The sequence below is a fragment of the Mya arenaria genome, chromosome 9, assembly GCF_026914265.1.
Source record: "Mya arenaria isolate MELC-2E11 chromosome 9, ASM2691426v1".
In the NCBI taxonomy this organism is placed as follows: domain Eukaryota; kingdom Metazoa; phylum Mollusca; class Bivalvia; order Myida; family Myidae; genus Mya; species Mya arenaria.
In genome coordinates, this window is record NC_069130.1 from 25,548,138 (window position 1) to 25,620,226 (window position 72,089).

Below are 72,089 nucleotides of genomic sequence, written 5' to 3' on the forward strand. Positions count from 1 at the left end.
GTTTAAGAGTTTCAAACAAAAACTAGGATATCTGAATTTTGAAAAATCGTTTGTGTAAAATGTATAGACAATTTGCATATAGATAGTTTTTAACATCAAGGAAAGATATGACAATTGTTATCCCTTGAAGCTTGGTTTGCAAACGACGTTTGTTCTCAACTGCAACATACGTCAAGTGCATGTTCACACAATGTTTCACAACCTCTGAGTGTTTTTTCACAATTAAACGAATGCGATGTAGCACGTACATATGTTTTTGTTGACATACTAACATTTAAACTACTATCTGGTGGTGAGTTGTTTGCTTCCGATTCACAAGTTCGATAAGCACATCTGTATGAACTGACTTCGATAATGAAACCAATTCTATCCATTTGCAGCCAGCTTTTCTTTATTTGTAACAAAAGTCTCTTAAAGGTCATGCTATTTAAAAAACAAAGGGTGTCATTTGCCATTGTAATGATTATAATATTCTCTGTTAACGTGCAATAGTTAAGGTTTTCAGTAGTTTATTCTTGATCTGATTTCATACAATTAGAAAAGAAAATTTCAAGACAGGTTTTCTGGAAGTTAATTGAGCATTTTTAAAGATAATTGTTTAAAACTTTCTGAGTTACATCAAGCATTTCTAAATTATTGACCATTGCAGTACAATACAAGTCTGGTAGTTTCACCCGATTGGCAATTTCCTAATGACCATGCAATAAAGGCAAACAAATATTGATAACTTCCAATTCAGTCTTTACCCAACACAAATACAACATGGGTTAAAATGTTGGCATTTTATTCATCAGCATTCGTAAATGTTTTATGAATTGCTTTCTCCTCAAAAACACTAACTCCGTATGTTATTGCTATATACCAAAAGCAAAATGTCATGTTTTGTCTGATATTGAGACATATACTAGCCATAACAGATTGTCTAGCATGCAATATGGAACTCATTTATCCTATAATAACATAAGTTCCAGACTTTTGGGAATATCAAAACTAATATTAGGGGACATCATTTGGAGTTGTATCCTATCGTTAATGCTATCCATTACGACTAGTTGAATCTTTTTCTTGAGACTATTATTCGAACAGAAATAATTTTTTTGTTTTTGCAAGCAAATTATCAAATATTGGTTCAATTACGAAATTTAAAACAATTATGATAGAAAACTGTTTGTAATACACACAAAATATATATGTGGAAATGAACTTCAGGCGAAAGTTGTGAAACTAAGTGAAAACTTTGTTCTTTACTGGGAAAGGCTAATACTACAACTTTGTTCAGGAGTTAACATAGTTCTATGGATTTGATATTGCTATCATCAGGTGAAATCGGAAATATTTTTTTTATTATTTGGTGACCAGTATGTTCTATATTTTTCTATATTCACCAAAATAGCTTGATTGAAATATATAATGTTTTGCAACACCGATAGCTTTCTGATCACATAGTTCACATTATTTATATTTTAAGTTCTATATCATACGAGCGACCAACAACAATTTAGTTTTAAACTTCATTAAATATATTCGAAACCAAGTAGGATAATTTACTTTATAATTTCTAGATAGTATTCGAAGACAAACGTTGTTGACGCAATATACGCAATACAACTTTAACATTTTCTCGACATTCCAACATTGTCTTGGATAACTCGTCTTCACCCAGGAAGATATAACTTACAAGGTATGTATTCTACTCGAAATTTATACCATTAGGCTAATAAGATTAAACGGAGTTAGGGCTATCCCATCAGTGTTGATGATTAATTTTCATAATGTTTTTTGGAGCTTACATCAATTAGACATTAATACAACAACATAGACAGGTCTCAGAAGCAGAACATTAAAAGGAATATCCTGTTATGAGGCTTAAGGCAAGGGGTCAAATAGGACAATATACTAGAGACACAAACTTATGAACACCGCATAAAGAAAAACAAACACAACAGACAGACCACTCAAACATTAACATCCCTTACCGATAAATGATAGAATTACCGCATGAGAACAGTCAGTGAAACACGAGTTCACTGTAAGACAAGTCTACTTGCGGCTTAACTTTATATAGCTGGACCCCAGTTGTCGCCAAAATTTCATTATCTGTACACATAATGAGATGAACATAACAATGCATTAAAATCAAAATATATTAAGCCCTTTTAAAGAGAAAAGATATCGTTGAAATTATATCGTTGAATGCAAAATGCATCTTAGTCACTTTTGTACTTTCGGTCTACCTGAAAACACTTTATGTTCCAGAAACTGTCAGCTTGTCGATATACGGAACTGTGGTATCGTTGGTGACATGATGCTTAATACTTATGTGAAAAACTACAGAAACAAGCTCAGTAGCAAAAAGTTTAAACATAAACCCGGTTTAATAGTAAACGCCAAAGACATAGAAAAAAAATCACAAACAAGAAACATGAAAGAACAGCCTAGTACTTAAACAGCTTCGGAAAAACAAGCATAACATTTTACAATTTACTATTCTAGAAAATGGACGGGACGAGTAACAAGAGTATTTTACGGTAAAGTGTATAATTTTGTTAGATGATATTTTTTCTTGAAGGCAAATTCGTATAATTATGTCAAACAAACTCAGATAGTAATAAACATGATATGAAATCATGTTTCGCCAAATTAATTATGTTAGTATATTACTACACATGGAGAATAACAGTAAAACGATGCAAAACGCACGTGCATGAAATAAATGTCTTTATATTAATTATTATAATGTACTTTTTATTTTGAGAAGCAATGGCAACACGGAAAACTTGTAATAAATAATACCATTTTCGGTTAAACTACTTCTTTGATATTGGTTTTTATTACTCCTAAACAAAAATATAGCTTAATAATGAGTTCGTGGTCTTAAATGAGATACTCGTAATGTCTTTGAAATCTAAATATTATTCATTTCTCAACAATTGATTTATATGTATTGTTTATTAATATCATGACGTTGGTTAGCGTCACATTATTATATAGGCTCGTTCGCCGTGAATAACAAATTTTATTCATTTGTGAGCGAAATACTTTGCAATGGTAAAAGTAAGAGCACTATTGAGTGAAATGGAAAGGTTAAAATTACAAACGAAAATGGCGCGTGACATAGATTGGTGTTACAAATGTACCCAAACCCTCTCGTAGCATCGTGCTAATAATATTGATTACTATAATATTGTTTTAAATGAGTTGAATTTCAAAAAATACAAGAAAAACTGTACCAACAATGGAACTTAACTAAAATAGTCAAACAGTAATGTGAACTTTATTATGATGTTGTTCTACATGACCGTTGGCTGAGAAAATAAGCGGATAGGAGGATATAAAAACAACATTACAATAGAATGCCTCACGGTAATTGATTCATCATCTAAATGTATAAACAGGAAATATTTGGACTATTGTATGAGCAAACGTGCTATGTTCATTCAATGTGCTATGTTCATTGTTTTAATCACCACGTTCAGAACATTGTCAAAGTTAACAGAGTTATTTACGACATCATTGCATCATTGTTAACTTGATAGGTATTGTTTTATCATGTGCTTATATATATATATATATATATTTAAAATAATAGTTTCTTAGGCACCGCCGCGTTCGGTTTTTTCAGCCGCTCCAGTTTTGCAGATTACATTTTTTTTTCACTTAATATCAACCGATATTTAGTGTAGAGTCACAACAAAGTCCGGATCTTTAAAGCGCATTATTCAAATGTTTTCATAAGCGTCGCCTTTGTATAGATCAAAGAGAAAACAACCTTATGTTGAACAACAGAAGAAAATGTATTTTTTAAACATCCAAATACAGTGTTGGAGCAAAGTGATAATGGCATGGACAATTTCGAGTAATTATTCGACAGATTGTTATTTCATTGCGTAGATTTAATAACTGTGTTACTGATGATGCAAGTTTAACAGAGGCAAAAATAGGGGTGTCTAAAACAGCAGCCTTTGATAATGTTGAATTTGATGTTAAAGGTAGTCTTTTTCTCATGTTTTTACATAACTCAGGACAGATAGAGAAATATGAATTAATACTTTCTTACTCATTTTTTGATTGTACACATGTACAGAACAGAATTTTTCGAATTCCGACTACTATATTAAGTCTTATTCCAGATATTTTGCGTACTTGCTAATCTATAAATACGTACCGTGCTACGAGGGTACCCGTGCTTTAAAAAAGAGAGAGAGAGAGGGTACCTGTGCTATAAAAAATCAATAGCAAAGAGGTATCCCGTGCCGCTGCAAAACCGAAAGTAGGGTGTTTTTATGAATTTACCACATATTTTAGATTATTAATTGCCATTTGTATGATTATGATATATAAATGAATACATGTCATATGTATGGGGTGTACATAATCAAACCCGTGGTTCATTTAAGCCCGCAGAACATGCAGAGGCGGTGGGCGAGGCAAGACATATCGATATTGTTTAGCTTATTGTGGAGTTGCAGTAACTGATAAATGGGCACATTACTAAAAAGGACATAGCTATAACATTCTAGTGTTCCGTGGTATACTTATTTAGCACATTACATACCTCCTTTCATCAGTTGCAGGAACATTTGATGGCTTCTTATCCATCGCCGATTTGTTTTCAGCAGAAAATGACCGGTGCTTGTGCAAAAAGGGTACCGTTTCAGTAGATTTCACAAAGAGGGTACCGATATGGATATGCACCGTGATACTGGCTTCATTGCTGAAAAGGTCTCGCAGCAATAATAATAATAATAATGATAATTATAAAAAAATAATATTAATAATAATACACACAGAAAATGACTGAATATATGTGTGCTGGATATTCGCAATAAACTGTTTAACATCACGATTAAAAGTAGTTTGATAAACAGCATTGGTCAAAATATAGTCACAAACACAATAATGGTATATTTAAAAAATGATAGTAGTTTTAGGTAAGGATAATCTCAATGTGAATAGTAAATGCATCAACAGATAAACCCTGGTAATATTGAAATGCGACTCCAGTACCAGCTTAACCTAATGTCATCTCAATGGAAATGAGAATTGCAGTCAATTATATTATCTAACTCGAAAAAGAAATTTGATTTTGTTTTTGCGTATTGATCATTGGCACCGACGGTACACAGCTCGTTAAGTTACTCCCTTATTTTAAAAATGATGTACAGAACGAGTATCAGGGGTAATTGACGCTGAAGGATAATACTTAGTTTGGTGATGTTTTCCTTGAAGGTCAATACGTATAAATATGTCAATCAATTATCCATTCGGAAAGTAATAAAGCTGACAAGAACAATATTTTCGCCAATCTAATTATGCTAGTTTACTTCTGCGGATGAAAGAGAACATCATAATGTTGGTTAAATACACGCACGACATAATTGTCTTTTCATTATTAATGGATTATTTATTTTAAGAAGCAATGAAAACCTACTATGATTCATATCATAAATGTTATAAAACTCCTTTGATATTTGTTGATGAATAATAATTTTATCTTCTGAAATTAGATTGTAGCAATGTATGTGATCATTTTATATTATTTATTGTAAAATAATTAAAAAAATATATATTCCACGTTGATATAATGAACATGGTTTATTCCACAGTTTATGTCTTTATTAAGACTAAGTGCTCTTTTATCGGAATTGACAAAGTTATTTGAATTTCAATTCATATTAAAAAAAAAACATGATATATCAAAGAGTCTTTTATCAGGGATAAAACTTTGCATCTGAAGCACAGTTGTTAGGATATCTTTATGGCAAACTCATCAATACATAATTTGAGGAAAAAGATCATTACACCGAAATTCGCTTGGTGAAAACAGTTTCGCGTTGAAGATAAGATTAATTCCATTAGGTTATTCCCTTTTCACCGCCATGCACACACTGAGCGCGTATGGTATGCCTTAAGTGCACATAATTGCGCTACGAGGACAGGGTACCCATATTGTCCAATGATGTTGAAATTCTCAAACGTGAAATAACCCGTACATTATGCACAATTCGACAATTAATTTCTGCATATGTTCCAATGCAGTTATTTACATCAAGCAAGGTCGGAATCATTTTTAAACTTACATTAAAATGTAATTTTGTACAACTGTTCTACCTTAGACGTAAAATACCACACGTAGCACTCTAGGTAAGCTAAGTAAACATTACATGTGATTAAAACGTCATGCGTGGCCACAATCATGTTTAAACTGACACATCATTGGTTTGTCCAATTTTCTCGTTTTGATGGTACAAAACCTTATTTATATAGGTATATATAGGTATTCATTCGGTGCTTGCATACATTTCTTATTGATATCGTAGTTGAAGACCTCAGCGCAATACCCACATATATATGGTAAATGATTACACTAACATCTTACTTTTAACTTTTTCATTCAATTACACTTTTTTGTATAGCTCAAACAGAATAGATGGCCATGAAAATGTTTCTTAACTCTCTTCATAATTACAGTTCTTTTAATAAATGCGTTTTCTTTTCTTTATTAACTTTTGATTTGTTTTCTCTCTGGCCCAGATGCATGTTATCGATTTCACATGGACTAACCTTTATGAGATGTGATTGTACCAAATAGTTAAGTAATTACGTATTGGCTGTATTCGTGTTTTACCGGCAAAAACTATTGAACACACAAGGTCAGCGAGCATGTTATAATGAGAATGTATTTTAGGAATTCACGAAAACAAATATTAATTACCGCTGAGTTAATTATATTTCATTCCCTTATTTTAGCGCCATTTCAGACCGCCATCTGGCCACGATTTCCAGATGCATGGCTTTGATTTTTAGACCAGAAATGTGCAGTGTTTCGTGACAGGAAACATCCAATTGTCGCTGCCAGGCTTGCGCAAGACCACACTAGTTCGAGATGCGTGTCCGTTTTTACGCGTAGAAATGAGACCGGAAGGTTTGATATACAGGACACGACACAATTTCATATTATTTACCGTCTAATTAAGGGCACCATATATGATCATTAAGGCAAAATTAATTGGACTTACAAACAAACCTTTGCACTATCTTATACGTCCAATTTATATGATTAAAGGACGGTTGTTAATTAAATTTCGTAAGTCATATTTTGCTATTGACATCAACAATTATTTTGTTTCCGTTTTGTAAAAAAAATGGTGCGGTCGGTTAAAAGGGGCCGTTTATGATTTAAAGGGACATACATAAAATATAGATGATTGTACGTGACATGTGAAGACATTTCTTGTTTAAAATCTGATGAAAAACATCGTTTTAAAGTCAAATTAGCTCCGTTGTTAATTGATATTTCATAATTTGACCGAAAATGATGTATTTTGACGAAAAACATTAGTAACTCGTTTTACAACTATATTACTTTAAGACAGGATGTATACAACGTTTTATTCATTGAGTATCTTACAGGTGCACTGTGGTAATTGTATAAAAAAGTAAGAATTATAACGAAATATCTCCACAGCTAAGTTAGAAAAAAATCGTTGTCCACATAACAACTGTGAGTGAGTCATTTTTAAAGCAATATTATCTCTGTTTTGTCCTTTACGAAATACGTCCTGTAAAAATTATCTTCTACGTGCCAATATGAACAAGCTCCAGTGCAAAGAGCGCAGTTTCAATGAAACAGACACTCCAGTTTTATCATTTCCGATAATGCCTGTGATTGAGACGGTTTTCCGTCCAGATACCAAAGTTTGTTCTTTCATCAACTCAAATGCCATCTGATTTAAACTTGTGATTAGAATAGGACCTAGAAATTATAAATGTAATCGACATGTTGTTTTATTTACATAGTTAATTAAATAGTTTTTTGTCGCACTTTTCCGAGTCATCATCCTTCAGTTATAAATTAGATTTGTTTTGTCATGACTTCCATTCGTTTGCAGTTCAGGGTTTTATTAAGTAGTTGAGTACTTGAAGTTACTCATAGCTGATATAATTTGTTTTGTTTTATGATTTATTGAATTTAGATTGTGCCAGTTCTGATTAAGATTATTATGTTGAGTTTGCACGTCACGATAAATGCTTGGGTAAGTGGCAGGTTGAGTACTAATCAACTAGTTTGAACTCCAAGTGATCACCGGTTTAATTGGCCATTCCAAGGCGGACGCCCAAACATTTGCTAATACATATGTTTCAATTAATTTCTGATATGTATCTAATGATTTGTTTATGATAATATGTCTTTATTGTTTTATTCGTAATATGCCTGTGGTGTCTTTTAGGTTTAGTACATCTAGTTCATATTCTGTTTGGTTTTGCTCTTGTGCTGTAAACTGATTAATTGTATTATTAAATGATTTGGCTACCAGGCTTGTCAACGTTTTTTGTTTGTCTTATTATACAATGGAGATTGCTTTTGCTTTTTAACTTTCTCTTTTTGTCACGCTTTAAAAAAGGGCGTGCGAATCATATTCTGCTTTATATTACATTTGGCTACAGTGACCTGAGCTAATGACATATTGATTTCATGTTTCTTGGATTGCAAATGCACTTTATTTGTTAGCATTTAACATTTTCGTTGGAGGAACATGCCAATAGATATTTAAATACTAATATATTTTATTTAAAGAAAGACATGTGCCCACATGCTTACTTGTTTATGTGTTTAAGTGTTGCTTAGAAACGATATGATAATATTTTCGAGTTTGCAAGACGAGAAAATACTTTCACGTTTTAATATGTAAAATCCCATTAAACTTGATGATGAAGATGATGATTATGATGATGCTGATGATGGTGATGATGATGATTATGATGATGCTGATGTTGTTGTTGCTGCTGCTGCTGCTGATGATGATGCTGTTGCTGCTGCTTCTGCTGCTGCTGCTGCTGCTGCTGCTGCTGATGATGATGATGATTATGATGAAAATGATGATGATGATGATGATGATGATGATGATGATGATGATGATGATGATGATGATGATGATGACGACGACGACGACGACGATGACGATGACGATGACGATGATGATGATAATGATGACGATGTGTTCTATTTGGAACAGGGTAGCCTCCTTAGCTCCACCTTCGAGGTTGCAGGTTGTTCTTGCCCGGATTTGTATATTGTGGTGTTACTAAGGATTATACCGAACACTTATTCCGTGATTGTTGCATTAATCTTGTTGCTGTTGTTACAACGGAGTCTTCGCGAATGAAATTCTTTGTGACTGCAGTTTATTCCTGCCCTGCATTTTAAAATGTTTTGCTATAACTGAGTCTGCGGGGCACTCATACCTTTCGAGGAAATTTGCGATTGTTGCATTGACCTTCTTGTTTCTGTTACTTATGCAAGAATAGTATCAACAGTTTTGAAGTTTCTCATTCCAAATCTTGATTGTGCCGACAAATTTTAAATTTAAAACTACCTTTTTGGAAAATGTTTAATCGGGCATAACAATTATAGAGCACATTAAGCGCGGGGAAAATATGCTGAAAGCAATGACAAAGCCAACATATTCCCATAGAGAATGTCATCGAATCATGAAATGTATAACCTTTTTAGTATTTGTTTGCATGGTATGCCTCACACATAATGAATATGTCAGTAGCAATGCAATTTAAATTTTATAAATGACAACATTGGAAAACTCACAAAACACATCAAAGTATCACGATGTGTTAAATAACCTATAGGGATTGAGTCAGGCAAACACGCGTCCTTTGATACATATGATAATGTAATGAGTTATCAACGCAGCTGTCACGTGGCCGCGGGGAGTGCCAACAAATATACAAGTTTTATTACAACATAAAATGCAAAGCTGCGCTTATGGTGCTACCTCCGGTGTTTTTTTTGAAGTCACAAACTACAAGGATTAGCATTCAGTATTACGTATCAGAACGGACGTGGGTGTGTGAAAATCATGTATCGAATTTGTTAATACCCTTTTTCGGAAAATTGTTATGCAGAATTTTGTTGCATCTTATCTGACTGATACTTAAACAATAATTGGACGTTTTTTAAGGCGATGTATATGCTTTTTTGAAACTTCAAATGATCTTAATAGTTTTAGACAAGACAACTGACCGTACCACTATGAAAGCCCAGGGGAAAAAATCTGGCTTTCGGATGCGGAATATCGCGGTTTCATACAGCAGCTGCATAATACCAAAAGGTTTTAAACTGTGGTACCAGTAGCTCCCTTGCATGGTTTTCGGAATAAAAAGAGCTGTTGTCGAAAAATGTTGTAGTTAGTACTGCTTAAATGCATATCGACATTGTGTATACGTGTCGTACACCGAGAGGTCCGTTCGCAAAGAGATAGGGTATTGCACCCGGACACCATTGTATATCACTCTGTTCCTCTAATATTTGTATTTGAACAACCTTTAAGTTGTGATAGTGTCACAGTCGATGGTAAACTTTCATATACTTTTAGACATAAATATTATTTGTAATCATAGTTAAACATTTTATATATGGTATTTAAACAAACTTTAAGATGTGATAGTGTCACAGTGGGGTCAAGCCATAATGTAGTCAATGTGCGATGGTAAACTTTCATATACCCTTAGGAACAAATATTGGAAACTGATCATGAATTTTATTTCTTATGGTAAAAATAAATACATTTCATTTAAAACAGCTCCACTTTTACAAGCACAGTTTCGCACAATGCAATCTTGAATCAAATCTGTTCGCGTTTCCAACACAACCTCGCCAAACAAATTGTTTGCACGTGCCATCTTCGTGGTACCAACTTGGTGAGGAGTCAAAACAGGGTCCGCCATCTTTAGGCAAGCCGCATGCGCAATTCCGGAGGCAGCTGTCATAGGATTCGAAATATTCTGACCTCCAAAATACCCTACCCATGCAAACACCTCACATTGTAGAGTTGACGTGTTAAAAAAGAATCTTTGGATTTTTTCGAGACAAGGCCCGATCTTCAATGGTTGTAAGCAATGAAACGAAATGCCTGGTGATACGAAAAGGCAAACGTTTACAAGGGCTACGCTACATTTTAAGTATCAAAATATAATAGTTATTTAGAGACACCAATATGTACGTTCATTGTTTGGCTTGTGCATGAGTACATGACATCTTTGTGGGTAAGTATGTCTGTTTTTATTAAAAGCATATTGTTAGTGCATTAAAAACTATAACTACGCATTGAATTTTCCGAATAAATATTGAGAAAACGACGTGAAACCAATGGATTTGTTAAACGTGCTTTAGTACATTTGGTCACTTTAAGCCTTTTTTCAATACTTTGTTTACCTATATTGACGTAGGAAGTAAACTTGGAAGATTCAAGCCCCCCCCCCCCCTCCCAAATATCCGCTAGTGATTGTTGAGTCATTACTCTAAAGGTCCAGCGTCGCAGTTATAACAAACAATTTTCCGGTTGTTCGTAAATTAGCAACCAGACGTTTCTCTGATATTATTAAAAGGAAACCGGTAACACAATGTTACTTAATGTTCTTTTCCATCTGACTTACTCTTAAAATGAATATTTTACTAAATCGTATTTTCTTTTCGTTGATGACTATAAATTGGGTAGGCCACATACAATTAAAATAAACTTGCAAGTAAGTAAGCAAATATGCATATAAGTGTATGCAAAAATATTCGGACCTATGCAAAGTGTGTGTTTTGTCAAACGTTTTCCTTTTTATGATGTTTTAAATAAATGTTCTTGGTATGAATATGATGAAATCGACGATAAAAAAAAATATAATGGTATTGATTATGATGTGACAAACATATACTTTTTTAAAATTTCTTTATTATCCAATTATAATGATGAAATCCCCGTCAATTTTACAGAGAATGGTGTTCGTTTTTATTGTCGTTCTGGTGATTGTGATTACGACTATTAGAACAATGCTGGTGATGATGATTATAAATAAATTGTTTACCTTGCATAGATACATAGATACTGTATCACCTTTATCTTTATAGAGTTATCTTTACATTGCCCATCAATCAAAAATAACGCGTATTATTATACCTCACTTCTATAGAACATATAGTAAAAACGCCAGGGCAATATTTTCGACTATCACCCCGCACTATCACCCTCTGCCGCACTGTCACCTTCTGACGTCATGAAATTGAAAATACGCTACAAATACGCCGCCATGTTGGATTTGTATGTGAAAAATTATGATTAATATAAAACTGGCATTGCAACCTTAAAATGCACTAATTATAAAACCTCACTTCTATAGAACATATGAAATTGGCAATACGGTACGAATACGGGATTTACTGATAGTATTTTACTTAAAGTCTGTATTACCTGAGCGCTTTGTTTACCAGCCGACAATTCTTGCTAAAATGGCAGCAAGATTCGCAACTGTCAGTGAAAATGGTATTTTTAGTCTTTAAATACTACAGTTTTTGTTCGGTATAATAAAATAGATATTGACTGCCTTGAGGGTGACAGTGCATATTGACAACCTTTGGAAAACACTGTCAACCTCGGCTTCGCCTCGGTCGACAATATTTACCTCAGGTTGACAATATGCACTGTCACCCTCAAGGCAGTCAATATTTATATAATATGCAGTCATTGCATGTGTCTTTGATTGGCAATCAGCAGTAGACTATGTCATAAGATTAATAGAAAATTCGCGAATGTATCTAGCATTATTTAATTAATGGTTATTGACTCCGATACCCGTAAATACCGGTTTTACGCAAACACCATTTGAATCATTATCCCGTTGTGCCCGCTCAATGCCGATTTTAAAATCAGTCGATAAGAGACCATGCCTATATTGCATATTCAGAACAATTATCAATAAGTTTTTTAATGACCATTCCAACGCGATTGCAACACCATTTAATAGAAGCGATATTTCCATATGCACAATTCCAGTCATTAGGTTTTTTGGCTCAGTGGATGCGTGAGCTCTTGATGAGTTTCACTGACCAAGGTTTATGGTTAACCGAACATTTTCTATAATGATTGTTTCATTATTATTATTGTGCAATGTGCTTGTTGTCTTGTGACTCTGTTTGTCCAAATGTTTAATGGTTGTTTTGGCCTTGAGCGATCAGACCTTTTACAGTATCTTGGATGAACGATAGGCGCCAGGGTTTGTCCCTGTAGTTTCAATGTTTTATTTTGGAGGAGGTTACATGCCTCGAGTTGAGTTTTCAGGTAGTTATATTTAATTTAGAATACATATATTGAAATCGTATTAAACGCCATTTGGTAAAACAAAGACCAAGTTCCAAATTGAACATACTTATTATCTTTATCCTTATACAGGCCTAAGGGATTCAATTTAGTCTGTTCGTCGATTGATGATACACTCTAATCAAAGTACTTATAGTTTTCTCCTCACTTTAAGACTTTTGAATACGATTCTAGGAACAGATAACACAAAACGTAACAGGGTAAAAGATGAGTGTTAACTTAATATTCAAACCTATTTCGTTAAATGACTGTCTTCCTCAACACTTCCTTAAATCACATATTCACTTTTAACGAATTCGCTCATGTTTTGGCACACACCTTTTTCCTGTTAATTAATCTATAAACACTTAAAATATTACTATTATTCTCTTTGATATGGAAATTGCTGAAAAACAGACTTAATGCATAACCCATGTCAATGGAAAATTAGAAAACTGACAACAAAGGGACATACATATAAGGACTACTTAGCCTTTTGTTGAAACGCTTACTTACACTATTCAAAATCCTGGATTTCAAAAATAATATTTGAGCCGTCAGTATCTTAGTTTTGACACTCCTAATGATTTGCAACACTTTATATCTTTATACAAAAAATGTAATTTAAAAAAACATCCCTTTAATTACAGAGCCATTTGTTTGTAAACAAATATTCGTTTGGAATATTTATATTTTAAAGAGACTGTCTCACTTTGCTTATTGAAGTACTACATAGTTTACAATTCATTTAAGTTTAGCAGTTATTTGGTATTTTTCCATTATTTTTTATTGGGTATGTCTACCGGGTAAGAAGTCATTTCTTATGCGTGATTGGCTAGTCGGTGTTATCACGTGATATTACCGAGGTAGGTTTATACCTTAATTATGTCACCTGTTTTGTGTAACCCTTGATAGCGCAGTAAGAAAGACATTGGACTTCAATATTGGCGACGCGGGTTCGAAGCCGGTCTCCGACATATTTTTTTTTAAATATTTTGGTACTTTTTTGGCAATTTTGATGTCAAAGCATAACACATTCTATCTGATAATTGTCCTGAGATGTATTACAGAAAAAAACAACTTTTTTTGGTGCAAATCTGTGAGACAGTCCCTTTAAGTATAAAAATACAGTAACATATGAACAAGTGTTATTTTCAATATCATGAATAGTGTGCAAGACTGACACAAAATGTCTTCTACAATAAACATTTCTCCGATATTGGCTTCTTCGGAATGCCAGCTGTACAGTGGCTTTGTTAAAACGTATCGAAACTGAAGCAGCTTACAGCGTTCCTTGTAGAGTTTCGATGGTTCTGCCCGATAATAAATAACTGATATAACGAACTTCTTACTCAATATTTGTCTCGAATTTGTTGGTCATTGGATGTGCCAGTGGAAGTTGAAAGTTATTAATAAGATGACATGGTTAGATCAGAGATTATCCAAGGATTTATGGTAATTCTTTGACAGGTATTATTTAGATAAATTAGACTTTTGAACTATAAGTAATAAGTATTGATGATAAAATGTTATTATATAATGTTATACATTGTGTTACAGAATAACATACATATTTTTTTTAATTTTCTTACTTTTAAGGCTACCTATTTTTGTAATGCCTCTATCCGACGAAAACATATATAATATGCAAATATTACAAGGTTGATATGTTTCATAACACGGCTTTAACAAATATGTGTTTATTACAAATGTTTATAAAAACATATTTTATATAATTATCCGTGCAAAATGTTACAAACGGTAAGAAAATGTTTGTATTACACGGCTGCCATTACAAATGGCCGTGATATGATGACATATATTTGAGAAAAAAAACACATCTTTAATAACACACCTATTGCAAAAAGTGACACAGGTTTATGGAAACAAATTCTAACACGATTATTTCTAATATGCAAATATGACACAAGTTAATTGAAAACATCTGAAATACAATAACAATGACATACGTATTTGTCACTCTGCATAAGTAGCAGGAACGGTACAATTAAACATTATTTTGTTGCAAAACATTTATACAAACATATGAAATGAAATAGTTTTTGAATATAAGTACTATATATTTTACAACGATTGTGAACAAAGTTATGATAACTAAGTCACTCTCGTTTCTCGTTGGCACGATGTTGTGCGAGAGTGTGGTCTTGTGCTGTGGGGGAAACCGGCGTGCCCGCAGAAAACCCACTTGTCTGGATTAATGCCAATTAACCAAACTCACATACGCCCAGACTGGGAATCGAACCCTGGTCGCCTTATCAAGAAGAATATTACAGAAGTTGACTGATTTTGTTTGAAATACATATATATGTATGGATATAACTTTCTGATATTCATTTACATTCCTTATAAAATGTAGAGATATATTAAAAAGGCAACAGTGTATAATTCAATTACGAAAAGGCAACCAATACATTTTGGAAATTTTGCATAATATATTTGTGTATGCATTTGCCAACCGTTCGGCTTTAAATGCGTTAGCAACATTTGGGTAAATATATCTTTTTCGGTGAATTTCGAACCTTTTGAACAAAAGATGCCTTTTTATAAAGTATTTTAGAACATTGATTAAGAGGGATATACTTACCGAATATCAAAGCATGCTACTAATTATTATAATAAAAACCATGTGGTCATTATTGCCATTTCGGCGGAGTTGTTGATGCTTCAATTCAATACCGGATATTTGAATGTATATAACAGTCATTCGGTATTTTCGTTTTTCATTGTTTTGCCTATTTCTATTAATGTATAATAATATTGATAAAACCTCATTCAAATCTGGTTGAAAGATATAACACTCAAAAAGGTGGACGGTTTATTGATGCATTCAATTAGAAACAAGTAAACGTTGACGAAGAACTAAAAAGTATCGCCTAATTTGTTACATTCTATAAACCGTAGGAACATGATAAAAAAACACACGTATTTCCCAGTCATCAGTAAACTATCGAAAGTATTCATTTAAAAAATTTGATTGGTGTTTAAAACACTACTATCAATCATTCAAATTTATTATTGAAGCGTTATTTTGTACCTTATGCTTTAAACGACATGCACAAACTTTTAAATATATAGCATATGGTACTTAAAGCGAACACGCACTTTATATTTCCTTGAAGTTTAAGATCTGTGTTTTTTAAAACTTATTTTTTAAAGCTGTATAACAAGATGTATGATATCTTTTTTAAGATAGAAAACTTTCGATTTGGTCAGCATATTTGAGCATAGTTCATGCTTTTTCTCCTTTTAAAGTAATTGACAACAAGAGTTTGGCTTAATAATATTAACGAATATTTTAAAATAACTGCTCACACATAAATATACATACTTAGGTGGTTTCGCTTACGGATACAAGTTGAGTAACCCAACCTTTGTTGATAAACATTCATTGCAGAATATTATGCGACTATATCCATCCACCTCTAATAATATGAAAACTTATCTGATATAAAGGAGTATTAGCTATTGAAGTTTTCATTATAGGACAGTTTGTATTTTGTATGTTTGAACCCGTTACCCAAAGCAAAAACGAATTACTTGTTCTCCTTCAACCTTTCTCGCTTGCTGTCTTGCAAGAAGCTCATGTTGTCTCATGAAATTTCTATGATAATTCTTGCGTTTGGAGAATAAAATGCTAATTCAGAAATCTGTATAAACGACGGCATCTGACATACGTCATCATCTATGAATGAGAATGAATTCTACTCAGGCTTTGGAGTGTGGGCATTATATGTCCTTTCATGCCGATTATTAAAAAGTCTAATATTTCATAATCTGTACACTAACTATACTTTTTTGTTTTAATTTTGATCATTAAAATCATATGCGTTAAACATGTTAATGTATTAAACATTGTTCTTGTATCGACCAATATTATACTCCTTTAAGTTTCGGCCTGTTCCGTCAGCCACATAAAATCTCAATGCCCACATAGTTTACATGACGCTACTTTAACATCGAGATATGACTGTGCGGGGATCACGAGATAAATATAAAACAGCGGATATTTTTTTTACATTTACATATTGGTTTAACTTTTTCTAGTAAATTGTGCCACCCGTGACGCATATTTGTTAATGCAATATCGATAGATCACGTAAACGTTTTTGCAATTACCACCTTATTTCTTGTAAGATTGAAACTTCGACAGGTGTGAACTCGTATACGACATCGCCCTCGTTTTAAACACAGCTGTTATACGGCTGACATTTTAATGACGGCAAATGGCAAAATCCACTTTAAGATTGATACTCTAGTCATTTAGATGTAACAAAACCAGATAAAAGCCGATGCGTTTATATGTTAAAGTATGACCGTATGACCTTCAACTTATTATTTATCACCTTTTTCCTGACGATATATATGTTTTGATGCGTATATTGTACTAACTATGATATCATATAGTTCTGTCGACTTGCTTTTATAGTAAGTTGGTTAGTCATACAACGGCATGTTGTCAGAGTTACGTCGACTTGTTTAATATCAAGTTGACGAGGTATCGTATAATACGATATTATGATACAGTTTTGTTGACAAGCTCACTCATATACTATGTGCGTCGACATAATTTAATTGATACATCGAGTTAAACATTCCGTAGATTTCAATTTTGTAAAATCTTCTTCACATGTTTCAGCTGCTTCGTCGACAAGGTTTATGTCGACGTATCCACAAAGCCACTTCAAACACTTGCTTTAGTGTTTTAAATCCTGAGGTAAATATAAAACAATTCGACAAGACCACATGACAACACAATCGATATTATGATATAAGTTTTTATAATTGTACGCTCCTTGTGGCTTTAAACAGGCCACTGGTCTCGTTTGAGGCTACTGGGTCAGTCATCCGAGAGTTCATTGTTTTATTAAAGCGACAGTCCGAAAATCGGGCAAATTAGCCATGAAAAAAAAAAAATTCATCTATGTGTTGATAAGCATTCCTGACTGACGAATCCAAAAAAAAATTGGTTCAATTCGACCTAGAAATGAGTTTTTCGTGTCATTTTCAATATCTCTTCTTAACTATCGGCCCCCGAGAGTTAACGGTTATGTAAATAGAAAAAACAGTGGGATTCCAAAGTTCTTGCGCATGCGCAGGGCGATACTATTTCCCGGTCTCTCCTCGTAAAATCCGGTCTCATAATTCCCGGTTCATAACTTATGGCCCCAGGCAACGGATTGTGTTGCTGATGTTTATAACACGATTTTGACAATCTTATTTGTTTTTATATGTAACAAAATGGTATAAAATATATAAACATTATGTCTTAATTTATGCAATTTGTTATAGGTATACACTATTTATGCAATTCGTGTTAAAGGTGTAGAGAAAGATGCGATGCAGTACAAATGCTCATGTTTTTTGCATAAAAGATTGAGGACGGCTAGAGTATGAAGTAACTTAGAATTGCACCTTTTAAATTATGTTATGTTATGTTATTGTTCTTCCTTTTATGTTTACCCCCCCCCCCCCCGACATATAATTTTTTAAGCATAAATGATTACAATTGAAAAATTCCATGTTTGCATATCCGACTCATATCGATACGATACGATATGTTTATTGCGTAAAACATTATACAATGTTCATCGCATGTAAACAAGTAAATCAATGAATGGAGAAAAAGTACACAAACACATTTTCTGGAGCTAAAAGTTGCAATGTTATAACATCCTATTATAGTAATTATGCGTGTGCTTAGACATTAAAGCTACTAGATGAAGAGTGTTTCTTTGAAGTTGCGCCATTCTTAAGTAATCAACACATTATGTCTCCATTTTTCGTTTATAATTTTGTGCTATTCGCTAACATTGAATACATTTGAATACCTTCGTCATTATTACACAACTTTAGCCGAATATATTTTATTTGTCAACTTGAAGTTTGCAATAAAACTCTAGCTGTTTAAGAAATCTGATGCTAATTATTTTATTTATTTTTGAATTTGGTTATATGTTATCATCGTATTATTTCTAATTAAGATTATTAGAGCCTTTGCATAACAATCATTTATTCTATAAAATTGCCTTTATAATAAACAACAATATTTTTAGGGTATGAACCGAACAGTAGCCGTGCGTGTGTTATAAAAAACACTAATCCGTTTATCATGCCCTTATCGAGGGACATTCGCTAATCTCTGACACGCGTTGCATAACGCATTTACACCTTTCATGATATGACATTATTGTGTATTGTCATAAAACTGTTATGAAGAGTTCCTTGACAAAATAAAATGATAATAAATAAGCTTCTGAAATATTCGGAAGGCTATTTTACAAATGAAATATAACTTACAACATACAAGAATCTTTATTTAAAGTCGTCATGATCGGTGGAACTACGATGCTCCTAATTTATAAAAAGTAACAAATCTCAGCTTATAAAAGTTCCACGACTTCTATAACAACCAAATGTACATGCCTGTGGTGTCTTTGCAACTGCTAATGCTGTGGATTTTTGTTTTAAGAATGGCTATGTAAATACAAACGTCAATTTCGTTGTAAGTGAAATGAGGGAACATCTAGTCAGCTGTCTAGAAAATAAAAAAAATCCGTTTTATAGAGAAAATGAAAAGTCGCGATCCCTATGAATTTCAAATTAAAAACATTCTGTTCATGTGAAATGCCAGAATTCGTCGATAATTTAGTTATTTGCGAAAATAGAACATGCAGGAAAAGATTCCACATGAAATGCGTCGGCATAAAAATTAAAATTAGACGATCAGTTGGCAGAAATACATAAGGCAACTGGTCGTGGAAGCGCATCTGCTGCAACAAAATCAATAGTTAAACAAAAGAAGGATAATAGAATTCCTGAAGTACTGAGATAACTTACAAATTTGATTTACATGTAGTCAAGCATTGTTATTTTTTGTATTACTATTATCAATAGTATACTTATAACTGAATTTAATATGAAAAACACACACACTCAATGTGTTTGTTATTCATGACATTAATTTCAGTACATGTGCATATTTCATGTTTTTATCTTTGCCTAAATTTATTTTATGTTTTATTGATATAAAATTTGAAATAAATAGTGACATAATTATCATCAAATATCTAATGTTTTAATCAACTGTAATCTTTTGTAATCCTATTACCCCCCGCGGTCATTAACACCTTTTTGATCACGCCCGATAGCTACTATAAAACAGAGACCGGAGGAGACCGGGACCGGATGAGACCGGGACCGGGAAATAGTATCGCCCCCAAGAGTAGTCGGAAAAAACGTAGACCTACTTTCTCTTTTGCCGTCTAAAAATAGCAACTTTCGGCAATTTTCAATTTGTTAAATATAAGTTATTAAAGCGATTTTTTAAAAAATAATTGCGGTTCAGTCGGTCTGAAACAATGTGGAACTTATTAAAAACTTTTGAAATACGGTTACTTTTGCGGACTGTCGCTTTAATGAGAAATATGTAATAAAACTTGATCTGCAACTGATTTTGGTGTCAATTCCATGGTTTGTATTTGTAAGTATCACGATAAACGTGCATGTGGTGTATGGAACTCTAGAACTCAATATTTTTATGATCCACTTTTTGAAAACGATCAAGTTTATGGATACTTATAAATTGGTTGTATTTACATTTGCTATTACCATCGAATGTTATTAGTTTCATAAACTTATATTCATATATACGTCTCAAAAAGAAGTTCAGTGATTAAGACTCGTTAATTTACATAAGTTTCTAGCAGCGAAGGTCATTCTTCTCGAGAAAAATACCTTATCATCTCCTCCAAATATATCCGACTTTGAACTAAAATTTAAGTTATAGAGGAGGTAAATTATCGTGAAATACAATGCTCACCCAGTCTTGTCAATATAAACCGGTTTCTTACGCATGCGATCACATTATGAATCTCTCATGGAAGGGTCATTACAATGATGCATGCGATGTACAAACAAACGACATAATTTTAAACAATATACGTTCACCTGTAAGGAATCGCGTTTTGGACAGACTTGTTCTGTTTTTACTGTTTAATAGTATATACAATGTTCTGAAAAAAAAAAACATATTAATTTTGATACTGCTTTTGACAATAGGTATAAAACATCATTAAAAGTTTATCATCCGTTTACAAAATATGCAAGTGACCTTCAAAAGCCTGTGTCGATATCGGTACACCTTTCTATCGGTACATTCAGATTACCGCAGAACAGCTCGTTAAAACTAATTTTGTCTGTGTACAATTAATTGGATTATTGTTCAATATTTTCAGCGAAAAGCTACAAAAACAAGCTCAGTAGCAAAAAGCTTAAACATAAACCCGGTTAAATGGCACTGGGTAAACGCCAAATATATACAAAATAAAATCACAAACAAGAAACCTGGAAGAACAGCACAAAACTCCCCAAGCAGCACAGTGCATACATACTATATTTAAAAGCTAGGTATGTTTATCAAGGATTGTTAGGTACCGCCTTAGAACGGTCAGTAAAATGTAAATTTACTGGGGTTTTTAACCAGTTTATGTGCACAAACCTCACTCTTATCCTCACTCAAACCTTACAGAGGCTTCTTTATATATACCTTACATCAATGGCCAAGTTGCCACGACTTCAACTAACGGTAGCCGACAGCTTCTAGAAGCGCAAAAGTGACAAATTTTCCTCTTATTTAATTGTTTATATTCAAAGTGAAAGAAGACAATGTTTTAATAGCAAACGGAGTTAAAATCACTGGCCTTCAAATGCCACTGAAATGTGCCATCCATATGGAATGTCTAGGTGAACTTCTGTAAGATAAGACACAATAGCAGTGTTCACGTTTTATCTTTCAGTGCCACTTGCGCGTATCGTTAAGTCATGACAATGTCATCACACTAATTTATTCGGCTATAAACTGGGATTGCATTGAACTATATCAAATTTTCTTTACTTCCATAGATGTCAACAGTATTGCCATTAGTATTGCTTTTTCATTTTCCCTCCTGAAAAAATCGTGTTGATGAAAAGATAATAACGCAATATGAGACATAAATGCTGAATGTGATACATTTTCACATCTTTGAATGAATAAATTAAACATGATTTTCATTAAAAGAGAAACATTGAGATTTGCCAATGTGTTGCTTGTGATATTTTACATTGATATATGTAGCAGTTATATCGTTGGATAATGTACGGTTTTGTTTTAATTTAAACTAAATAAAAACTCCAAATGCATACCCTCAGCTAAAATAAAACATTTGACGTCCCAAGTAGTTCGCTTAGTTAATTTCTGCGATTGACCTTTTAGCGTCTGATTTTGGTTTGTTTATCATTGATATTTTCTTTATATATTACACCGGATAACATGGGCATAAACACAGATATATATATTTGTATTCAGTCGCCAAATATAAAATATTTGTTTTAATTGATTAAGAGTGTGTTGTAAAAGAAAAAAAAATAGTGTACTTTACAAAAGCCTTTAAATTTGATATAAGGCGATTTGTTTGCTTAGTAGACTGGAAGTAGATATGTACATTAGCAATGCCAATGTGTATTTTGGAATCAGAACACTTATTTTGGTACCTGTTATCATATTATTTAATATGTTTCAATCATGTAATAAGTTAGACGGGACCTAACCAGTCTTGAAATAAAATTAATATGCCCAAAGTTAAATAATGCTTTGTTATCGTTTCATTTTTCAGACTACGGCAAATTGATGGCTTCCGACACCCCAGTGAACACCACGGCTAAGATTGACCTTATCTCGCTACCGAGTGAACAAAGTCATGAACTGTTAATGGCCGTCATTGGAATATTATCCTTCTTTTGTGTTCTTGGAACCGTCGGTAATTTCCTCGTATTATATGTGTACGTCCGAAAAAGAAACAAAGTGGCGTCTACAGTTTTTATCATTACACTAGCGTGTACCGACTTTTTAACTTGCGTTCTTATCATCCCGTATACCATTGTCTTAGAATATATGGACTACTTCATAAAGTATGACTTTTTGTGCAAGTGTTATATGTTTCTTATTACTTCCAATGTGCCGTTTTCCGCTTTTATTATGATGGCTATAGCTGTAGACAGGTATTTCTGTATCTGTTATCCATTCACACACTTTCTGACTACACGAAGGGCAAAGCTCATAATAACGATTCTGGCAAGCTTTGCTTTTGTGCTTGGAATTATAACAGCTCTAAACTTCGGTGTGAATTTTAGAATGTCAAAACTGTATACGAATGAAACATCGCTTCTTGCACACCAAATACGGCAGGAAGTGTCAAAGCAAGAACATATTGATGGAATTATGTTCGTGCCAAAAAGCAATTGGACTTATTCAGAAATCGTATATCCTCTTAATAGAACTAAAATATCAGCAAGTGACAATATAACGGTGTCTGTTTTGATGTACGACGGCATTTGCAAGCCAAATGGGCTGATATTCAATCATTCCTTCACTGAAACATACCAGAAAATATACTCTAGTTTTTTCGTTATTGTGATAGTGGTTGTGGCTATAGTGTATATAATGATATACAGATTTGTCTCGCTACGTCGCGCACTTCGACGACGCATGCGCTACCAACACAGCGGATATTCATCGTGTAAGGACCATGCCGCATCCTACCTGAACACGCGTGCCTCAATTACAAATGGCTGCGTCAATACCGAATTGGAGACATATAGTGAGCTAGAAGAACGACCAAAGTCCGAAAACACGGAAATTAACCGTCAAATGACAATTAGAGAGAAAGGTCTAGTTGCTAACATACGGACAGCCGGGATGTTATTTGTTGTAACTGCAGTTTTTATTATTGCATTTCTACCAGCCTGGCTAATGGCCCATCAAGTCATACCGTACAATATATTGATATTTTATATGTATTTTTTCTACAACGTTGCCAATCCGATTATTTATGCCTTTATGAACAAAACATTTAGACGTGATTTAAAGGATGTTGTTGAATGCCGTTTGACGTGAATACAATTTACACTATGGAGTGTTATTATTTATTTCATTATTTGTATAATGAAATAGTTTGATGACGTTACTGCTGTTGTCGATGAATTGAATAAAATGATACAATATTTTGAGATTAAAACTTCCCTACACTATAAGAGTGGAATTGAAAAAAAGGTGTATCCTTGTTGTGGAATTGATATAGTAAAACACTGCCTGTTTAAGATACATGTTGAAAGTCGAAACTAGTTCATAACGTGCAAAATATTAACATTTTACCATGTTGAAAACCGTTCTTCTTTTTTTGTTTTTCATTCATTTATGAATTCTCATTTCAGAATCATGTCAGCACACATATAGCTTATCGTAAAATTAGTAGCATGCGGAACAATTTAAATGATGAACACTTATGCGCTCGCTACTTAGTGCACTTGTCTTTGAAAATATGGCACAAAACTGTATAAAGTATACAATTTGCGCTTCGAAGTCTTGTATGAATTTTTTAACTCGAGTTGGGTGCAGTAATAAAACATAAACATATAATAATATAATTAATATTTTAATACTGAAATGATTAATTTCATGTTGATATGTACTGGTATCGAACGCACACCAGTGAAAACTATTTATTAAAATGTCCATATAAAAGCACCCTGACCATATACATGCATTTGCAAATGCATATGACATCGAAACATATTTCGTTGAAGAAAGGCATTTGACAATGAATGACTGATGTATATAATGATTAAGTCAAGGAAAGAATGTTGTTTTAAGTTGACGATTAAAAACTAAATTAAACGTTGATCAATACATCAAAGACGAATTGAATGAAAGAAAAAACGTATCGTTTCGTTTTGGACTGAATAGATTTGTTTTAATACAACTCGTTGACCGACGATTATCATTGTTCAATTTATATCAAACTATCATTGGAACATTGTTAATTTTGGTCTTAATGCGTAGCCTTAGTAAAAACAGAGTGAGGTAAAACTTAACGATAGAACATATCAGTAAAATAAAATATAACAAGAGTTTTTTTGGAAATCAATAATATTCTGACAAATTATTCCCTTCAACGCGCACATAACTCCCTAAATTATTTTCAAATGTTCTAGGCACAAATACACTGTTGTGATGGCATATGGCCAATAAGAACAAAGACAGTTTTAAGGGCTCCGAGACAAAACGTAGAAAATATGCGCGCGGTAATTATTTTCTGGAGCATTAAATGTGAATTTGTAAGCTAAATAATAAGCGATCTGCACATTATGCTGCTTGTTCAAAAGCGAAGGCAATTGTACCGAGTGTGGTTTGCGCGTGCGTCAAGTCGACCAATGAGAGTGCAGGATATGTGTCAGTTCGCAATGCTATGGTATTATCGGAAATATGGAGGTGTGTATTAACAACAAATAGAACTAAAAAGGCTTGAGTGAGGTTTGCAGAACTTCAGATCTAATGTCTAAAAAATTGCTGGCACTATTTACATAAGATTGTTTGAGTAGTTCATAGTTTATATTATTGTGAACGATGTTAACATACCAAGCAATCAATTGTTTATATGCTTTGATAGAGCATCATAAGAAAATAAATGAATACTCGAAAAAGTTCAGTATAGAACAGGTATAATAAAGAACTCCCTCTAGAATTTAAATAGCGAGCGCAAGGTATATCGACAATGATTAAAAAGTTATCAGTGCATTTTAGTAAATGTACATGCAGGTTTTGACTAAAATCTAGTCTGAACAATTTCACTGGATACACGCATTCAGTCTCCTTTTAAAGTAAATAAAAAAACTAATTATGTACGAAGTGTATTGAACTAGTCTTAATTCCAGACCTAAAGCCCGAGTTTACCAATTGTTTTCGGAAGATAAGCTACAACTGCCGACGTCGAATGAAATTGGCCGCAAATCCCTGATCTAACGAAAGATTCTTTACGTTAATATTAAACACAGGTAATTGTGTAAATCGCTTAAAAACTATTCAAGGAGACCTCAAAAATACACCGCTAAGGTTTGATGATTTGAACAGATAATAGTTTAAATCTTTCTGAATAACAGCTTTAAATAATTTCAAATGGACAACTGCAATGCAATTTAGGTCTTGTAGTTTTACCTGACTGGCCATTTCCTCATGAACTTGCTCTAAAAAGACAATAACCATATTAAAGATATTATTGTACACTTTCAAAAGCATTATGAAAACAGTCATTACCAAAGGAAGATACAACATTGTTTTAAATGATGGTATTTCATTAATACATTCTATATACCAAAGCAAATTAGCAAGTATTTACTGGTATTAAGACGTATACGAACCATTACAGACTGTCTAGCATTCGATTTGAAACTCTTTCATCTTATAATAACATATTTTCTTACCCATTTTGAGACTTACAAGATTGCTTATCACAATACAATAACTACGATTTTTGACGTCTGACGTAAAAGGCGGACTAATTTTCTCCCTTACACGCAATATGTCATATTCTTGGGAAAAACAAACTAGTCTGGCTAATATCAAAACAACTATAAGCTCATCATTTGTAGTTGTATCGGTATTGATATCCATTTTATGTAATGGTGTTTGTTTTCTTAGGGTTATTGCCCTAAAACAATTAATGTATTAACAAGAAAAAAATTATGTTATGGTTCGATGAGAATATCGAAATTAGGTGTGTACAATGTTTGTAACACCTGCATATTCCGAATAAAGAAAGGTAAATAACACAATAGAACCTAAAGGCGCAAATTGTACTTATATAAGTAACACAATATTCCCTACATTTTTTCCTATACAAGCGCACTTGGCTATAACCATCCCCATTGCCAGGTGATATATTGCCTAGTGTGCTAGCCTGGCACTGGCCTATTATAGCTGGTACGCCTGTGCCCCGTTACCGGCTAAGTGGCATTGCCATCACTGGGCTATGGCCAGCTGCCTGCAATGGTCCGTTGGTGGGATTCTCACAGACCAATTGCATGTCCATTGTGCATGTACTGTACTGTTGCAGGCAACTATGTGTACTGTTCTTGTGGATTCTCATTGTTCCTTCTGTTTCTGCACAGACAAAGCTTGACTTGTACATTTGAATTGGAGAACTTATAGTACTAGCTTGATTTTCAATCAAGAAGCAAATTGTAAATTTAAACATTTTTATATCATAACTTACTGCGCAGCATTATTATTGTCTCATGCAATAGTAACTTATGTAATAACTATGCAAATAAGATAACAGCATCACTGAACAATGTATTTATACGCGCTGTCAAAATACAATTCATTTACCTGGGTTTCGGGACCCTTTAAAAGAACATACTGTAGGTGTCACCAAACTCAGTTCCACGATGAAACAGATGGTAGATAATGCTGGACTGTCTTTATCATGGCGACAGAAAATACCTTGCCCCAAAATAGAATGACAACAATGTTCCTACGAACCAGATTATGCAAATATTGAGAAACACAAACATTGCATCTATTTATAACTATAGCCAAAATAAATCAACACAATGAACTATCCAACACCCTGTACTCCAGTGAAGTTCACTGAATCCACATCAAACTCAAATCTCTCTGTTTCTTGTGGACATGTTTGTCGCTCCAATTCACGGAGGTAATATTCATGAGCACAACCAGAGCATGACAAAACAGGTGGTCATTCACTAGCTAGATAGCAAGTCTCAACAATTGAAAGCGACACTGAAATTGAAAACAAACGGTATATTCAAACTTGGCCAAATGGCATGTGCATCCTCGCTATATTATTAAAAAGGTCACAAAGCAATACTACTACTACTAATATTAATACTATTACTGCTACTACTACTACTACTACTACTACTACTACTACTACTACTACTACTACTACTACTACTACTACTACTACTACTACTACTTCTACTACTACTTCTACTACTACTACTACTACTACAACTACTACTACTACTACTACTACTACTACTACTACTACTACTACTACTACTACTACTACTACTACTACTAATAATAATAATAATAATAATAATAATAACGATAATGATCATAAAAATAATAATACAATATAAGTGCTGGATATGTGCAATAAACAGTTTAACATCACGATAAATACTAGTTTGATAAACAGCATTGAGCAATTATATGTCACATACAAAAACGAACCGAATTTTAAATAAAACACTATCAACAGATATACCCTGGTATAATTGAAATATGGTTGTAGTTCCATCTAAGAATACTCTCAATGCCAATGGTAAATGCATCAACAGATATACTCTGGTTTAGTTTAAACTTTATATATTTTACAACGATTGTGAAGAAAGCTATGATAGCTCATACAAAGTCACTCTCGATGGCACGATATTGCGCGAGAGTGTGGCGAACCCTGATTGCCTTAGTGAGAAGCGCGTGCGCTAACCACTGCGCTAACCGGACAACCTTTAATTTTGCATTGCGTATTGAACATTTGCGCAGACGCTACTCAGTTCGTTAAGTTACTCCATTAGTAATCCTAAATAATGATGTAAAAAACGAGTATCAGGGGTAATTGACGATGAAGGATGATACTTTGTTTGGTGATGTTTTCATTGAAGGTCAATACGTATAAATATGTCAATCAATTATCCATTCGGATAGTAATGAAGCTGACAAAAAATCGTTTTCGCCAAACAAATTATGCTAATTTACTACAATGGATGAAAGAGAGTATCATTATGTTGCTTAAACACATGCATGACATAAATGTCTTTTCATTAAAAATGGACGATTTATTTTAAGTAGCAATGAATACCTGCAATGATTCATATCATAATGGTTATATAACGCCTTTGATATTTGTATATGATATTCATTATTATAGAAAAAGATGAATAATGAGTTTGTCATCTGAAATTAGATTCTTGGAATGTCTGAAAATTTAATATTCTTTATTTTATATTAATTTAAATAAATATATATTCCATGATGCTATTATGAACATGGTTTATGCCACATTATAAATATTGCTCTTTCATCTAAATTGACAAAGTAAAATGAGTTTCTATTCGAATTAAAAAAAACAACAACATAGGGATAGAACTCTGCATCTGAAGTTCAGTTGTTAGGATATGTTTATTGCAAACTTACCAATACATAAACTGAGGAAAAAAAGATCATTACACCAAAATTCGCTTGTTTCGCGTTGATAATCATATAAATTCCATTAGTAAATTCCCTTTTCACCGCCATGCGCACACTGAGCGCGCATGTTTTGCCTTAAGTGCACATAATTGCGCTACGAGGACAGGACAACCATGTTGTACTACCGTTCTACCTTAGACGTTAAATACCACACGTAGCACTCTGGGTAAGGTCAGTACACATTCCATGTGATTAAAACGTCCTATGTGACCACAATCAATTTAAATTGACACAGCATTGGCTTGTCCAATTTTCTCGCTTTGATGGTAAAAAACATTAATCATATAGGTATAAATAGGTATTTACTCGGGGCTTGCATACAGTTCTAAATATCTTAGTTGAAGACCTCAGCGCTTGACCCACATTGATTTTGTAATTGATTACACTAACATCTTCGTTTAAACTTTTTCATTCAATTACTTTATAGCTCAAACAGAATAGATGGTCATGGAAATGTTTCTTAACTCTCTGCGTGATTATAGTTCTTTTAATAAATGATTTTTCTGTGCTTTATTAACGTTTGATTTTTATTCTGTCCGGCTTAGATGCATGTTATCGTTTTTACATGGACTTTAGAGATGTTATTGTACCAAATAATTTAGTAATTACGTTTTTGCTGTATTCGTGTTTTACTGGCAAAAACCATTGAACACACAAGGTCAATGAACATGTTATAATGAGGATGTATCTTAGGAATTCACGAAAACAAATATAAGATTACCGCTGAGTTAATTATATTTCCCTAATTTTAGCGACATTTCAGACCGCCATCTGGCCACGGTTTCCAGATGCATGGCTTTGAATTTTAGACCAGAAACGAGCAAAGTTTCGTGACAGGAAACATCCAACTGATGCTGCTAGGCTTGGGCAAGGTCCCACTAGTTCGAGATGCGTGTCCGTTTTTTCGCTTATAAATGAGAACGGAATGTGTATTACTCGTAAGGTCTGATATACAGGAAACGACACCATTTCTTATTATTCATCGTTTAATTTAGGGCACCATATATGATCATTAAGGCAAGATGAAGTGGACTTACAAACAAAACATTTGCACTAACATATCCGTCCAATTTATATGATTATAGGGCGGTTGTTAATTGAATTGAATTTTCATGAGTTATATTTTGCAATTGGCTAAAGAGGCTCGTTCACGTTTTAAATGTACTGACATAAAATTTAGATGACTGTTAGTGGCATGTGGGGAAACGTCTTGTTTAAGACATCGTTATAAAGTCTTAGCTCCGTTGTTATCAAATATTTCAAAACTTGACCGAAAATTATGTATTTTGACGTAAAGCATAAGTTACTCGGTTTACAACTGTATTACTTTAGACAAGGATATAATTATACTACGCTTTATTCAAATAAGTATCTAACATGTGCTTTGTGGTATTAAAAGTGTTAAAAGTGTGTATATAAAAGTAAGAATTATAAAGCGATTTCTACACAGCTTAGTAATTCGTTGCCAACATAACATCTGTGAGTGAGTCATTTGAAAGCACAATCATCTATGTTTTGCCTTATACGAAGACGAGTAGTGTTCGGAAAGATTCTGGACAAGTGCCGTAAGATTCTATTTTTTTAATATTTGTACACGATTCTTAAAACTGACATAGCTCTATCTACTTTTTATCGATTTTCAGAAGCAAAATAACACAATTAAAAATAAGATGCTAGTTTTTATCACCATAGCAACGCTATTCAAACGTGAGCGGGGCAATGAAAAGTATAAATAATTGCAGAAGATCCATGTCGTAATATTGGACACAATAAACATGTCATTTTTTCTCAAAGTATTCAGCAGAGTACTTCACACACTTCTCGTGTCTGTGAACCCATAAAGCAATTGTTGAAGTGTTCTTATGTTATTATCCTGATACACTGCCGAACAACCACTGGCAGGTCTTTGATGTCGTCGAAACGTGAGCCTCTCAACTCGTTCTTGATGGTGGGAAAACTCCAAAAGTCACATGGTGCTAGGTCCGAAGAGTACGCGGGATGTTGTATAGTTTTAATATCTATCCAGCTAATGTTGTCTTAGTAACTACATACGTATGAGGTGGTGCGTTGCCATGGTGAAGATAAAATTTGCCGACAATCTCTGGCCACTTTTTCCTAAATGCTCTTATCAAGTCACGCAGCAGCACCTAAAAGCGGTTATTTTGCATTTATTATTATGCTTAGCTAATTAGTGAAGCTAGTTGTACATATAGTATCTTATATTACGTAAAACATTAGATATAGCATATATAAAAATAATACCTTTGAGTAGTAAATGGTCATCGTATTTCCAGAGGGTACTGCGTGGCTTAGGATGATGCCATTCCTGTCGAAAAATACGATGAACATCATTTTCTTCGCAGACGTCCTTAACAAAGCTTTAGTTGGTGTCTTGTTTAATTTCGGAGTCTTCCACTTATATCTGTCTTGTTTAATTTCGGAGTCATGATGACTAACCCACGTTTCATCAGTAGTGATGATGGATTCTTGGGATCTTTTACCATGGCTTTTTTATATTTTCAGAAAAGTGTTATTGTCAGTAACTCGATGTTGCTTCTGTGAGAACACGTGGAATCCAACGAGCACAAACCTTTCTTATGCCTAGCTATGTGATTGTATCATGAACAGATGCGGTTCCAAGTCCTACTTTCAATGCAATATCCCGAACAGTTAATCTCCGGTTAGCTCTCAGTAACGTCGCAATCTCATCTACCTTTCTCGACGCTTAGTTGGGACGTGGATCATATACTGCGCCACGTGTAGGGTCTTTCTTGAAAGTGTTGTACCACTCATAGATCCAATACTTAGACATTGCCGTAGCACAATACGTATTTTGGATCATGGATAATGTATTTTGTCTGCTTTTGCACATCAAGACGCAATATTTGACGGAATATCTTTGTTATTGTTTCTTTCTTCATAAAGTCACTAAATGCCTCTACTTGTTTACCCTGCAGACCGGAAATAACGTCGTGGATTTCCAGTAGATTCCCGGAATAACTTTAACATACGTTACCTTTAATTTGCAGAGCTAATTTGGACCATAAATATAAAACAAACGCGTAGCTCTTTAACATTATTGTAACAGTGACCCGCTAACCCGACGTTACCATAACAGCACATTACATCGTCTAAATAAAAAATATTTTTTTTATACATATTTGCAATATTTGAATGAATACAGGAAACGTGTAGGTACAAATACTGAAACATTTCTACGAGTATGTCATGAAATAAAAAGTTGACAGAATTTGTGCCGAAACACCACTCGTATGTCCTGTAACAATTCTTCTCCTCTAAGTACCTTTGCAAATATGATCAAGATATATGCGACTTAACAGTTCATTGTCCACAGCGTAGTTATTGTTTTTCTGACCCTAAACCTGAGAGATAAATGAACGTGTAGGAATGGTTCTTATAATATCACTTGCCCAAGTGCAACGAGGCGCTGCACTTATCAATGTTCTTGAGCGGTTTAAATGAGACAAACACTGAAGTTTTAACAGTTCCGATAACGTCTGTGAGTCTGCGGGTTTTCCATCCAGATAACAAGATTTGTTCATTGATTAACTCAAATATGGGATATAACCTAAAACTCATCAACGTTGAAAGCATTTTGTTTCTTTAACATACTTATTTAATTTTGTTGTTTGGCGAACTGTACCAACCATCATCCTTCTAGTGCATATATGATTTGTTTTTTCATGACCTTTATTCGTTTGCAGTTTATTTCTGCATTTGGTTGTTGAGTGATTGAAGTTACTTTTGTAGATTATATTATTTGTTTTGCTTTATATTTTAAGTTGGTGCCAATTCTAATTAGTATTATTAGTTGGGTTTTGCAAGGCTTGATAAATGCTGGGACGAGTGTGAGGCTGTGTACTAATCAATTAGTTTAAACCCCCAGTAATATCCGACTGGCTTAGAGCGTTTCAAGTCAGTCTCTGTATACCCAAGATTTGCCTATACATTTATTTCGACTGATTTGTGATATGTCTGTAATGTTTTGTGTAAGGTATGTCTATATCCTTTTATTTGTGGTATGTCTGTGGTGTTTTCTACGTTCAGGTCATCTAGTTCAATTTCTGTTTGATTTTGATGTCGTGCTTTTCAATTGATTCAGTGTATTACTAAATGATCTGGCTACCAGTCTAGTCCGTGTAGTTTTATTGCCTGATTATACAATGGATATTGGTTCTGCTTTAAACTTTCTCAGTTTATCACGCTTTCAGAAAAGAGGTGCATATCATGTTCTGCTTTATATTACATTTGGCTACAATGACCTCAACTAATGACATAAAAGCATATTGATTTCATGTTCCTTGGGATGCAAATGCACGTAATTCATTAGCATTAAAATTTTCCGTTGGAGGAGCATGTCAATAGACAATTAAATACTAAAACATTTTATTTAAAAGGAAGACATGTGCTTACATGCTCACTTGTCTAAGTGTTTAAGTGTTGCTTAGAAACGATATGTTAACTTTTTTGAGTTTGCAAGACGAGAAAATACTTTAATAATTTTAATTCGTACAATCCCATCAGTAAAATGATGATGATGAATATGATGATGATGACGATGATGGTGATGATGATGATGATGATGTTGCTGATGATGTTTTTGTTGTTGTTGTTGCTGCTGCTGCTACTCCTGCTGCTGCTGCTGCTGCTGCTGCTGCTGCTGCTGCTGCTGCTGCTGCTGCTGATGATGATGATGATGATGATGATGATGATGATGATGATTGATGATGATGATGATGATGACGACGACGATGATGATGATGATGATGATGATGATGATGATGATGATGTGTTCTATTTGGAACAGGGTTGCCTCCATAGCCCCACCTTTGAGATTGCAGGTTGTTCTTGCCCAGATTTTTCTATTGTTGTGTTACGCCGTATTATACCGAACACTTATCCCGCGACTGTTGTATTAATCTTGTTGCTCTTGTTACAACGGGGTCTTCGTGACTGAAATTCTTGGTGACTGCAGTTTGTTCCTGCCCTGCATTTTAAAATGATATGCTATAACGGAGTCTTGTTTCTGTTACTTATGCAAGAATAGTATCAATAGTTTTGAAGTTTCTCATTCCAAATGCTTGTTTGTGCCTACACACTTTAATTTAAAACTGTCTTTTTGGAAGATGTTTAATCGGGCATAACTGTTATAGAGCACATTAAGCGTGGGGAAAATATGCTGAACCAATGAAAAAGCCAACATATTCCAATAGAGAATGTCATCGAATCATGAAATGTATAACCTTTTTAAGTATTTGTTTGCATGGTAGGCCTCACACATAATGAATATGTCAGTAGCAATGCAATTTAAATTTTATAAATGACAACATTGGAAAACTCATAAAATACATTAAAGTATCACGATGTGATTAATAAGGGATTGAGTCAGGCAAACACGCGTACGTTAATACATATGATAATGTTATGAATTATCAACGCAGCTGTCTCGTGGCCGCGGGGAGTACCAGAAAACAAACAAGTTTTATTACAACATAAGATGCGAATTTAAAAAGGCTGCGCTTGTAGTACTGATTTTTTTGAAGTCACAAACTAAAACTATTAACATTCAGCTTTCAGAATAGCTCGACGCTTTAACGGCGATGTATATGTTTGCAAACTTTAAATGATATCAATAGTTGTAGACAAGACCCCTGATCGTACCACTGTGATAGCCGAGAAGAAAGGCGCTGGCTTCGGATGCGGAATATTGCGGTTTCATACAGCAGCCGCATCATACCTTAATGTTTTAAAATGTGGTACCAGTAGCTCCCTAACTTGATTTTAAGAGAGTAATAAAAAGAGCTGTAGTCGGATAATAGTGTACTCAGTACTGCTTTAAACCTATGGGCATTGTGAATAGGTGTTGTACACCAAGAGGTCAGTTCGAAAAGCGCTAGGGTATCGCACCCAGACATCATTGTATATCACTTTGTTTTTCTAGATGGTATATAAACACACTTTAATATGTGATAGTGTCACAGTGGGGTCAAGTCATAATGTAGCCAATGTGCGATGGTAAACTTTAATATACTCTTAGAAACAAATATTGGAAACTGATCATACATTTTATTTGTTATCATGGTTAAACAAATACATTTCAATTTAAACTGCTACCCTGTCACAAGCAAAGTTTCGCACAATGCAATCTTGAATCAAATCTGTTCGCGTTTCCACCACAACCGCGCCAAACAAATTGTTTGCAAGTGCCACCTTCGTGGAACCAACTTGGTGAGGAGCCAAAACAGGGACCTTCATCTTTAGGCAAGTCGCATGCGCACTCCCGGAGGCAGCTATCATAGGTTTCGAAATTATTCTGGCCACCAAAACATCCACCCCATGCGAACACTTCACATTGTAGACTTGACGTGTTGAAAAAGAATCTTTGGAATTTTCCGAGACACGGCCCGATCTTCAATGGTTGTAAGCAATGAAACGAAATGCCTGGTGATACGAAAAAGCAAACGTTTAGAAGGGCTACATTTTAAGTATCAAAATATGATAGTTAATGAGACACACCAATATGTACGTTCATTGTTTGGCCTGCGCATGAGTACATGATATATTTGTGGGTAAGTATGTTTGTTTTTATAACACATATTGTTGTTTTATTCAATACTAAAACTAAGCTTTGAATTTCCTGAATAAATATTGAGAAAACTTGAATGACGTGAAGCCAATGGATTCGTTTAAGTTTTTTTTCAAAAATCAAAGTAAGATTGTAATGAAATAAACTTACCCCCAACAGCTCTGACCAAAGGCAATGTTCCGGTTGTTATCAGTATAGCATTCCAGAGTATGCATCCGAATCCGTTCATCTTCATGCTAAGTTGATAAATATATAATTTCATGCTCACATCATAAGAAATGTATGGGTAATACAATTTCTATATACATTATAATTATAAACAAAATAAAATGAATTACGTAAGTTAGAATTACTTTGTTTACATAGGAAATGAAAAGGTATCGTATTAAAATGGTTAAATATTATACCTTTAAGTTTCTTGTTTAATGAAATGCACAAACCCTAACACTAAATGCCAGCTTTCCAAGTTCGAAATAATTTTATACGGATGATTTCGAATAAAAGTATGAGATTGATGTACATTGTAACAGATGGATCATGGCATTTGTGTTTTCCGGCAATATTAGCCATTTTTTAATCATAAATTAGGTAAATGAAACACGGCGTCATATATCATTTAACATGTCAAGTCGTATGTTTCACTTTTTGCTGTAAATTCTACAGCAGCGCTACGACAAAACTATACATTTTCTAAAATTTGAAGGAAGGAAAATAGTTTTAGCATAGTTTTTATTGTAGCATGTGACATTTGAAAAATTAGTCAGAATGCTTGAATTAGTGTTTGTGCAGTGTAATGTTAATTTATATTATCAGAAATAGACTCATTGTCGTGCATATTTATATGTTATTTTTTAATCTTTAAACAACTATTTTGTCAATAAAATAACATACTATAAATAGAATAAAACTATTTTTACGCAACCAACAAAGCATACCATAAGTTAATACATTTATAGAAACAATGCTTCATAAGACAAAATACATACATATAGAACTAAACAACATACTCTTTACAGAACTTCTTTTACGCTTTACAAATACCATATTATATACATTTACACTTTGATCATAATGCAACTGATTATCGTTAATAACAGAACTGTTTTCATACTAGTTCAAGTGCTTTAGTACATATGGTCACTTTTTTTTCATTACTTTGTTTACCGATATTGACGTAGAAAGTAAGTTTTGAAGATTAAAGCCCGCCCCCACCCAATTTTCCGCTAGTGATTGATGAATCATTACTCAAAAGGTTCAATACCGCAGTCACAACAAACAACTTTTTCGGCACACTCAACGTCATAACACATAACTTACCACAAAGCAGGAAAGACACGTTAAGTGATCCTGTATTGGTTTAAGAAAGTCAAACATAAAAGAAACACCGTAGTTTGGGAAATATTTGCACGTGGTTTGTAGTTATTAATTAAATAGTTCCCATAAATTATTTTGCCCTTTCGGCTTTACTCTCTACCGGATAAATCCGTTTTTTGATTCGTAGGGACCGTAAAAATATTTGAAGGCAAAGTCCGCAAAATCCGTTATTAGCAGATGCCAAGTGAAAATTTAGGACTTTTTCTATATATTTCCATCCAAGTAAAATGCTTGTTTTTCCTTTCTTTACGGCGCTGTTGCAGAATTTTATGTTGGTTTAACTACTTTACGGTTTCCCGGATGCAATTTCATCCACATTAGGGGACCTAACATCGAATCATGTAAATCTGTTATCACATATTGTTCAACTTATTAAAAGGAAACCCGCAACACACTCTTACTAAATGTTCTTCTCGATCTGACTCTCAAAATGAATATTTAACCGTAATGTCTTTTCGTCGACTTTGGTAGGCCATGTACATTTATAATAAACTTGCAAGTAAGTAAACAAATATGCATATAAGAATTCCATCACTACCAAATTTTATGATAAAATACACGTAAATATAATGGTAATATTGATAACAAATGAGACACGCATATAATATTTTAAAATGCCTTCATTCTTCAAATATAATGATTAAATCCCCGTCAATTTTCAGAGTGTAGTGTTCTTATTCATTGCCGTTCATTAATCGACGTGCCCTTTTAAAGTACCTTCGATAATATTTAGTCACCAGAGCTTGTTTCTGTAGTTTCGATGTTTTAATTTGGAGGAGGTTACTTGCCTCGAGCTGTTTTGTCAAGTAGTTACATTTAAATCAGAGTAGATGGATTGTATTCATATCAAACGTCATTTGACAAAATGAGAACAAGTTCCAAATTCAACATATTTATTATCTTTATCCATATACACACCTCACTAATTAGTATTAATGATACAATGTTATCATATAATGTTATACAGTGTGATAACAAATAATACACACACACACACACATATATATATATATATTTATTTTTTTTTTTAATTGGCTTCCCTAAAATACTACCCATTTTTACAATGTCTCTATACGACCGTCGAAAACTTGCATATTAGCAACTATGACAATGTTGATGTATTCTATAACACGGCTTTTAGAAATATTTGTTCATGACAAGTGTTTATCAAAACATATTTTTTAACACGGCGGATACAAATTCTGTGCAAAATACTATAAACGGAAAGAAAACGTGTGTACAACACAGCTGGCATTACAAATAGTCGTGAAATAATGACAAATCTGAAAAATACATATCTTTAATAACACAGCTATTACAAATAGTCTTACAAATAACACAAATTTATGAAAACATCTGAAAAATATTTGTACAATCTAATTTAAATGCATTAATACTTAATTATAACTTCATGTATACTGTATACTTTACAACGAGTGTGAAATGTTATGATAACTTATACTAAGTCCCCTATGTTGGCACGATGTTGTGCAAGAGTGTTGTCTTGTGCTGTGGGGTAAACCGGCGTATTCGGAGAAAACCCACTTGTCTGGATTACTGACCACTAACCAAACTGACAGACGCCTAGGTTGGGAATCGAACCCGAGTCGCCTTAGTGAGAAGCGAGTGCACTAACCTCCGTGCTATTAAACTATTTGGTGTTGCTTCTAATATCAAGAGGAATATTACACTAGTTGACTTGTTTGTTTTTGAAAACAAATATATGTATGTATATAACTTTCTCAAAGTCTTTACATTTCTTGATATGTCTGATAAAATATAGGAAAATATTAAAAAAAAAAAGTTTAAAACTCGGTCACGGAGAAGCAAACACATTACAATACATTCTAAAAAATGCTAAATATATGTGTATATGCATTTGCCAATCGTTAGCCTTTAAATGCGTAAGCAACATTCGGGTGAATATATTTTTTTTTCTGTGAATTTTGAAAATTTTAAACGAAAGATGCCTTTTCATAAAGTAATTAAGAACATTGATTGTGAGACATAATAATCGAATATCAAAAAATATAACGACTTTTTTTAATAAAAACAGTGTGGTGATTTATGTAATATCGGCAGATTTGTTGATGTCTCGTTTTAGAACCTCGGATATTTGAATGTATTTAACAGTCATTCGGTATTTAATTTTTTTCATTAACATGCTTACGCCTCGGGTGACAATCTGCTCTCGGGCCGACAACGTCAATGTCAGTTATGCTGCCTTATTATATTTATATAGTATTAGCTATTGGAGTTTTTAGTATAGGACAGTTGGTATGTTGTATGTTTGAACCCGTTTACAAAAGCAAAAACGAATTACGTGTTCTCCTTCCATCTTTCTCGCATGCTGTCTTGCAAAAAGCTCATGTTGTCTCAGGAGATTTCTATGATAATTCTTGCATATGGAGAAAATTATGCTAATTTGGATATCTGAGAATACGACCGCTTTTGACATACGTCATCATATGTGGCATATAATTAATTATACCCAGGCTTTTGGGATTGTGACCTTTTATGTTCTCTCAACATCTCAAACATTAACAAAGACCTTTGCAAAGTAATTCACAATTTTATCCAGCTAGAGAAGAATAACACATTTTAATCATGTTTCTGTGAATTTTAGCAAGCCAAAATGTTTGTTTATTTCATAATTTACTAGTTTAAAGCAGTTTAATAGTCTAACCGAATATCTGCTTTAATGGCGCACATTGTTATTAAAGCAAATGTTTTACTTTTATATTTCAATGTCTTCTTTTTCATTTTTACTTGACTTTAAATTATCGAAACAATATGCGTATGATTTGTGTACTGTTTAGATAAAACATAATTAAATATAAATGATTTTCGGCGCTTTTAACGAGTAAATCGGTTATTAGTTTTGTAAGCATTTGCAAAGTGAAATGTATTTTATCTGTACATAAATCATGAGTTTTTTTGTTGTTATTAAAGTTAAATGACTTAAACCTTATAATACATTTAATAATTTTTTTTCAAGCTTTGGCCAGTTTCGTTGTCCTTATAAAACCTCAATACCCACATGGCTAACATGACACTACGTTAACTTCGAGATGTGATTGTGTGGGGATCACGAGATAAATATAAAACAGCGATATTATTTACATTTAAATTTTGGCGTGACGCATTTTTGTAAATGCAATATCGATAGATCACGGAAACGTTTTTGCAATTATCACCTCATTTCTTGCAAGATTAAAACTTCGACGGGTGTGAACTCAATATAGTGTAAACGGCATCGCCCTCGATTTTAACACAGCTGTTATACAGACATTTTAATGACGGCAAATGGCAAAATCCACTTTAAGATTGATAATATAGTCACTTAGATGTACTTAAATCAGATAAAAGCCGACGTGTTTTTACGTTTAAGTATGACAGTACGACCTTAAACATATTATTTGAGCCAACAAAATCGTCTCAGCCGTATCGTGTTACATATCAAGTCAATATTCTAAGTTTTTTTTTTATCTATTTCTGTATATCATTTGATCCACCGAGTGATAACAGCACGCAATACATTCGCGATTGGTGCAGCAATGCCTGATCAATTTATTTATCGTGATGACAACTGATTTTAAATTAAATAACTTTCGATTTTTATACCGAAAATATCCAAACAATTTATTCCGTGCTCAAAGCAATTAAACCCGGCTCTGTGAACGAAATGTTACGCAAAACGAGAACAAAAGAAAATAGGGGCTGTGGAAATAGCAGTGAAAACAATGGTATTGAAAACAAAAATATTTCACCGACATGCATACACGAACATGTAATATATACTGAACGGAACATTTTTGGGTTACTGTGCTATTTGTTTACAAGAATTATCGGAGGATCTAGTATTCGATGAAACCAGTAGCATAGTGACAACTATCATTGAACAGTCGTTTAGGAATTAATACTTCAGTAAGAAATATCGGTCACTCGGAAACAGTTTATACATACCATGAATAATACTCACTATATGCATGTTACTTGCTTGTTAACCATAATATAGGTTGACAGTTACATTTCTGTAGTATTTCGCAAGCTGATTAATGAAAGCTTTTGCCAACTACGTTGTTGTTTATCATTCCACTCCAAGATAATGTATGTAATGTTAGTACAAATATATAAGTTAGGTTTCAGGTTTGAGTTTCTTGTGCAATTATATTATTATGTAAATATTCATGTTGTGCTTGTAATATTTTAAAGTTGTTGGGATTTTTTTATCACCCTTTTCCTGACATTTTATATGTTTTTATGCGTAAAGTGTGCTAACTAATGATATGGTCATGTAGGTCTGTTGACTTGTTTTTATAAGAAGTTGATTAGTTATGCAACGGCATGTTGTCAGAGTTATGTCAACTTGTTAAAGGTCAAGTTGACGAGGTATAATCCGACATTTTGACTAAGTTATGTCGACAAGTTCTCTCATATACTGGACGAGTCGATATGATTAAATCGCCACCTTGGGTTAATTATTTTGTATATTTCAACGTTGGGAAATCCTGTTCACATGTTTCAGCAGATTCGTCGTCAAATCTTATGTCAACGTATCCACATAGCCACTTCGAACACTTGCTGAAGTGTTTTAAATCTTGAGGTCAAAATAAAACAATTCGACAAGACTACATGACAACACAATCTATATGTATTATATAAGCTTTTATAATTGTACGCTCCTTGTGCCTTTAAACAGGGCATTGGTCTCGTTTGAGGCTACTAAGTCCGTCATCCGAGAGTTCATTGTTTTATTGATGAGAAATATGTTATAATACCTGATCTGCAACTGATTTCGGTGTTAATTTCATAGTGATATTTGTAAGTAGCACGATGAACGTGCATGTGGTGAATGAAACTCTAGAACTTAAAATTTTTATGATCCAATTTTTGAAAACGATCAATTTTATGGGTACTTATAAATTGATTGTATTAACACATGTTATTACCATTGAATGTTATAAGTTTCATAAACCTATATTAATGTATACGTCTCAAAAAGAAGTTCAATGATTAGGACCCGTTTATTTACACTAGTTTCTAGCAGCGAAATAGGACTTCTTCTCGAGAAAAATACCCAATCATCGCCTCCATATATATTCGTCTTTCAACTAAAACTCAAGTAATAGAGGAGGTAAATTATCGAGAAATACAATGCTCACCCAGTCTTGTCAATATAAACCGGTTTCTTACGCATGCGATCACATATGAATCTCTTATGGAAGGGTCATTACAATGTTGCATTCGATGTACAAACAAACGACATAATCTTAAACAATATACGTTGACCTGTAAGAAATCGCGTTTTGGACAGACTTGTTCTTTTTCACTGCTTAATAGTATATACAATGTTCTGAAGGAATATACATATTTAATTTGATACTGCTTTTGACATAACGTATAAAACATCATAAAAAGTTTATCGTCAGTTTACAAAATCTGCAAGTGACCTTCAAAAGCCTGTGTCGATATCGGTACACTTTTCTATTGGTACATTCAGAATACGGCAGAACAGCTTGTTAAAATTAATTTTGTCTGTGTACAATTAATTGGATTATTTTTTTCAATATTTATGCGAAAAGCTACAGAAACAAGCTCAGTAGCAAAAAGTTTAAACATAAACCCGGTTTAATGACACTTAGTAAACGCCAAAGACATAGAACATAAAATCACAAACAAGAAACATGAAAGAACAGCACAAAACTCCACAAGCAGCACAGTGCATACATACTATATAAACAAAACTAAGTATGTTTATCAAGGATTGCTAGGTACCGCCTTGGAACGGTCAGTAAAATGTAAATTTACTGGGGGTTTAAACCAGTTTATGTGCACAAACCTCACTCTTATCCTCACTCAAACCTTAAAAAGGCTTCTTTATATCTACCTTACATCAATGGCCAAGTTGCCACGACTTCAACTAACGGTAGTCTGACAGCTTCTAGAAGCGCAAAAGTGACAAATGTTCCTCTTATTTAATTGTTTATATCGAAGTGAAAGTAGACAATGTTTTAATAGCAAACAGAGTTTAAATCACTGAACTTCAAATGCCACTAAAATGTGCCATCTATATGGAATGTCTAGGTGAACTTCTGTAAGATATTACGCAATAGCAGTGTTCACGTTTTCTCTTTCGGTGTCACTTGCGCGTATCTTTAAGTCATGACAATGTCATCACACTAATTTATTCGGCTATAAACTGGGATTGCATTGAACTATATCAAATATCCTTGTCTAACAAACGTGCATTTAAAATCAAGACCTTTACTACGGTGAAAATTACTGGGCATATTCAAACATTTATTTGTTTATGAATAGCATGCATTTGCCACATTGTCATTTTGTTTTAGTTATTAAAATAATGAATATTATATTATAAAATCATTTTTCTTTTCTTCCATAAATGTCAACAGGATTGCCATCAGTGGTGCTTTTTCATCTACCCTCCTGAAATAATCGTGTTGATGAAAATATAATAACGCAATACGAGACAAGAAAGCTGAAAGTGATACATTTCCAGCTCTCTGAATGAATAAATAAAACATGATTTTCATCATGAGAAAACCACTGAGATTTGTCATTGTGTTGCCTCTGATATTTAACATATATATATATATATATATATATATATATATATATATATATATATATATATATATATATATATATATATATATATATATATATATACAGCAATTATATCGTTGGATAATGAACGGTTTTGTTTGAAATTATACTAAATAGAAACTCCAGATACATACCTTCAGCTAAAATAAACCATTTGACGTCCCAAGTAGTTCGCTAAGTTAATTTCTTCGATTGACCTTTAAGCCTCTGATTTTGCTTTGTTTATCAATGTTTTTTTTAAATTTGACAACGGATAGCTTGGGCATATACACAAATATATATTTGTATTCAGTCGCCAAATATAGAATATTTGTTTTAACTGATTAAGAGTGTGTTGTAAAAGAACAAACAATAGTGTGCTTTACAAAAGCCTTTGAATTTGATATAAGGCGATTTGTTTGCTTAGTAGTTTGGAAGTATATATGTATATTAGCAATAGGCCAATGTGTATTTTGGAATCAGAACACTTATTTTGGTACTTATTATCATATTATTTTATGTTTAAATCATGTAATAAGTAAGACGGGACTTAACCAGGCTTGAAATAAAATCATATACTAATATGCCCGTTGTTTTAAAATGCTTTGTTATTGTTTCCTTTTCAGACTACGACATTATGATGGCTTCCGACACCCCAGTGAACACCACGACTAAGGTTGACCTTATTCCACTACCGAATGAGCAAAGTCATGAACTATTAATGGCCGTCGTTGGAATATTGTCATTCTTTTGTGTTCTCGGAACCGTCGGTAATTTCCTCGTCTTATATGTGTACGTCCGAAAAATAAACAAAGTGGCGTCTACAGTTTTTATCATTACACTAGCGTGTACGGACTTTTTAACTTGTGTTCTAATTATCCCGTATACCATTGTCTTAGAATATATGGACTACTTTATAAAGTATGACTTTTGTGCAAGTGTTATATGTTTCTTATAACTTCCAATGTACCATTTCCTGCTTTCATTATGATGGCTATAGCTGTAGACAGGTATTTCTGTATCTGTCATCCATTCACACTACTCGGAGGGCAAAACGTATCATCATGATCTTGGCAAGCTTTGCTATTATGCTTGGAATTATAACAGCTCTTAACTTCGGGGTGTATTATAGAATGTCAAAACTGTATACGAATGGAACATCGCTTTATGCACAAAAACATTGGCTGAAAGTGCCACAGCAGGAAAATAATGATGGAATTGTGTTCGTGCCAAAAAGCAAATGGAATTACTCTGAAAGTGTATATTCACTTAATATAACCGAAACATCAGCTCGGGGCAACCGAACGAAATCTGTTTTGATGTACGACGGCATTTGCAAGCCAAATGGGCTGATATTCAATCATTCCTTCACTGAAACATACCAGAAAATATACTCGAGTTTTTTTCATTATTGTCATAGTGGTTGTGGTTATACTGTACATAATGGTATACAGATTTGTCTCGCTACGTCGAGCACGTCGACGACGCATGCACTACCAAAGCAGCGGGTATTCATCGTGTAAGGACCATGCCGCAACCTACCTGAACACGCGTACCTCACTTAATGGCTGCGTCAAAACCGAACTAGAGCCATATAGTGAGCTGGAAGAACGACCAAAGTCCGAAAAAACGGAAATTAACCGTCAAATGACAATCAGAGAGAAAGGTCTTGTTGCTAATATACGGACAGCCGGGATGTTGTTTGTTGTTACTGCATTGTTTATTATTGTATTTCTACCAGCCTGGCTAATGGCCCATCAAGTCATACCGTATAATATATTGATATTTTATATGTATTTCTTCTATAACGTTGCCCATCCGATTATTTATGCCTTTATGAACAAAGCATTTAGACGTGATTTAAAGGATGTTGTTGAATGCCGCTTGACGTAAATACAATTAATAATATGGAGTGTTATTATTTGTTTTATTATCTGTATAGTAAAACAGTTTGACGAGGTTACTGCGTTGTAGATGAATTGAATTAAAAAATACAATAATTTGAGATTAAGTCTTGCATGTATTCACTATAGGACTGCAATTTGAAAAAAAGTAAAATTCCTTCTTGTTGAATTTATATGTTTAAACACTGAATGATGCTTATACATGTTAAAACGCGCGTCAGTGGTAACTATTCTTGAGATAGCCATTTAAAAACATCCTGATCATATACATGTATATGCAAGGGCACATGAGCTCGACACATATTTCATTCGAAGAAACACATTTGACAAAATAGTGCATGACCGAATCATATCATCATTAACAGCTGTTTTAAACATAATAAACTTAGGACAAATTATATCTTTCTATTACTCACTTTTATACCAGTTACTCAAACTTAGATATCAATATATATTTAGTATCACGTGATTGTTGAATCTTCCTTCACTACCTTACAATCGGCTGGTATACTAGGGAAACAAATCACCGTCACAACACATATGTTATAAATTGCTATTATATAAGTAATGTTAATGACGAGGAAAGCATACTCTTTCAATTTGACGATTAGATACTATATTCATACGGTATCAAATACATCAAAGATGAATTGAATGAAAGAAATAGATCATCATTTACTTTTGAAATGAATAGTTCATATTTATACATGTCGTTAATCACAATTATCAAAGTTCAAATTAACAAAAAATATCATTGGAACAAAAATGATTTATGTTTTTTACATTGGAAATTAAAAACTTGCATCTTTGTATCAAACTGGATTGTACTTGAAAAGTATAATTTTAGAAAAATGGGATTTGTAAAATATTCAAATACTAATAATAATAATTGTTCGTTTCCCTGCTTAACATAAACTCAAGAATAAGATTTAACACATTTAATATAATTGTTTAAATATACCAAAAAAGAATGGAAACATGTCGAAAACAATAGATCTTAAAGTGGATACAGAGTTTTATTTGAAAGAAATGTGCAGAAAACACGGTATTGCTACCTTATGAGACCATAGTAGATCGCAGTAAATCTTTTAGCATTTACCAATCCACCAATCATTTAATATTTTTGCGTTTTCAGCTATTAAATACATGGTTATAAAATTGTTAATGTTAATTAGTATTTTCCATAAGTGCATTATTTAGTAAATATTTGAGGGTGAATCACTCGAAATTTATATATGTTATACATGTGTATGTATTGATGTTGAATAAGAGTGTCACTTTAATGATAAGCGATCTATACATTACGCTGCTTGTTTAAAAGCGAAGGCAAATGTACCGAGTGTGGTTTGCGTGTGCGTGAAGTCGACCAATGCGAGTGCTAGATGTGGTTGAGATCACCATGCTATTAAATTGGGTGGTTATAATAAAAAGATAAGGAGATGTGTATAGACAACAAATGAAACTACAAAGGCTCGAGTGAGGTTTGCAGAATTGCAGATCTAATGTCCAATAATTGCTGGGATTATTTACATTTGACGTTTAGAGTAGTTCATAGTTTATATTATTGTGCATGATGAGAACATAGAAAGCAATCAATTGTTTATATGCTTTGATAGAGCATCATAAGAAAATAAATTAATACTGGAAATATTTCAGTATAAAACAGTATAATACACAACTCCTTCTACAGTTAATATATCGAGCGCTAGGTATATCGACAATGATTAAAAAGTCACCAGTGCATTTTATTAAATGTACATGCAGGCTTTGATAGAAGCATTCAGTCCCCTTATACAGTTTTATTATTTAAAACAATCAAATTGTATTGCACAAATCTTCAATACAGAATTTAAGCCCGTTTTACGAACTGTTTTCGAAAGATAAGTCAAAACTGACGACGTCGAATAAAATTGGCCGCATATCCTCGATCTAACGATAGACTTCTTACGCTAAAATTAGACATAGGTAAATATGTAAATCGCTTCTAAGCTATTATAGAAGACATCAAAAATACACCGCTAAAATATAAAGATTTGAAAAGATTAAAGTTTAAAATTCTCTGAATAACAGCAGAAAATGTTATTGAATTGACAACTGCAATGCAATTTAGGCCTTGTAGTTTCACCTGACTGGCCATTTTCTCATAAACTTGCTTTAAAAAGAGAATAATCATATTAAAGATATTATTGTACACTTTCAAAAGCACTATGAAATCAGTCATTACCAAACAATGATACAACATGGTTTTAAATTTTGGTATTTTATTCATAAATTCTATACAAGTTGCTTACTCTTCAAAAACACTCATTTTATTTGGTATTTATTGCTATATACCAAAACAAGTTGGCAAGTTTTTACTGGTATTAAGACGTATACGAACCACTACAGACTGTCTAGCATGCGATTTGTAACTCTTTAATCTTATAATAACATATTTTCTAGCCCATTTTGAGACTTATAAGATTGGTTATCGCAAGACAATACCTACAATAGGCGCCTTTTTTGACGTTTGACGTAAAAGGCGGACTAATTTTCTCCCTAACATGCAATATGTCACATTCTGGGGAAAGAACAAACTGGTCTGGCTAATATCAAAACAACTGTAAGCTTATCATTTGTAGTTGTATCGGCATTGATATCCTTTTTATGTAATTGTGTTTGTTTTCTTGAGGTTATTGCTCTAAAAAAATGATGTATTAACAAGCAAATTCTTATGTTATTGTTCCATTAAAATATCGAAATTATGTTTGAACAATGCTTGTAACACGTGAATATTCTGAATAAAGAAAGGTAAATAATACAATAGAACTTAAAGGCGCAGATTGTGCTTATATTAGTAACACAATACAGTTGAACACCGCTATTCCGAACACCGTTTTTCCGAAATTGTCGCTATTTCGAAATTATTTTTTGGTCCCGATTTTACTCCTTGTTTGTTTTACTCAATTTTTAATCTTTAATCCGAAATCGCTAGTCCGAAATAAGCGCTATTCCGAAGTTAAAGTTACGGTCCCGATTTGGTATTTCGCACGTATTTATCAATTTTTATTTCGAACTCGATCATGTCATAGTTTTTCACACCATACTTCAAATGCACTCGGGCATCGGCTTGATGTGACAATGGAGCACAATTAGCGCTTGTTAAAGAATGACATTGAGCACGCTTATGTTACACATATCGATGTCAGAAAATGAGCAATTCATTTGGGTGATGAAGTGTGTATATAATTGCTGGTTAACACAACCTTAATATCATTCGAAATCATCAGATTCGATTGCCGCATTGCTCACTCGACCAGCTACCGAACAACAGTGCTGTGCTCCGAATGCATACATGTGCTGTCATTTTGTTTTAAATGTTTATGTTGTTTTAAGTATAATAACGAATAATTTGTCATTTATTAAACAATAAATCAACAAAAATATTTTTGTATACGAAAGATCACTCCAACCGAATGTATCGTATTGGTAACGTGTTACCGACATTGAATACGAATACAAATACTTTATTGCAATCTACAAGACTAAGTATTCACGTTATCTATAATTCGCGAATGCTGTCCTTTTCTGAAAATTGTTAATCCGAAATATCGCTATTCCGAAATATATGAGTCCCTACGATTTCGGATTAACAGTGTTCAACTGTATTCCCTAAATGTGTTTCCTATACGAGCGTACTCGGCTATAAACATCCCTATTGCCAGGTGATATGTTGCATATTGTGCCGGCCTGGCACTGGCGTATTATAGCTAGTAAACTCGTGTCCCGTTACCGGCTAAGTGGCATTGCCATCATCGGGCTATGGCCAGCTGCCTGCAATGGTCCGTTGGTGAGGTTATCACAGACCAATTGCGTGTCCATTGTGCATGTCCATTGTGCATGTCTATTGTGCATGTCCATTGTGCATGTCCTTTGTGCATGTCTATTGTGCATGTCTATTGTGCATGTCCTTTGTGCATGTCCATTGTGCATATACTGTTGCAGGCAACTATGTGTACTGTTATTGTGGATTCTCATTGTTGCTTCATATCACAGAAAAAGCTGAACATTTGACTCGTACATTTGAATAGGAAAACTCATAATACTAGCTTAAAATTCAATCAAGAAGCAAATTGTAAGTGTAAACATTTTTTTATCATAACTTACTGCGCAGGATTATTATTATCTCATGCAATAGTTACTTATGAAATAACTATGCAAATATGATAATCGCATCAGTGAACACTGTATTCATAAGCGCTGTCAAAATACAATTCATTTACCAGGGTATCGGGACCCTTTAAAAGAGCGTACTGTGGGTGTCACCAAACTCAGTTCCACGATGGAACAAATGGTAGATAATGATGGACTGTCTTTAATCATGGCGCCAGAATATACCTTGCACAGAAACAGTGAATTCACTGAATCCACATCAAATTCAAATCTCTCTGTTTCTTGTGGATTTTACAACATGTTTGGTGCTCAAATTAACGGAAGTATTATCCATAAGCACAACCATTAACATGACAAAAAACAGGTGGTAATCCACAAGCTAGATAGCAAATCCCCACAATTGAAAGCGACAGTGAAATTGAAAAAAACAACGGTATTTTCAAACTTGGCCAAATGTCATGTGCATCCTCGCTATATTATTAAAAAGGTCACGCAGCAATAATACTACTTCTACTACTACTACTACTACTACTACTACTACTACTACTACTACTACTACTACTACTACTACAAATACTGCTTCTACAAATACTACTACTACTACTACTACTACTACTACTACTACTACTACTACTACTACTACTACTACTACTACTACTACTACTACTACTACTACTACTACTACTACTACTACTACTACTACTACTACTACTACTACTACTACTACTACTACTACTACTACTACTACTACTACTACTACTACTACTACTACTACTACTACTACTACAAATACTGCTTCTACAAATACTACTACTACTACTACTACTACTACTACTACTACTATTACTACTACTACTACTACTACTACTACTACTACTACTACTACTACTACTACAAATACTGCTTCTACAAATACTACTACTACTACTACTACTACTACTACTACTACTACTACTACTACTACTACTACTACTACTACTTATAATAATAATAATAATGATAATGATAATGATGATAATTATACAATATAAGTGCTGGATATTCGCAATAAACTGTTTAACATCACGATAAATACTAGTTAAACAGCATTGATCAAACATATGTCACATACAAAAACGAACCAAATTAAAAAAAACACACACTTCCAACAAATAAACCCTGGTATAATTGAAATATGATTGTAGTTCCAGCTTAGGATAATGTGAATGGTCAATGCATCAACAGATATACCCTGGCTACATTGAAGTGTGACTAGTTCCAGCTTCACCTAATGAAAATGTGAGTTGCAGTCAATTTTACAATTCAACTCGAATACAGACTTTACTTTGGTATTGTGTATTGATCATTAGCGCCGACGGTAAACAGTTCGTTAAGTTACTTCATTAGTAATGTTAAATAATAATGTACAACACGAGTATCTGGGATAATTGACGCTGAAGGATAATACTCTGTTTGTTGATGGTTTTCTTGAAGGTCAATACGTATAAAAATGTCAATCAATTACCCATTCGGATAGTAATGAAGCTGACAAGAAAATCATTTTTGCCAAACTAATTATGCTAGTTAACTACTACGGATGAAAGAGAACATCATTATGTTGCTTTAATACACGCATGACATTATTGTCTTTTTGTTAATTATGGATGATTTATTTTAGGAAACAATGAAAACTTACACTGATTCATAGCATAATGGAAATAAAACTCCTTTGATATTTGTTTATGATATTAATCATTATAAAAAGAGATGAATAATGAGTTTATCATCTGAAATTAGATTCTTGCAATGTCTTTGGAAATTTTATTTAATTATTTTATAATAATGTAAACAATATATTGCACGTTGATATAATGAACATGGTTTAGGCCACATTATTAATTTTGCCCTTACATCGGAATTGACAAAGATAAATGAGTTTCAATTCCTATAAAAAGCATGTAATATTAAAGAGTGTTTGATCGGGGATAGGACCTTGCAACTGAAGCGCAGTTATTAGGATATGTTTATGGCAACCTAACCAATACATAATTTGAGGGAGAAAGAGATCATTACACCAATTACACCATTAGCGTGTTCCCTTTTCACCGCCATGCGTTAGCCATATTTTGCAATTGGGCATCAACAATCATTTTGGTTTCGTTTTGTAGAGAAAATGGTTTGGTCGGTTGAAGAGGCAAGGTTACGTTTTATTAGGTCAGACATAGAAAAAATATATTGTTTGTGACATGTGGATAATTTCTTTCTTGCTTATTCATAGATACAGTCCAATTAGCTCTTAAGTTTTAATATTTCACATTTGAACGAAAAGGCTGTATTTTAACAAAAGTATTCGTAAATCCGTTTACAACTGTATAACCTTAGGCAAGGATATATACAACATTTTATTCAAATGATTTTCAAACAGGTGCTTTGTGGTATTTGTATATAAAAGTCAGTAATAAAAAACAATTTCTTCAGAGCTTAAAGAAATTGTTGACAACAAAAATCTGTGAGCAAGTCATTTTTTAGAGCAATACTTATTATCTCTGTTTGACCTTTACAAAAATGTCATTTAAAATTTATCCTCTAAGAGCCAATATGAACAAGATATAAATGCGACCTAGCAGTGCTCTGCACACAGTGTTGTCATTGGGGTTTTTTCTCTTCCAAAATCTAAGAGATAAATGTCTGTGTCTGAATGGTTCTCATGATAAAAATAATAAATATTACTTGCAGCAGTGCAACGAGGCGCAGTTTCAATGAGACAAACACTGCAGTTTTAACATTACCGATAATGCCTGATATTCAGCCGGTTTTTCCATTTAGATACCGACGTTTGTTCTTTCATCAACTCAAGTGAATAGGATAGAACCTCCAACTCATTAACGTAAACGACATTCTTTTTAACATACTAAATGAAAAATTGTTTGGCGAACTTTACCGTGTCATCATCCTTCTGTTGCATATTAGATATGTTTTGTCATGACTTGCTTGTTTGTGTCTTCTTCATTTAATTTAAAACTGCCTTTTTGGAAAATGTTTAATCGGGCATCACAATTATAGAGCACATTAAGCGTAGGGAAAATATGCTGAAAGCAATGAAAAAGCCAAAATATTCACATAGAGAATGTCATCGAGATCATGAAATGTATAACTTTTTTTAGTATTTGTTTGCATGGTATGCCCCACACATAATGAATATGTCAGTAGCAATGCAATTTAAATTTTATTAATGACTCACAAAATACATTAAAGTATCACGATGTGTCACGATGTGTTTGATAATAAGGGATAGAGTCAGGCAAACACGCGTCAGTTGATACATATGTTAATGCTATGATTTATCAACGCAGCTGTCTCGTGGCCGCGGGGAGTACCAGAAAATCTACAAGTTTTATTACAACATAAAATGCAAATTAAAAAAGGCTGCGGTTATGTTGCTACCTTTGAATTTTTTGAAGTCACAAACTACAAGGACTAGCATCCACTATTACGTATCAGAACGGACGTGGGTGTGTGAGAATCATAAAATTATATCGAATTGGTTAAGACCCTTTTATGGAAGTTTGCTATGCAGAGTTTTGTTGCATCTTATCTGACTTATACTTGAACAATAATTCGATGCTTTTAATGACAATGTATAGTTATGCTTTCTTGAAACTTCAAATGGTATGAACAGTTGTAGACAAGACAACTGGTCATACCACTATGATAGCCCAACTTCGGATGCGGAATATCGCGGTTTCATACAGCAGCCGCATCATACCAAAATGTTTTAAAATGTGGTACCAGTACCTCCCTTGCACGGTTGTCGATGTTTTTCTATATGGTTTATAAACAAACTTTAAGATGTGATAGTGTCACAGTGGGGTCATGTCATAATGTAGCCAATGTGCGATGGTAAACTTTAATATACTCTTAGAAACAAATATTGTAAACTGATCATACATTTTATTTGTAATCATGGTTAAACAAATGCAATTCAATTTAAACAGCTACACTATCACAAGCAGAGTTTCGCACAATGCAATCCTGAATATAATCTATTCGCGTTTCCATCACAACCGCGCCAAACAAATTGTTTGCACGTGCCATCTTCGTGGTACCAGCTTGGTGAGGAGCAAAAACAAGGGTCCGCCATCTTAAGGCAAGCCGCATGCGCAGTTCCGACTTGACGTGTTGAAAAAGAATCTTTGGAATTTTCCGAGACACGGCCCGATCTTCAATGGTTGTAAGCAATGAAACGAAATGCCTGGTGATACGAAAAGGCAAGGGCTACATTTTAAATATCAAAAATGATAGTTATTGAGAGACACCAATACGTAAGTTCATTGTTTGGCCTGCGCATGAGTACATGGCATTTTTGTGGGTAAGTATGTCTGTTTTTTATTACAAGCATATTGTTGGTTCATTCGGTACTAAAGCTAAGCACTGAATTTCCCGAATAAATATTTAGAACGACGTGAAGCCAATGGATTCGTTTAAGTTATCTTTTAAGATTGTAATGAAATAAGCTTACCCCTAACAGCTCTGACCTAAGGCAAAGCTCCGGCTGCTATCAGTATTGTAGTACATATTATGTATCCGAATCCGTTCATTTTCATGCTAAGTTGATAAATATATATAAATACATGCTCAAATCATCAGAAGTGTATAAGTAATACAATTCCTATATACATTATCAATATTAAAAAAATAAATTGTATAACGTAAGTTAGAATTACTTTGTTTACATAAGAAATTAGAAGGTATCGTATTTAAATGGTTACATACTTATATCTTTAAGTTTCTTGTTTAATGAAATACACAACCCCTAACAGTAAGTGCCAGCTATCCAAGTTCGTAATAATTTTATACGGATGATTTCGATCAATATTATAAGATTGATGTGCATAGTAAACGGCAAATTAGCCATTTTTAGTCGTAAACTCTGTAAATGAAACACAGCCTCATATATCATTTCAGATGTAAAATCGCTTGTTTCCTTTTTCCTGTAAATTTTACAGCAGCGCTACATCTAAACTATCAAGTGTTTTTTTCAATTTGAAAAACGGAGGACGGAGAAAATTTTGAGCATATTTTTTACTGTAACACGTTGCATTTGAATAATTATTTAGAATGCTTTAATTAGTCGATGCAGTATAATGTTTATTGATATTTTCAGAAATGGACTCATTATAATTGTGACTCAAATCATTTTACCATATCACCGAATAGCGAGATTCAAACGTTTAGATATGTTTTACTCATTCAAACAAAAGCTATTCGTTTTCTTTAACAACATGCTATAAACAGAATAAAGACTACTTTAATGCTACCCACAAAGACTACTACGTTTATATACATGTATAGAAATTATCCAATGCTTCATAAGGCAACATACATATATATAGTTCAGAACTAGTTTTACGCCTCTCAAAACAACATACTCTATACAGTATAGAACTACTTGAACGCTTCACAAAATAACTTACTCTAAACGGTATAGCACTACTTCAACGCTTCACATGAAAACATACCCTATACTATATAGAACACCTTCATCGCCTCAAAAGACAACATTATCTATAATCTTTAACGCTTCACAAGAAAACATACTCTATACAGCATATTACTCTTTCATTGCTTTACACGAAATCATTATCTATAAGCTCCATCGCTTCACAAAAAATAAAATAATATACAGTACAGAGCTACTTCGATGCTTCATAAGACAACATATCATATACAGTACAGAACTATTTGAACGTTTTACAAAACAAAAACAAAACATACAATATATAATTACTTCTATGTCTCATTGCTTCATAAGACAACAAACCATACATAGTATTATACAGTACATATCTCCTTAATCGCTTCATAAGAAATCATAATCTATACAGTATAGAGCTACTTTGACGCTTCACAAGAAAACATACTCTATACAGTATAGAACTACTTGAACGCTTCACATTACAACACACTTTATACAGTACATAACTCCTTCAATTCTTCACGAGACAACATACTCTACAATCATAGAATTTCTTCCACGCTTTACAAATGCCATATTTTAAACATTTACAAGTTGATCAATATGCAACTGATTATTTTTAATAACAAAAAATCTGTTTTCGTAAATGTTCAGGCGATATTGGACATATGGTCACTTTAAGCGTTTTTCGTTACTTTTTACCGAATTTAACGTAGAAAGTAAACTTGGAAGAATCATGGGGGCTGTGGGGCAATATTCCGCTAGTGATTGGTGAGTCATTACTCTAAGGTTGAACACCGTAGTTATAACAAATTATTTTCCGGCTTTTCGTCAATAAGCAACCAGAATTTCTCTGTTATTTACAACCAGACGTTCTCTAATAGTGTCATTTGCGGTTAATTTCAAATTACACTGACAATTGACCTGGTTAAAATAACTTGAAAATAGCAAACACAGCAACTCGAATATGGAAACGCAATTTCAATACCACGAGAAAACTTAGGAGACATGTCAAGTAATCAATTATTGAACTACTGCTTTGTTTATGCTGCAACAAAAACTCAACGAAAGACACTCATAACATAATTAAATATATAAATTAACACAAAACAGGAAATACACGTTAAGTATTCTTGCATTAAATAAGTTGTTTATCCTCTGAACTCAAAGATCGGGGCACACATGTAAGAAACAGCGTGGTTTAAGATATATTTCCACGTGGTTAGTAGTAGTAGTATTGTATAATTTCAGTAAACGATTTCGCAATTTCGGATAACTGTCTTTCGAATTAATCCGGGTTTTCATTTTCATTGTTTTCGTAGGAACGGAAAAACATATTAAAAGAGAACTCCGATCAATATGATATTTACACTGACATACGAGAAATTGGGACTTTTACGGTTTAAAAATACTATTTCGCAATATATCTTATCGAATAAACATGTTTGGCAGTATTATATGTTGGTTTAACTTCTTTAAGGTTTCCCTGATGCAATTTCATCAACATTGGGGGACCAACTACTTATTAACATTGAATCATGTGAATACCTAATCACATATTGTTCGACTAATAAAAAGGAAACCAACACATTTTTTATCGATCTGACTTACTCTCAAAATTTATAATTGACTTAAGCGTAGTTTCTTCTCGCCGACGACTATGAATTGAGGTAGGCCATGTACAATTAAAATAAACCTGCAAGTAAGTAAACATATATGCATATTAGAGTATGCCTACATTTCTGTACCAATGAAAATTGTGTTTTTAGCAAAAGTCTTTGATGTATTAAAAAAATGTTGTCGGTATGAATATGATGAGACATACGATAAAAACGAATCAAATGGTGATATTAATTATGATGAGACTAACATATACTATTTTGAACTTCATATATTCTTCATTTATCTAGATTAAATCAATTATTCTCCGATTAAATCCCCGTCAATTTTACAGATAAAAGTGTTCTTATTCAGTGTCGTTATGATGATTGTGATAACGAATATTAGAACAATGATGCTGGTGATGTATCTTCGTTGACTCCCACACCCCTAAAAACATGTGTTACACGACTACCATTTGATTCTCTATCCCGTTGTGCCCACTCTCTGATGATCTTAATAAAACAGGCTATAACAGATCATACATATATCATATATTCAGGACATTTCAGAAGTTTTCACTTACTATGCCAATGCGGTTACCAATGTTTTCTATGGAAGCGACAGTTTGATATGCCAGAGTACAATGCTTAGATGTTCAGGCTCATTGAAGGCGTGAGTTTCACATACCATGCGCATGTGATTACGCGACCATTTTCTATAATGATGATTTCATGCTAATTCTTGTGCAATGCATTTGCTGTCTTGTGCCTCTGTTTGTCCGAATGTTTTATGATTGTTTGGCCTTGATCGATGTGCCCTATTACAGTACCTTGGATTAACTATATGCACCAGGGATTGTCCCTGTAGTTTTCGATGTGATTTTTGGAGGAGGTAACTTGCCTTGAGTTGAGTTGTCAGGTAGTTACATTTAATTCAAAATACATAAATTGAATACACATTAAACGCCATTTGGTAAAAACAATGACCAAGTTCCAAAATCAACATAGTTACTTATTACCTTTATCCATATACACACTTAAGTGTTTCCATTAAGTATTTTTGTCAATTGATGATACAATCCAATCGAGACACTCATAGTTAAATCTTCCATTTAAGATCCTTAGTCGTAATTATATATTATACTTTTGTTTTTTAATACGGCTATAGGAGCAGGAAAAAAAGCAGAACAAAACAGGTTAAAAAATGAGCGTGTACCTTAAATTCTGTTCTAACAATAAACATTGCGTTGAATAAACATCTTCCTTTATAATTCTTTTAATCACACATTTACACTTTTAAAGGATTCGCTTATCTTTTGGAAAAAAAAATGTTTTTCCTTAAAATGCATCTAAAAACACTCCAAAATCTATCAAATATCAATTACTCTTTTATACAGAAATCGCAGAAAAAAATACTTCAAGGTATTCAAAAAGTTTCGGGTTTTAGTATATCTATGTTTTGAGTATAATAATACGATAGCATACAAACACGTGCTAGTTTTAATATAATTGTTTATTGTATGCTTGACTGACACAACTTGTCTTCTTCAATGAACGTTTCTCCGATATTGGCTTCTTCGGAATGCCAGCTGTATAGTGGTATTGTTAAAACGTATTGAGATTGAAGCAGCTTACAGGGTTCCTTGTAGAGTTTCGATGGTTCTTCCCGATGATGAATAACCGATATTAGAAACTTCTTAACCAACATTTGTATCGAATTTGTTGAAGTAATTGGATGTGCCAGTGGGAGTTGAAAGTTATAAATAAGATGACATTGTTAGATCAGAGATCATCCAAGGATTTATGGTAATTCTTTGACAGGTAATATTTTGATAAATTACTTTTGAAACATAAGTAATAAGTATTGATGATACAATGTTATCATATAAGGTATACAGTGTGTTACAGAATAGCATATATATATATTTTAATTTGCTTACTTTTAAGGCTACCTATTTTTGCAATGCCTCTATCCGACGAAAACATCTATCACTACGAATATGACAAGGTTGATATTTTCATAACACGGCTTTAACGAATATTTGTTTATTGCAAATGTTTATAAAAACATATTTTATAACACGGCGGATACAAAATGTCCGTGCAAAATGTTACAAACGGTAAGAAAATGTTTGTATTTCACGGCTTCACACAGTCACTCTCGTTTCTCGTTGGCACGACGTTGTGCGAGAGTGTGGTCTTGTGCTGTGGGGGAAACCGGCGTGCCCGCAGAAAACCCACTTGTCTGGATTAATGACAATTAACCAAACTCACATACGCCCAGCCTGGGAATCGAACCCGGGTCGCCTAAGTGAGAAGCAAATGCGCTAACCACTGCGCTATTTAGCAATTTGGTGTTGCTTCTAATATCGAGAAGAATATTACAAAATTTGATTTATTTTGTTTTGAATATATATATATATATATATATATATATATATATATATATATATATATATATATATATATATATATATCTATATATATATATATATCTACTTAGGGCATTAAGGAGACCGTATGTATTTTACGGCATTAAGGAGACAATTTGTATATTTTTTGTTTTATACTTTATTTTGCTTTTTTGTTGTTAATTTAGTATTGAAATGATCATTTATTATGTGTACAAGATTTAGGCTTCTTAAATTAATTAACAAAAAATATACGTAATTTGCGGTCTCCTTAATAATTTGTAAGTATGTTGCAGGTTTTAAGGGGACAGGTATATATGTCGAAGGGTTTATGGAGACCAGTGTATATATTATATTATTTTTGAGGCATTAAGGGGACCATCCATATTTTATGGCATTAGGGGGACAAATTATATATATCTTACTTTTGACAGTGAAGGCTCCCGTAACCTTAAGAGACAACTTTGTAATAGTATTTTTATATAATTGTGTGTAATAAATCCACAAACAATGACCGGTCGAAACGGGAGGACTGCAAATTTCATAGGATATTCATCGGAAATCTTTTACAGACCATCTCATTCATTAAATGAAATTCAGCTTCAGTCACTTGGTATGTGTACCGTTTGATAAACAAAAAATATAATGGCCAGGGGCGGATCCAGGAATTGTCGTTAGAAGGGGGCGTTACTAAGGGGCGTTTGCAGGAGGATTGAGGGTTACTCAATCAAGAAATTTTTAACAATTTGTAGTCGGAAATGATGCATTATGTGCGTATTTATTTTCTTCTCATATAATGACACAAAAAGTAAACTTGGACGATTTTAAAGACGATTGCGCCCCCTTCTCAATCCGCTAGTGAATGGTGACTTAATATTTGATATATTATGGTTAAATAGAACTTTCAGTTGAATTATATAGAAACTGTAAATGCTAAATACAAGTTCTGTGCTTGTAAAAACAATAAAAGTTTCGTCTGCACAGGAATGTGTCTGTTAACGCTTGAACAGTTAGCTCATGATAAAAGAACATTGTTCATTGGGTTCATTGTGACCCATGGAAGTTTTATTTATTAAATTCCAACTTCCCCTTAAATTTTACTTGCCTAAAACTTTAACCGAAGTCAATCAGGGGCCATAACTTGTATTATGGAGTTATGTAACCTCATTGGCTGATGGTCCTGAACAATTGTGTGAAGTGTTAAGTCAATTGAATGAAGGGTATAGAACGCCTTAACCAATAGGCTACGGAGACGGTTTTAATGCATGTACTCAATTGCAGATTCAGGGGGGGGGGGGATCGGTCCCAGCGCGCGCCGTCCCCCACCCCTTTGAATCGTCCGTTTATAATACGTTCTCAGTCAATATCGGGAAAAAATACAATATTAAGATAAAAATGCACTATTTCGGACTATAAATTAGGGGAGTCTAACCCCCACCCCGGTCCAACATTTTAAGCCATTCAATTTCTGTTCTGAGGGAGGGGCGGATGTGGAAAGATTAAGCCCATGAGTTTCTTAAGTCAATTCCTGGATCTGCCACTGATATCTGTAATCAGATTTGTTGTTTCATAATGTTATAGTTCCTTTAAACAGTTTAAACCTTTTATGGCATCAAAATAAACAGACGCATGTTCAGTAAAAACATACTCTTTATACAACGTTCTCGTACTCCAGAGCGATGATGCTATGCATTATATTTATCACCATCTGACTGCCAAAACTTTTCCGTTTAAAGAGACTCTCTCATGTTTTGGCACCAAACATATTTTCCTCGTAATGCATCTGAAAACACTTACATGTATATTTATTTTACTCCTTGGTACTGAAATTGCAGAAATAATAGTAACCAGGTTGATTTTCTTTTATACTTCAATTGCATTTTACAGTAAAGTATTAAAAAATAATCTTGTTCAAGTTGGGAGCAAGCACATGGGGGTGCAGATAACACATAGAATAAAAAACGGATCGCTTATCCACTCGCCCACAGGGACTCATACTAAGGTGTTGAATATTTTAACCTTAATGGAAGTTATTGATTTATCACGTGATTATGTCAATCAACTGATTGTGCAACAGCCTTTTGTTGAATCGGGTTAGTAACGCATTTCAAAATTTTGGACTTCAAAGACTATATTTTAGCACATATCAACATTTATTGAAGGGTTTCAGCCATCAATAGCTTGGCTTTAACACTTCGTTTGATTCGCCATACTTTATTTCGTAATAACAATCTATAAAATCCAAGTAAAAGATGCATTTTCAAAACATTCGCTTATATTCACTCAAAAACTCATGTTCGAAAGATTTAAAAAAAGTATGTCATAATCATATCCTCTTTAGCGGCTGAGTTTCTTAATATTTAAATCTCTTATAAATTTGCCAAATAAAATTCAACATGGGTAAACAATTATAACAAATAACGTATTTTATGTATTGCAACATATTTATAAAAAGATAAAGTCAATTGAATCAAATGAACATTTTCAATGTACTTTCTTTCTCGCGGAAAGTGGACATTTCATCTTACTCCAACAAGTGTGGGGTATGGTTGATTCTCTTCGTGACTGAAATCAACTTTTTAAACACTTGGTGCATTTCAAATCTAGTCCATATAAACAGCCCCTTCAGATTATTTGACGATTGCATTTCCATGGGAGATCACTGCGTATGATAAACATACAAGTGTTGTTTAGCCACACTGTGGTTTCAAATATGTCAGGGGCGTAGCTACCCCTCTATTCATGTGAATTCATAAATGTGCTGGGGGGTTCAGGGGCGTGCCCCCTCAGAAAATTTTGAAAAACCATGGTGCAATCTAGTGCATTCTGGGCGTTCCGATGTGCATTATTTAGTACTGGAAAATAACCTATTTTAGATTCATTAGTCAAGTTCGCATACTGCAACTTTGGTTGATTTTTTTGTCAGAATCATGTGGATTCAGCCGCGTATTCACGTATAGGCGGCTACACGCCTGTATGATGTGCATATGAATGTATGATTTGGTTTAAATGATGCATCCTTAATGTAACACCTCCTTGCTGCTACACCAATAGAAACTTCATGGGATGTTAATAGTAAAAGAACTAGCACTGACGTTCCCATTTTTGTCTGAGTCATTTAAATAATAGATAACAAATTACAAGATAAACAAATTTGTTTTGACTTCTTTAATGAATTATATAAAAACATTGTACAAAGATATCATGACACTTTTAAACAATAAGTATGGTTGTCAATTAAACAGTATGCTAGCTTTAAAGATTTAGGCAAACCATTGGAATTTTACAGCGGTCTTAAAAGATGTATTTAAAGCTGCAATCTCACCGATTGATCGTTTTGACTACCGGTACTCTTTTATTGTTTGTCTATGAATGGAGTATTTTTTGCAGAAATGTCTAGACCCAATGTTAAGTGATATAAGACTGCTGAAAAAAGATCAGATTGCAGTTCATCATATTTATGTTAAAAAAAATGATGTTTTATGACTAAAAGCATTACGAACAATGACTAAAACCATTACGAACAATTTAATGTAAATGAACTTTTCGGCAGTTTTACCAAACATTTTTGATTGGTTCTATTGTGAATTATCTAATATGACTGAATTAAAGGAATGATAACCAAATCAGCCGATTTTGAGACAATTTTGTGTCTAAACTGACAATCTGTAAGAGTGCAGCTTTAAGTATTGATCTAAAGCTTCATATACACATTGTTATATTGTCAATAACTGTTTAAAAGGTCTCATGTACTAAATAAGATAATAATTTTCATAATATCTAAAATTGATTAAAATAAATAAAGTACCTATTTCTTAATAGTGCCGTTTCTCATCTGACAATACCATTCAAAGCCATCATTTCAACTATGAATTTATTTTTAACTTTCAACTTTTCTATAGCATATGCAACAAAATATACCAAAAATACAAGCCATGAACAATATGATTGTTCAACTTGCGTTATCTTTGACCTTTTGATATGACCATTTTCCAGTTTTGTCTATTTGTAAGTTGTGCCCTGAAGAATAAAGTATGACTGTATGAATCAAAAACAAGCAATAAAAACACTAAAAATATACCCCAATCCCTGTAATTTCTAATACAGTAGTAAAATCAAGCAATTAAACATTTAGAGCTGCACTCTCACAGATATACCGTTTCCACAACTTTTTTTGTCTTGGAATGATTAAGTTTTTGCGTAATTATCTGCAAACCAATGATAAAAGATTGCTGACAAAAGATCAGATCGCAGATTTGATATTTCCGTTCGAAAATTAATGTTACTAACGGTTTAAGAAAAGTGCATAAAAAACATCAATGTTTTAATTTAAATAGAAAAATCTGGGATTTAATTTTTCGCAAAAATTGGATGGTTCCAATCCAAGACATAAAATGAAAAAGGTTGTCAAAACATCTAAAGTGTGAGAGTGCAGCTTTAACGTTTGAAAGTAACTCTGTTTGCCTTGTGCCCCTAAACAGGGTTTAATTATATTATATGCCCAGTGGGCTTGTCCCTGTATATTTGATTGTATGATTGCAGTAATGGATACTGGTCTAATTATCTTCTGACAATTTTTCACCAATTTCAAAGAATGAGAAAACACATATTAAGCTCATATAACGCTGTACAATTTAATCTCAGTCATTAGGTTGAGAAAAATTCCCTAAAAATATTAATTGTGGAGACATATCTTATTTAAATACATACAGGAAATGGCGACATCATTTACCCTTTAGTATGAAAAAGGCAGTTTCCTGATATTTGAATAGTGGTTTTTTATTTAAGCATCTCAATTCATAGTATGTATCAAGTTTCAAAGGAAACCAAATCATTGTAACAATTGTTTTCAAAATAGATTCACACTCTTGATAAACTTCTTTTCCTAGTTTCAACTTTTGAGACTTTTTGATGAGCCTGCACCTTCCCCCTCTTATGCAGTGGCTTCAAGCAATAAAGCTACCAGCTCAAGTTGCACAGCTGGTGAACAAGACTGCTGATAGTCGGCAAACTGCACACTTTATGCAATGATAAATCACGTCCATCGACTTCCAGAATGAAGAAATGACTTCCAGAATGAAGAAATGACGCAGCACAGAATTGATTTCAATTGGACCTCTCTGTACTTTCATCACCTTGTTGTAGTCAAAGACTATGTCTTAGTGTGCAGTGCTGGATCTTGAGAAGCTTTCTGCTCATCTGATGAAGTAAGTTTGGCAGAGTGTGACACTCCTATCTACTCATATGGCTAGACACCTGTGACCTATGTCTTCTTGTGTGTGCCCAACCATCACCTGAAGAGAATTTAGAGGAAGTTAGTGCTTGCTAACAAGTCAATGTGACAAAACAAGGTCTTTCATTTATGCCACCAAGAACTAGTATTCCAAGTTTCATAACTCGTATGTTAACTCAAAGCAATTGAGCAGAAACTGTTTGATAATTCATTTTAAGTCACTGCTTCCACTTATACTGCAAGTAATATTGAACGTGAACCGACTGACCCAAATGCAATTCTAAATAATTTTTATATGCAGAAACCTTAATCCTATTGACACAAAAGTAATCCAATTGTATGTCTTCACAAAACATTCTACAACAATATTTGTCAATTTAACTCAAAGATTGATTATTGTTTTTTAGTCAGACAAACACAGAGATGGCCCTATATCGCTCACTTGATTTAAGAAAGGATTCTAACTTAGTTATTGTTTGGACACTTACTGAACACTTTTGGTCTGACTTTATAATGCAGCTGGTGAAAATATTAAAAGTCCCTTAATAATGGGCTTACAAAAACATGAAAAAAATGTATTTGTTTAAAAATTACAAAGGGCCATAACTCTTACAATATTTAAGTTTGTATTGAGCAGAATAAAAGGCTTTGCCTAAAATACAACCTTAAAACTATATTTACAAGTAAAACAAAAAAATCTACAAATATGTTTTTAGTATCTGGTTTTTGAGAGTGAATGATCAGAAGAAAACATCACACATTCACAATCATATTAAATAATTTAGTTTTTTTTAAATTATATTATATTTCAAAAACACTGCAAAAGACAAGACACTTACGTTTCAATTTCTTGATTTAATACAGTGATGATTATCAATTCTTATGAAGGGAGATGGGTCTTACACTCTAACCAGTGCAACTTGCATGTTCTTAGTTGCTCAGTTATTACCTTTCTTAAAATTCTCCTCTTGATCTGAGCCACGCCAAAATGATGGGAGATGCTTTTGTTTTTCCATCAGAATGTATAGCACCTCTGTGATTCTGTTTGTCTCCTGAAATAGTAAAAGTTTATAAATAATAATAACAATAACAATAATCAGTGACTTTTATTGAAATTATTTTCACCGATTGTGCCTTGCACATTTGGGAACAAAGTTGACTTCTGAGGAGAAGATTTTTCCATATAGACATATAGCAAAAAATAGCTCCGCACACTGGAGCAATGTTTTTTATGAATCAATATCCAGTGAAGAAAATTCATACAGGGTATTGCAACATATTTTGCTTCAAATGAAGACTTTTAACAAAAATAACTTAACTAGCTCTTCATCATATTAAATAAATATTAACACAGTCTATGCCGCACACGGACCCCCGCATTTGATCTTTTACCAAAGTTTGATTGAGAGTTTAGTTTCACATCGACAAGTCTTTACAGGTCTATTAAAGTTGCACTCTCACAGATTGAACATTTTGAAAAAGGTTATATTTTTTATCTTGGAATGAACCAATGTATGCGAAAATGATGACAAAAAAATGTCTTTAAATTCCCGTCAAACATGTCCGAACCAAATTCAAACTATGGATAATCACTGTCATTCACGATGAAATTCAGCACTTCTTGCTCAGTATATATACCCTTACTTTAAGCAGAAGGCAAATTCAAACAAACACATTTGTCCGAAATTTAATCAAACTTTAAATGGTAGTAGGATTGTCATTTGTTCACGTAATTTTCAAGAATCAGGAAGTGGGGAACATTATAAAGCCATTTAACGATACAAACAAGACGATTTTCTATTGAATGTACAATAGTAGTACCGGGGTAATATGCAAATAGTTATTATCTCAAGAAAAGGACATCAAGACCTGTTCATTTACCAGTAGCATCTGACAGTCAATAATGGTTCTGAGTTTAAAGAGCATAATTTCCATTTTATTGTTAGTTTAATCATTATATATTTAACACCAGTTGTGAAGAAGGAGTTATCATTATATAAGATTATATTATCTGGCAGTGGTTGAAAATGTAAAGTGAGACCAGTTTTTTACCTGTTATTGAACAAACTGTTATGTTGGCAGGACTGTCCTCCTCAGCAATGCAAAGAACAGCAATGACTGGCTGGCACTCTGTAAAATGGCGATTAAAACATTTTGTCCAATTAAAACTGTCCCTTTCTAAACAATCCATCAGCAATATATATAAATGAGCTGCGCCATGTGGAAATGTATCTTGGGAAGTTTCCATTCCATGTAATGATGTCATAAAGATGAGCAGAAGACATTCCTTACTATGCAGTAAAAGTTCTTACTTTAACAGTAAAGATATCTTTTTCTGAGAAAATTTATCAAAGTGAGCTCTTTTATGTCATGTTTCTAAGTCTTGTACACATCTATGTTACATATATAAATAATAAACAGGAATAAAATGAGGAGTTGTGTACACACTTATTCCTCCTTATGTACTGTGTAACTCAAGAAAAACAATCCATAATTCTAGTAAATCTCTAGAATTCCCTTACTTTTCTCGCTGTACAAAAATGAATGAGGAGTTGCAAACAAGCAGGGCCATAAAACTTTTGCTATTTAAACTGTACCGCAACAGCAATTTAAAGACAGTGATACACATTGATGGAATAGGCACTTAGACAGCTACATTTTCTGAGAAATGGAGATCAGACTAAATTCTCCAGAGATAATTTATAGATTTATTTGAAATAAAAAACATGTTACAGTGTTTGTGGTAAACTTGTTACTTATCCCTGATTTAACACAATCATTACATTCAAAATGGTGATAAAATAAAAACAAATATACCATATTAAACACTGTTTACTATCACATCTGTACCCCACCCCTTCTTACATACTTAAGCGGCTGTTACCAAAGTAAAGAATGAAAGGTCCACAAGGCCAATTATAAACCATGAACCATGAGAATCCTGTTTACTAATTTGATTTTAAATCACCCAAAAGGCTTTCTACACATAATGGTTCCTTAATTTAAATCTAGTCTCCAAAGGTGTCACAGTTGTGATTTCATTGAAAGACTTGAGATACGTTATTTAAAAAAATGACGAAAGGAAAGCTTAAACGCAGAAGTCTGGCCGGGTATATGAGCCTGGAAATAAATACGCAAAACCTCACCATGCTGCTAAGGAGTCTTATATAATTCCCGGCCCCAGTTCAGCTGGAGATGTTGATTCCACACGGCTGGAAAACCGGCCCGGTGCACCCAAGCTTCACCATCGCCAGTATCTGCAAGAGGAGGGTGTAAATCTGGGAAAACGCATTTATAATCAATTTGCGAAAGTTCTTATCCGTCATAAGTAGTGAACATGTATGTGGCTTATAGAACATCTAAAATTAAGTTTAATGAAGGAGACAAAGTTCGGTCTGGGATCTAAACCTGGATTTTGATGCTGAAATTGTAAGGGCCGAAATCAGAACATCCACTCCCACTCACACTCCAACCACATTCCCGTAAGGGACACTCAAATGATCACTTGAGTGGAATATGGGGAGTGACACTCAAGTGATCTGTTCGTATTCACACGCCTCGCTAACACTCCACTTCATCAAGTGAGCAATACAGTATATAATTATACACGTATGTTTACATGATCATATCGGATTATCTGTTTGACTATGGTGATGTTTACATTAAACATTGTAAACACATGTTTATTTGACATTTGAGTACCTTATTGTTAGTTATGGCAACAAACAAATGATAATAAGTGTTATTCTGAAACTGAAATTTACATTTTAAAACAATTGGTTAATAAAAATAAACGTTTTGGGTTGTAAATAACTGTTGCAAAATACGTTTAAATGCATGTTTTTTGTTGTCATTGTTGTTGCTGTTTTAAATATGTAGCCGTTTTCCATTGTATCATGTAATTTAAAAATGTATTCATATATAATCTTGCTTTTGTATTCTACATAAAGCGGTCTTGGGCGTTTGAAAATAATATATGGAAAATGAAAAAATGGAAGTTGAAAAAATAGCAGATGGATAGAATTAGCGAATGAATCTACTTCTTATGGGGAAATAACACCTCGGAGTGAAAAACAACTCAAGAAATGTAGGGGAAAATGGATGAAAATGACGATAATAATAATAATAATAATAATAATAATAATAATAATAATAATAATAATGATGTTGATGATGATATGGTGGTGTTGGTGTTGGTGGTGCTGCTGCTGGTGGTGGTGGTGCTGCTGATGATGATGATGAAAATGATAATAATAATAATAATAATAATAATAATAATAATAATAGTAATAATAATCCAGCTGAATGTAGGCTGAAAAATACATATCAATTCCCTTACCACGCTATGAAATGGCCTAGCGGCGTCAAGTTAGCAGCCTGGCGGCCTAGCCGCCTCATGTGACTAGCGGCCTAAAATTGTTTCCTATTCCAAAGCATTTTATATGTGTTCTTTTCTAAAACAATGATAAATTAAATGTCCTTTTCATAAATCAACATCCTTTAGCGAATATCAGCATTTCCCCCTTTTCCTGGGCTTCTGGATTGAGTTTTGGGGATTTTTAGGCCGCCAGGCCACCAGGCCGCCAAGTTCACGCCGCAAGACCGCTCAAGCGTGATGTATTTTGCATAGGAAAACAATTATTTTAGCACTGATTTAGAAGAAAACTCATATAAAAATGCTCTGAAGTAGAAAACAATTTAAGGCCGCTAATGTACGACTAAAAACATTGATTTATCATATTTCCCATTTAAACCATTGAACCTTGAAATAGATAACAAATTTAGGCCGCTAGTCCGCCAATCTCACGCCACTAGGCCGCTAACTTCATGCCGCTAGGATGCTAACTTCACGTACCTTTAGCTGCCTGTCTTTGCAGCCATTGATGAATTGCAAACATCAACATTGCTGGGGGTTCAAGATCATTGCGAAACAAAACAAATATATGATAGGCGCATCCTTTTGAATTTGTTTTGTTTATAGATGGCCACGTTATTGAATGAACATGTACTTCAATGGATTATCCCGGTCTCTTAAATATTGTCTGGGAACGAGCATGTCCCTTATTTGTTCCAAATATTTGATATATTTCATCTTTTCTACTTGCCATGTACTTTTTTCACATACACTCATTCAATTCCTATTCACAACCAATCCTCGAGGGCGGTTCAAGTGGCCTAGCCGAGCACTCACAAATGTCCCACTCACGCAAAACACTTGAGTCTCACTCACACCTGTGAATACAGATATACCTTTCACTCGAAAATATCTCGACCGTTATGTGATTACAGAGGATTAAGTCATTGAGTGTGAGTGAGAGTGATTGTTCTGAATTCGGCCCTATGTTTTGTTCAAATGAAGTATAAACTTACAGTGAGTACAGAGATATCTTGAAGTCCAGATTTATCGCTTACCTGATGTTCGTAGGGCTACAATTGAGAGTTTTTCTGTAAATTGCAGGAACTGTCCCCATGAGCTTATTGTCTGTTAGGGGAATGGTGGCTTAGGTGATTGGTGGTACCACTCTGCATTTCTTATCCACACAAAACACAGTGTATCTGAAAATGACAGAGAATGGCCATGCACTTATGAAAGCTATGCTAGAAATATGCCGTTATGAGTGTATCAGATGACATTTCCACACAGAAATTGTGAGGCCTCCAATACAGCAGTACTGACATCATTGACGAAAACATATATATCTGTCATGGAGCTATGCTGGTTCTGTGGCGTCAAAACCACTGCAACTGGGCAATTCACTAGAAACATCTTTTCAGAAAAAAGAAACAACCAATACTGGGTAGCCTTTGTCACCCAGTGAACAGCCAGAGCATCTAGTTACTTTGAGCATCTATTTACTTAGAAGTAGCCTACATTAAGATCTCAAATTAACAAAAAAGTGTATCCGTAAGCTTTCAAATACTGAACGAAGTGCAACTTTGAGGGGGGCTGTGAGCAAATATTGTCAAGGGCAGAAATCTCGCAGAAGTTTGAAAAAGATTATGCAAAGCTCTAGCTTGATGATTTTGGCCCAATTTCAAATTGTTACTCAGTAACACGGCGGCGTAAATTTAATCTAACATCAATATAGTTACACAGGAAAATAAGAAATAGCTTTAAACTCTCTAACATTCATGGCAGAGTGTCTGATGACGGTCCAGTATGCCAACCAGGACGGAGAATATGTGAAACATGCACATACACACCTTTACAGCCCACTATTTGGTTATGGTTTCACAGTTATTCATTTACACAAACTCACAATCAATCAATCAATCAATCAATCAATCAATCCACACCCACCTGGAAAGGTACGACATCCTTTGGAACAGATGAATCTTGCAGTCTGGTAGACGGTTGCTGACTTAACTTTATTGTCCCAAGCAGCAACTGCAATTAGATAAAGATGTTGATGTACGCACTAAAACAAAGCTTAGTATTGAGTAAAATTAAACATGCAGCCTGTTGGCTGGGGTAACATATCTAAATCCCCAAATGGTTGATCTGATCCCAGCCAACAGGTCAGCGAAACACGAATTGTATTGCGTGTCCGGGGGGGGGGGGGGGTTCCCAAGGATATCTTGACGCAACACTTACCATAGCCGCCTTGCGTTTTTGTTCACAAAGCCGGCACACACAGTTCATTCTCAGTTTGCATGTTGTGTACTGAAAAGTTCCACCTTTCCAGGAAACTCGCAATAAACCTATCCATGAATTAAAACAAATTAACAAATAACTACCAGGTTATTATGGAAATATAAATGTCATTTTTTACTTGATTGATAAATACAACTTATATTGCAATCAAACTTAATTTAATGCTTGTTTAGTATATTTGATAGTTTAATTAAAGCACCGCTCTAATTTGATTCAATCATAGAAGTCTTTATATAAAACAACCCTTCAAAATGATCACTAAAAAACTGTTTCTAGTTCTTTATTTTCTGCAACAAACAAATAAATGTTTTAATCAATTTTCTTTTCACAAGTTTGATTATCGTTTGATTATCGCGCGACAGTCAATCCACAGCGCAATCATCATTATCGATTATCGTGTTAACATAACATCACAGGTGTAATATTTAATGACGTACCGGCTGTCAAAACAAAGTGACACGTGATTCGCGAATTCCTAATACACAGAATTATTTTGACACGTAATTTTACTCAAAAATACATCGCGATCAGTCTTAAATTATTGTTTATAAGTAAGCAAAATGTAAGAAAATAATTAACATATTTTGGTAGTATAACAAATCATTTCTAATTTAGCATGATATATATATATATATCTAATAACTATTGAGTAACATAAATTATTGGCTTGTTACTAGTGAGAATTTGAGTAATGTCTTCCAATTGGTGTCTTGGTTGCTGTGCCATATACATCCAGGTTCGAACAATACACTTAACGAGGTGCTAAGTGTACTATTTATCACCTTGTTAAATGGTGGTTACCATATGAGCAATTGATTTCTTGACGGTTACGAAT

The 72,089-nt window shown here is 33.5% G+C and overlaps 1 protein-coding gene and 1 long non-coding RNA gene across 4 annotated transcripts; one reads left to right on the plus strand and one right to left on the minus strand.

The window, feature by feature from the left end:
- Nucleotides 1–14,478: 14,478 nt before the first annotated feature.
- Nucleotides 14,479–24,169, plus strand: LOC128203660 (cholecystokinin receptor type A-like). 3 transcript variants are annotated; one of them, XM_052905170.1, is made up of 3 exons: nt 14,479–14,609; nt 17,797–17,874; nt 22,814–24,169. In XM_052905170.1, exon 3 carries the CDS (start codon nt 22,828–22,830, stop codon nt 24,091–24,093), a length of 1,266 nt encoding a protein of 421 aa, XP_052761130.1. In that variant the 5' UTR covers nt 14,479–14,609; nt 17,797–17,874; nt 22,814–22,827; the 3' UTR covers nt 24,094–24,169. The 3 variants fall into 3 exon arrangements, with proteins under 3 accessions (XP_052761130.1, XP_052761132.1, XP_052761131.1); XM_052905172.1 differs by having other exon boundaries at nt 14,516–14,594; XM_052905171.1 differs by lacking the exon at nt 17,797–17,874 and having other exon boundaries at nt 14,519–14,609.
- An 11,200-nt stretch (nt 24,170–35,369) lies between these two features.
- LOC128246426 (uncharacterized) lies at nt 35,370–36,304 on the minus strand. Its single transcript, XR_008263248.1, has 3 exons — nt 36,268–36,304; nt 36,011–36,096; nt 35,370–35,715 (listed from the first exon to the last, which is right to left on the minus strand). It is a non-coding gene; the product is annotated as an uncharacterized LOC128246426 (long non-coding RNA).
- Between the last annotated feature and the right edge of the window lie 35,785 nt (nt 36,305–72,089).

Coding starts and splice junctions, on each gene's coding strand:
- LOC128203660 (XM_052905170.1), top strand. CDS start 22,828: ATGGCTTCCGACACCCCAGTGAACACCACGGCTAAGATTGACCTTATC.